Genomic DNA, 72,089 nt, shown 5'->3' with positions numbered 1-72,089 from the left:
TAATTTGTAACTTTGGAACGAATAGATGGATTATTTGATTTTGAATGAATGATGGATGTTTGGAATTTGTTATTTGATTTTGAATGAATGATGGATGTTTGTGTTTGTTATTAAGTGATAAATGTAAAAATGATGTTTCTACCTACGAATAAATGATGAAATTCAAACGCAAGTAAAACTAAAACTTATGAAGACTAATTTATTAAAGATTATTATACTCTCGAATCTATCGAATAGAGTGGAGTAAAAGATTCGTTCCACTCCTAGTTCTTTAGCATTCAAAGTTTTCTATATATTATCAGTCCTAGCCAAAGTTAATGAGAGTAATGGTGGGAATTTATACTACGATGTGAATTCAACTAACAATATACGAATAACGAAATGACGGAAAATACTAAGATTTGAATCTAGATAAATAATTAGGGGGGATTGAATCCACCTTGAATCCAACTTAATAAACTAGCATAGATTGTTGTAATCAAATTTTTATGTTCTTACGATAAGAATTGGGTGCCCTAATCCCTAATCATTCATTGCAATCTCTACTAACTAATGACTAGCATGTGAGGAAGTTCTACCCATTCTCATGGCGAATCAACTACCTTCTAGAGTGGAATAGACTCTTACAACGATTCTACACTACACAATCAATTTTTCATCAAGGCTTCATCAAACCCCTCTAATGGAGGTTTAGCCTTGATTCATAAAACTATCATTTCTCATGGAATTCAAACAAGACATCATATAAAGGTTCTAACTTTACTAAATTGAACTAAACAATAATTCAAATCTAAATTAACAACTAAGAAATGATTAACAAATAAGAATCGAAATTAGATCTAAGTACTTAAATAAATCAAAACCGAAATTATGAAGAACTAACTATTTTATTGATCTAATGAATAATAAAAAAATGATTTAATTAACTAAGTTCAAAACAAGATAATAAAAACTAATTAATTTAATGTAAAACTAGATCTAAAACTATGCTCTGATGGCTACTTGCTACCTAACCTAATTATTCTTAAGAGCTCAGTCTTGTGTGTGGAAATGGAGGAGACCAGATCCACATTTTCGTGCATGGGCTGAGGAGCCATGTTTTGGGCCGGAAAATCGAGCCCAAAACCCAATCTCTTCAGTCTACAGGGCATTTTTCAGCTGGATCTGATTTCAGTAGGCTTTTAATCCACTTTTGCTCTTTTGATTGGGTCAAGATTTAGACCATTGGAAAGCTCTTTCCAAGCCGGTCATTTTGACATAAGGTAGGCCCAATTCCGAGGCCTGAGTCCAAAGATACGGTCTTCAGAAGTTTTGCTGACTTTTGTGTGATGTTTCTGCCCGCGTTAACTTGGACTTTTCAGCTTTTGACTGGGCTTTACAAAGGCTTTTTCTCATTGAATCTTGACCTTTAATCACAGAACTTCTTAGCAACCAACCCTTGCTCCTTCATCTCGCCAAAGTGGCACATTTCTGCACATAATTGACTTCAATGCCTAAAATACATAAAAGCACATAATCAGCATTAACTCTTATTTATTACTCGCATAATTGGTCTAAAAGTATTATTGTTAAGGGGTTAAAACTACAGTTTTGGACTCTTATCAAACCACCCCCAAATAGCATTTTGTTTGTCCTCAAGCAAATATGAGAAATTAGCATAAGTGACCAAAAATGGAGTTCTAACTAATCTCGTTTCGCCGAGTGCGATTGCATTGACCATATGCACCAAGGCCTTAAACCACTAGGAATTCCCTAGCAGACGAGTTATAGCCTCATGAGAGTTTTCTAGTGAAGGTACTCACAAACTTCATTTATACAACAACGACTAAGAAATAAAACTATTGTTTCCTTATTTATGCCTCAATTATCTATACATCTCACTAGCATTGAATACAGAATAATCAAGTCGAAATCTAAGCTAATATATGCATAATAATCAATCATCTACGAATAAACATATATACAATGAGTAATACTATGAAATGCACTAGCAGGTCCGTTTATGAAAACTCGGAATAATGTCTTTAAGTAGGTCTTCACATAAATGTCAAGACAAAAACCACTCTGATTTTTCCACTCAAATTTTGCTACTCCAATGTGCAGTGGGCACACTTTACCTTACAATCTCAATGACACACAAGGAAGCCGGAGTCGATCAAACACATCTGCCACTTACTATCACACTAAACTATTCCTAATTAAGCTAGAGGTCTTTATTAGGTGTTGCGGGGATTAGGAGATGGTTTAAGAAGGAAAGAAATGAATATTCAAAAAGGACAAGTCTGAGATAATAGAGTCTTCATATTAAGTAACTAAAGAAAACCTTGTTCTTTACTTTTGCTTCTACACTTTGTTTCCATCCTTAGCCATATTTTTTTTTCTTTGGCTTTTGACTCCTTCGATTCTATTTTTGGAGTTCTAACTCTTTATTTTATTTTATTTTATTCTTTTTTTTTTATTTGGATGGAAACTTCTTTTCTTATTTGAAGCGACTAACAAATTCTTGATTTCAAAGGTCTTTCTCTTTTCTATTCTTCATTTCTATTCTCAGACTCATTCAAAGAATGGGTAAGTTGATTTTATTTTATTTTATTTTATTTTATTTTGATTGTTTTGTAACAGGGTAAAGGATTTGCGGTTTATGAAAGGCTAAAGAAAGGCTTAGAGGGGCGACGAGCGGAAAATAATTCATAGGTTTGAATTTTTGGTTATATCGATCCAAAGAGGGTATAAATTCTCGCTTAGGATATGGTATAGTGATCAAGCAAGTGGACGTGTGATTTTTCTATCCAGATTTTACTTCTTTCTTGTGTCATTTCTCAAATGTTTCACTCATATAAGGCTTTAGGTTATATTCTCACAAGATTTGTAGAATAAGTACTCTAGCCTAGATTTCAGAAACTTATTGCCAACAATCATAGATACTCATATAACATATTTATCGATAAATGCAAGGATTATTACCTACATATTAACCTAAGTTTCTAAAAACTATTCTAATGCAAAAGCTACGTGAGACTTCTAGATTATTGAGAGCATAGAGAAGGAAAACAATACCATTATTCCTAAGTGTACAACATAAACCTTTTATTAATATTTTTAAAAATTTTGAATTTTTTAACTAGAAAATAAGTGCATATTATACATATTTATATCCTAACAGATGCCTTAATTACACGTGTTTCTATGCCCCCCCCCCCCAAACAAGAAGCATGCTTTGTCCTCAAAGTATTTAAATAATAGGGTAGAGAAATACGATGGAAACGCGTGAAATTCTGGAACATCTGCAAAACAAGGTTAAACATACTAATATAGAAAATAAAAACTGACACAACTCTATAAGAGTGCCACCCATTATGGGGTTAACAAGAATCAAATTACTTGGAACATAAGCAGACACTAACTGAAATAAAAACTAACCTTAACTTTCGTTTAAGCACCATCCTCCTCATCCTCCTCTCCAAAGAGATTAGGTTGCTTCGCATTCTGCCATGCCATGATAACTTGCCAAGCTCGTCGTCGTGTGTCATCAACTTGTGCTAACCTGTTTAGTGTTACTATGTCTGATGGGGTGTAAGGAGCAACCAAATGAGGTTGCACCTGCCATCCCGGCCAAGTCATTACTCAAAATGAGTGAACCACCCAATTGGTGGGCCTCATGACTTCAACCCTTTTCCAATCCGTGAACTGGGTACAAAATTCAGGTAGACAACTGAGCATGATGCTCCAAACCAAAACAGGCATAAGAAGATACTTATGCCTCATACCTTGGGCTCTCTTAAGACTAGCCACTAATATTCGGGGAATATCATATCGGCGACGTCGCTCAGCTAAAGCAAGGAAAACGTCACCAGCGGTACTATGTACAGAGGTAAACTGCCAATCCCCTAAAATAATCATCATGATGAATAACATGGTGGTGCCTACATTGAGGGACAGGCTACCAAGGGCTATGTTATAATGCCCTTGGTCCATTATACGAAACACCCCTCCCCCATAATAATCATGGAAATATGTATAGTCATAGAGGTATGCATTATCGGTCATATATCCCCACGTGTGAATAGGATCAGGTATTGGTATTCCCAAAACTAACCCCACAAAAAATTGGAATTTTTCGTGCCCACGGGTCGGTAGATTAAGCTCAACCTATGCTCGGTAGGGCGGTGCGTGCTTTGGTGAATTTTGAGTTCCAGGCACTTGGGCGCAGGGTGCACTCACTTTTTGCCTGGGATGGGCGTGGGTCACGCTCAGGATGAAAACTGGAATTCCAGTATTTTGGCAGTCGTCGCTCGGGGTTTGGTTTGGTAGGGCGCCGGGTCGCTCTCAAGAAATTTTGATCGGCGGTGCCTTGCAGTGGCGCTTCCATCAGGCAGTCGCCTGAGGTGCTGAAATGCAGAAGTGAGAATGAAAAAGAAGGAAAAGTTGGGAGGGAAAGGTGAGAGATGAATGTGAGGTGTAGTGTGGGTTGTGAGTGTAGAATGAAGTAAGTTCATATAGGTTTTAAGTTTCCAAAACGAATCAGGAAGTTGCCAAAAAGCTTTAAGGCAATTGTCGGAAACAAAAAAATTCCAAAATCGAAAACGGAAACAACCCATATTCTTGATTCTAAAACAACCCGAATATCTTTTAGATTGAATTTAGAATAGTAACTTATAAACTCTTTTAGATTTCATCCTATCACAACATCTAATCATAGGTATGCCCATATCGGCAATATTCTCAACCATCCCTCCAAAACAACTTCTAAAATGGAGGATCATATAACAAATCATACTAGAGTAAATAATACCACCCCCAAACAATTCGGGAAGGTGTGATTAACAATAAAAACAAGGGTGAACTAGTATTACCCCACTAGATGAGCCAATTAGGATTTCCCCACTAGATGGGAAATTAGGGGTCTCCCCTAAATACACACAAAAAATTTCGTCAACCAACCCACTTTAACTTTTTTTTTTTGTATTTAGGGGAGACCCTAATTTCCCATCTAGTGGGGGGGAAATCCTAATTGGCTCATCTAGTGGGTAATACTAGTTAACCCTAAAAACAATGAACAATTTGAAAAGAACCATATTATATTAAAATTAAAATTCAAACAACAATTAACTACCGAATACAAATCTAATTACAGAATACAAAAATCAACATCCGAACTAAATAAATAAAACAAACATCAACGCATAATATCCCTAAAGAACACGCTGCTGGTAGTGGATGGCACATGTGAATGAGATGACTCCTGAGCTCCCGATGGGCCAGAGCCATCCATCCTTCGGCGACGACGCTCGTGCCTCACAGACGCCTCCTCAGAAGAAGAACCCCCATGGGGTGGGTAGTGGTCAAGCATATCTGCTTGGAATTTCTGTTGAGCTTCCATCTCAGCCTTCATCTCCTCCCAACGCTCATCCTTGCGCTGGGCACGAGTCTCGAAGTTATGATGGATGGTAGCTTGCCGAGTCCGGAGGTCTTTGCAAATAGTATTGAGAGAACGCATGCCATGATGAAGCATCGACATGCATTCTGCATCCGACCTACACCTCTCCAAGGCATCGGCATCAAGACATGCCGTGTCCTCCTCATCCTCTTCAACTACCCTCTCTTCAGGCAACCTCCAAACCTTTTGGATACACTCCATATAAATAGTAGGATTTCTGTGCTCTTTCAGCCAAATCCTATCAGACGTCGGAGTCGCTCTCAAGGTCATCATGATCTTCGTTATCAAAACAGGGAGAGGTGCAATACTCTTCCCAACTCCCCTAATCATATTACTCAAAAACTCCAAAATACAGAATTCATACTTCTGCTCCTGGAGTATCCATAGAACGTGAAGGCAGTTCAGACTGATGTCGCTAACCTTCTCCTTCCCGATGAAATTCCTACCAATCCACTGAGCTACAACCATCTGGTTGGTTCACAGAGACGACTGGCGAACACAATGCGAGCTCGCATTGTAGTTCCCTTCCAAAACAATCGAGTTCATCAAAAGCTCGATCCCAATAAATTGGGATTCCTGTAATGTGGCATTGAGATGGCATCTAGGCGGAATGCATAAAATCTCAGCCAACAACCCAGTAGATACTTCTCTCCTCCTCTCGGCCACCTTAAAAAAAATTCAATTCCCATCCAACTCCCTCGTCCTATAAAACTGTCGGACTAAATCTTCATAGTAAAAATCATCTGTTGAGTACCACAAACCACTCCAATCTCTCTTAACCATCTCGTCACCGTAAAACGACGCGAAGTGGTCGGCAGTAAACGCGTGCTCCGGCAAAATCCTCCGTCTTTGAGCCATTGGAAGTTTGAATGATTTGGGGGTTTAAATGGAATGTGGGGATGGAGTTTGAGACTCCCTCACTAACAAAACAATGGTGGTGGCACGGCAGTTCAAATTTCTTGGATTTTTGGTGGTTTTCGGTGGTTTAAATTGTTTGAAATTGGTGTGGGAGAGGTTTGGAGAAGATTTGAAATTGATTTGAACTTTGGGGTGGTTTTTTTTTTTTTAAGGGTTTAAAGCTTGTTAATGGTGGTTGTGGAAAATGGAAATCGCGAACTGTTGGTTTGAAGGAAAGGGACGCACGTGCGCACGAGTTTGGGCCCAAGCCCAATTTGATTTTTTTATTTTTGTCAATTTTTCGCGCAACTTCAAACTACAATTGCCGCTTCGTTACTGGTCCAATTTTTGCGAATGAGCTATGAAAATGATCAGGAGAAAATTTCTAATCCAATGATTCATAAAACACTATATTCTAACTATGGATGACATATAAGAAGATGGAAAATACCTCGAAGTGCGTGTATGACGTAAGTTATGCGAAAGAATGAACTCTAATTTTATAGATAATGTCAACCTGAATCGAAATACGATTAAATGGCCTAAACAATACAAATGGAAAGTTGAACAAGCCAGGATGGAAAACGAACACCCCACCCCCAAACAAATTTTAGACAACACAAAAGAATTGGTCATATTTATACATAAAAGCACATAATCAGCATTAACTCTTATTTATTACTCGTATAATTGGTCTAAAAGTATTATCGTTAAGGGGTTAAAACTACAGTTTTGGGCTCTTATCATTAAGTGGAATTTGTTGTTATTTGATGTTAAGTGGAATTTGATGTTAGTTTGTATGAATATGAAAGTGTTGTAAAAACGAAATGAACTTTTAAATTTTTTTTGTCCAAACGACCTAGCCACATCATTTGGCATAAAGGCCAAACGACTGCTTCAGATCGTTTGTCCTTTATACCAAACGACCGCATCAGATCGTTTGTCTTAATACTCAAATGACCCAGCCACATCGTTTGGTATAAAGGCCAAACAACCGCTTCAGATCGTTTGCCTTAAAGATCAAACGACCCAGCCATATCGTTTGTTATAAAGGCCAAACGACTTGAACATGTTGTTTCGGGGTAAAATCAAGTAAAATCAAATCAAATCAAATTACACTTATTCCAAATTATATCAATATATCATATTGACAACATACGAACATTATTTCCAAATCACTCGATTGCTAATCATCCGAATCAACTTAGTCAATCACTCGATTTTCAAATCAAATAAAATAAAATTCCTAACATTATTTACAAATAACATAAAAATAAAATAAAATTATGCTTGTTCCAAATTACATCAAAATATCATATTGACAATATACAAACAACTTAGTCGATAACATGTACTGTAGGGTCTTCAATGGGCTCATTTTCCCATATTAGATTGGGAATGTTCAATGCCATAAATTGCAATTGCCTTGATGTTAAGGCCAAATTCCAACTTTCAGAAATATCATATCGAGCTCTAAGACATTGGCGCATTATTAAAGGAACCGAACAATCTTCAACAAGTTTAACATTGACAAAATGATTTCCACCAACATGTGCGCTACCCAACACTTTTTTCACTCTCTCAGGATTTGCTTGGGTTCTCAGCGGCATGATAAGGAAGCACTGACGAGCTCCTAAATGCAGGAGGACAACATTAAATCTTGAAGCAAATAGGTATCCAGCAAAGGGCATGCTCATCCACTTATTTAAGGGTGCGTAACCTTCTTCATGTAGAATTTCCTTCATCGCATAAAAAGCCTCACTTTGATTGTACAAAGTACAATAAAGGGGGAGGTTGTCAGTAAGCTCTTCGTACAAGTCATTTATCATCTGTGGCCATTCTTCTTGACTTCTTCCTAATGCAATGCAGAAAGCTCTATAACCGCAGTTGCCATCACCAACAGGGTCATAGACTCTAACAATGTATTTATGTATTTCTTCAGGAATATCCAACCCATAATCCTTAGGACCCCTCATCTTTCCAAAGTCTAACCCATCTCTCACATTTCGTGGTGTGGCTGTTTTTGGAGAAGGTTTATTTCTTGGTGTGGTTGTTTTTTGTATTTTTGGAGAAGGCTTATTTCTTGGTGTGGTTGTTTTTGGTGTTTTTGGAGAAGCCTTATTTGTTGCTATGGTGTGGGTGTTTTGGGTTGGTATTTTTGGAGAAGACTTCTTTCTTGGTATGGTGTGGGTTTTTTGGGTGGGCGTAGTCTTTGGTTAATGTCCAAAATGAGATGGATCTCGCTTTGTAGAGTTCTCATCTCCAGTTGGAAGCTTTCTGCTGCAGCTACCTTTCGGCCGACCTTTGGTTTTTGCTTCCTCATGAGGCGGTACTAGCCATGTACTTTATGGTATGGCAATGTCCATAAGCTTCCTAATCATAACCCTCTGCTCTTCTTCAGAAACCATTGTAAACCTATTCATGAACAAGTCCATCGAAGGTGCAACATCGGAACCAACACCCATTGACACATTGGGAGAAACAGGCAATGTTTTCCAAAAGGGGTCGATAGCAGTCAAAGGGATGGACCACTCTTGCTTTTCAAACTCAATTAATTCATGAGAACATGGCAGTCCATGGCTCATGCGCAAATAGCACCAACACCTCATCTCTCCATCTTTAACACGCTTTACGCGGGTATCTATTTCTTCAAATAGCAAGCCCAAACACTTGCGTGAGACAAGGCCTCTGAGTTCATGAAACAAAGGAATTCGGTGGTGGTGCTGAGTTATAATCATACTTCTCTCAAAGGTAACTCTAATTAATCTTGGACATATGGATCTCTAGAATTGGGTGGATTAAGCTAAACATACTCAAAAAATCATGACAGTTTGCATTTCCTAATACACGCTTCACCTGAGCATGAAACCCTTCAACTCTATTCGTCGTTGTTCTCCCAAAGTGAATGTGTTAGTCAGTCTAACAACATACGAATTGATCCCTATGAGGAAACCAAGTCTCTCGCAAATAACTAACAAAATTAGAGTACTCAACCCTGTAATATTTTTCCAAAGCATCCCATATGATAAGAGCCCAAAACTGTAGTTTTAACCCCTTAACAATCGTACTTTTAGACCAATTATGTGAATAATAAGTAAGAGTTAATCACGACACGTGTTTTATGCATTTCAGGCTTCAAAGTCCATTATGTGCAGAAATGTGCCACTTTAGTGAGATAAAGGAGCAAAGGTCGGTTGCTAAGGAGTTCTGTGATTAAAGGCCAATTTTCAAGAAGACAAAGCCTCTGTAAAGCCCGGTCAAAAGATGAAAAGTCAAAGTCCACGCGGGCAAAAACAGTGCACAAAGTCAGTAGAACTTTTGAAGACCATATCTTTAGACTTAGACCTCGGAATTAGGCCTACCTTATGACAAAACGACCGGCTCGGAAAGAGCTTTTCAATGGTCCAAGCCTTGACCCAATCAGAAGAGCAAAAGTGGACGAAACGTTTGTCGAAGCCAATTGCAGCTGAAGAGCCCATTTTGGACTAAAGAAATTGGGTTTTGGGCCCGATTTTTCGGCCCAAAACATGGCTCCAAGCCCATGCACGATTTTTGGATCTGAAAGTATAAAAATAAAAGCTTGACTCTTTGTTAATGGTAGATAGTTAGGTTAGAAAATAAATTAGGTTAGTATAAGAAAAGTAGCAATTAAACCTTAGTTTTAGATCTAGTTTTAGATTAATTAATTAGTTTTTATTCTTGCCTTAAATTCAGTATTAAATTATTGTTATTGCTATTCATTAGATAAATAAAGTTAATTAGTTCTCCATAATCTAGTTTCATTTTCATTTATTTATTAGCTTAAATCCTTAGATTTACTTATTTGTCATTATTAGTTTAATTCAATTATTGCATGAGTAGTTTCGAATTGAGTTTAAACAAGTAAAGTTCAAATCTTTAGATCATGTCTTGTTCGAATTTGATTGGGAATGATAGCGTGATGATTCTCGACTAAACCTCCATTAGAGGGGGTTGCAAAGCCTTGATGAAGGCTTGATTCGTGTTAATGTTGAATAGTCGTAATTTCTTTTCCACTCTAGAAATGATTAGTTCACCATGAGAATGGGTGTAATCGTTCACATGCTAGTTATGAATTGGTAAAAATGCCTTGTGTAATTAGGGATTAGGAATAACCAGATTGTTCTGCGAAGCAGTTCAATTCGGATTACGACGATTCGTCGTTAGTGGATTAAGTTGAGCTAAGGTGGAATTAATCCCCCTCTAACTCCTTATCATAGAATCGATGTAGTATTCCCATAGTTGTTTAAATAGTTGACTAGTTGCATCTTGTGGGTAGTTGCATCGTAGTCTAGTTATCATTTCATAAATCTCTCATTAGACTTAGAGTAGAGTAATTAGACTAGAAAACACAGCATGCGGAAGGACTAGGAGTGGAACAAACTTCCTACTCCACTATATCTGTTTAATAGATTGAGAGTAGAACAATCTTTGATAAATTTAGGCACGTAATTAAGTTTTAGTTTACTTACGTTTTGAATTTTATCGTTCATTTCGTAGGTAAACTTTATCTTTTTATGGTTATCACCATCTACGTTGGAAAATAACCTCTGTTTTCGATTTCACTACAGTGTTCCACGAGAACTGGGCCTTCTCTACAAGTTCTGTAGTTGGAAAAATATTGTAACATTTTGAAAGGATGCACGTAGCGATATGCCATCTACATAGATGCTTGTGTGCGTTAGGAAAAACTTTGTTAGTGGCACTCATCAGGACCAAGTCCCTGTCAGACACGATCAAGGATGGGCTTATGTCATCAAACAAGCCACTAAAATAATGCAGGGCCCACTCATAGTCGATTGTTGTTTCAAACTGAAGCAGCACCTGACACATGGTGAAAGACTTCCACGTTGAACTCACCCCAACAAACTGTACGAAAGGCCACCGATACCTGTTAGTTTTGTAGGTAGCATCTAACATGAAAACTGTTGGAAAAGTCCGAGCCAATTTAACACCTTCTGGATGGGCCCATAACAGCCCCGTTATCTCCTCGGTATTCTCATACTGTTTCAACTCCTCAAAATAATGTTCTTTTGCTAACAACTCACACAATCTCTGCAATTGTGTGAGATCGTTTATATCCAATTTCCTCACCTTCTGCCTTACAGTGTAGACTTGGGATATACTAGATATGTTTTCATGATACCTATTCCTGATGGAATCCAAAATTTGTTTAGGCTTTATTCCATACTTACTCATCTCTGACAAGTACTCGAACTCTGGAACGGTTAGACGAGTAGCAAATGCATGTCCTTCAAGGGTCTTCGCCAATACATGGTTGTGAATACCATTTCTAACTTCTATTTTCCAACTATCGACAGTGCCGCGTTGGAAAACATCTTTTAACTTAAATGGACATCCCGATTTCTTGGTTCCCGACCTTCTTTTATTAGCCCTCCCTTCGCCTTCCTTCTTGTGTGACCGATACACACCCGAGCACTCGCAAGCCAAATTCCATCTTGCTACTCGGTTTCCCTTGGCACACTCTGACTTTTTAATGACCACAATAACATTAACTTGTTTTCCTCTAGCGGTTGCCTAACCGATTGGCTCGCTATGTGTATGGAAGACCTAAACACATAGAAAAACAACAACTATTATTAATACACTAATAAAATATATTTAGAAAATTAAAAAAAAAATGAAATCAATTCCTACTCAATTATACCTCTTCCGTAGTAAAAGTTTCTGTTGTATCACTTAAAATCGGTTGACAATCCACGTCATTCAAGTTTGCAGAAGATTGGTTCCCGGATAGCGGCAAATAATCCAACATATAGAAGAATAAAACAAGAGTCTCAAACAATTTGCATTTAGGTAATGAGGGATTTCAAAGTCACAAAAAAAAATGAACTTCTAACTAAATTTAGTCAAAACGACCCAGCCATGTAGTTCCATATAGGTTCCAAACAACCCAGCCATGTCATTCTATAGTGTCTCCAAACGACTCAGCCATGTCATTCCATAGTGTCCCCAAAGAACCCAACCATGTCGTTCCATAGTGTCCCCAAACAACCCAGCCATGTCGTTTGGGCTCGGGTTTTGCATTCATTCAAGTGTTTTGTATTCATTCATTCATTCAATCAATCAAGTGTTTTGTATTCATTCTAATCAAGTGTTACCTCATTATTTAGATTTGCACTTTATCGTCGATGATTTCTTGGCATCTCATTTGCTCGACTAGTCGCATCTTCAAATTCTTCACCTTCACCTTCAACATTTTGTTCCACTTCTTCACTTTCAACATTTTGTTCCACTTCTTCACTTTCAACATATCTTATATTTTCTCCTTCTCTAATATGTTGTTGCACTTCAAACATTACCTCAAATGCTTCTTCTTCATCTTCATGTTCCATTTAGAGAAACTTGAGTATTATAATATATAGAGAAACTTGAGTATGTAGAGAAACTTGAGTATTTTATGTAAGGAGTAAGGAGGAGTAAATGAGAAACTTGAGTATTCTATATAGAGATATTTGAAATTATGATATATTTCAAATAATTGAGTGAAATATGTTTGTAAATCCTAAACTCTAAACCCTAAACACCAAACTAGTTTATTATGCAAAATTGAATAAAAAAAATGAAAAATAACAAGTTTAGATATAAAACAAATTATTACTTTAGATTTGGATAATTTAGTGAAATATGTTTGAAATTAAATTTTTTTTATGTCGGTACGAAATTTGTAAACCCTAAACCCAAACCCCAAACCCCAAACCCCCAAACTAGTTTATGATTCAAAATTTGAAAAAAAAAAAAAAAAAAAATAACAAATTTAGATATAAAACAAATTATTATTTCAAATAATTAAGTGAAATATGTTGGTCCGAAATTTGTAAACCCTGAACCCCAAACCCCAAACCCCCAAACTAGTTTATGATTCAAAATTTTAAAAATAAAATAAAAAAATAACAAGTTTAGATATAAAACAAATTATTATTTCGAATAATTAAGTGAAATATGTTGGTACAAAATTTGTAAACCCTAAACCCCAAACCCCAAACTAGTTTATGATTCACAATTTTAAAAATAAAATAAAAAATAACAAGTTTAGATATAAAACAAATTATTATTTCGAATAATTAAGTGAAATATGTTGGTACAAAATTTGTAAACCCTAAACCCCAAACCCCAAACTAGTTTATGATTCACAATTTTAAAAATAAAATAAAAAATAACAAGTTTAGATATAAAACAAATTATTATTTCGAATAATTAAGTGAAATATGTTGGTACAAAATTTCTAAACCTTAAACCCCAAACCCCAAACTAGTTTATGATTCACAATTGAAAAATAAAATAATAATAACAAGTTTAGATATAAAACAAATTATTATTTTAAATTTTAGCATGTTTGATTACATGTTTTAACTTGGTTATATAGATACTATGTCATAGATAAAGAGTGCAGAGTGCATGTAATTGTGTTGGTGTAACTAATTGTGTTGTTCCTAACCCAATTTTTTAAATCGGATTTCAATTTTCCTAATTCAATTGGGATGTGTTGATAATTGATCATCACTAATTCAATTTTGCACATAATTGTTTAAATAAATTATTGTACACTTATGATCGATTAATTATTTGTATTATAAGAAAAGTGTTCGGTGTTTATGTATAAGAAAAGTGTAATTGGTGTTTATGTCCAAACGATTTCACCATATCGCCCCATAGAAGCCCTAAACGACCCAGCCATACCGCTTGCATGTGATACCAAATGATTAGCCAAATCTAAAATGCACACACAAACGATGTGGTCAAGCCGTTTGAGTGTATACTCAAACGACGTGGCCATATCGTTTGAGTCAAACGACTTGGCCATATCGTTTGAGTGTATACAAAAACGACGTGCTCATATCGTTTGAGTGTTACTTAAGCACTCAAATAACGTGGCCATATCGTTTGAGTGTATACCAAAACGACTTGGCCATATCGTTTGAGTGTTACTCAAACACTCAAACGACGTGACCATATCATTTTAGTGTATACTCAAATGACTTGACCATATCGTTTGAGTGTATACGAAAACGACGTGGCCATATCGTTTGAGTGTATACGCAAACGACATAATGGGATCGTTTGAGTGCACACCCAAACGGCCTGAAGGGTTCGTTTTGGCGAGACCGGTTGAATTGGTTGCTGGGCCTGGGCTTTGATGGGAAACTTGTAATATGGTAAACTTGTAAAATTTCTTTTTTTTTAGGGGTTGCCCAATCCAATTTGATGAGTGCCCGATGGAATCACCTTGGTAAAATACAAATGTTGCACTTAGTCACTTACTACTACTTGGGGAACGGTATATTTAAAATCCCTATTGGACTTATAACGAGTTGAGACTATGTTCGCATGTGGCCACTTGCTTTTGCTCAACGGCCTTACACAGTAGTATATGAGTATATCTGTGCAAACAAATGAACAATGCACAATCGCTTATCTGCTTTGCATTGGAAGCTTTTTTCGAATGGGCCAGTGCACTCGAGGAAAAAAAAGATAAACGTATAAAACGATAACCAAGGCGATAGTTGTCAATATTTATTTATTGATATATCGCGATATCCCACGGGTTTTGAGGAACCACTCCCCACTATCGAGTAGGCTAATTTAGATCTCCTTTCTTTGATTATTTAGCCTTTCCTCCTTTATGATTTTAAAATTTATAAAACAACTATAAAATATTTATAGATACCCCCCTAATTTATAAAACAAGATACCTAATAATATCTTTCTAATTCAACCGGCAGTCTTTCTGAAATTAGAAATTGCAAACACCTACGTTTCCTTCCCAACTTTCCACATCAATTTCTCTGTATATCTAACGAACAACAATCTATTTTTAAAGGTACTTCACTTTATCGTTTTTTTATTAGTTTATGTTCGATTTTAAGTCATTGTTGTTGTTACTTGATTGATCTCAAGTAATTGATAGTCTTTGGTTTTCAATGAATGATCTTTGTATTAGCTGTTAGACTTGCCGCACATTAACAACCAACAATTTTCTTTTTGCAGATTTTATAGAAGATAATGTTCATCTCCATCTCCATCATTAATTGATTGCTCGTACAGTTTCATTCTTGTTTTGTACGTAAATCTCTTTATTTAAGTCATTTGCTTATAACGTGCTTGATAATGATGCTGATGTTTAAATAATTTTATTCAATTGTAATCACACAATTTTCTCTGAAGAAGATTGTATTGTTATTTGTGTCGTTCAATTTGTTGAAGTTGCCTTTGGAGGAAGTGAGTGATTTCATTCATGGTGGTGGTGATGTTGTTGTTTTAATTGCTGGATGGAGTGGGTACTGGATTGATAGACAATAAACATCAGGGGTAATGAAACTCTTTAGTTAATTTAATTAATATCCATGTTTTTAATTACCTTTAATTTCCAACTTTTGTAGACATTATTGTTGGTAGTTTCTATACAAAACGGTGAATGCCTTAATGGTACTATTTGATTCAAGTTGTTAAATTCTGAATGCTGATATAACCTCTTTTCGTTAGCTTCACAAAATTACTGTTATTCACGGCGAAAAAGCACACTTAGTAAGTTAGTAATAGTTGGGCGTACCGTACTTAGGGACTTGCTCTGTTCTATTTCTGTTTTCTTTAATTATTCAGTTTTGCCATGAATTAGGAATCTAAGTGTGAGGTCAGTGATCATGTTTAATAGCTATATGTTGAAGTTTCACCACATCTTTTATAATAATTTCTATAAGCACTACATATATATAATGAAAAATATTTCCAACTATAGTTCTATATGGTGTGTTGTCTGCGTAGGTTTTATATGTTCTTTGTTTTCCATATTACCAATGTACTCATTCCATAAGCAATAATTTTCTTTCAGTTTTTGTGAGCTTATTTGAAAGATGATCGCTTTTACTAATGATATGATTTTCTATTTAGTTGTTGTTGGGTGCTTTATTTTCCTTTAGCGAAATATTTATGGATTAAATAAAATTGGTAATGTCATCGTTACTAATGTGTTAAATTATTTTTATTGATGTCTATGACTGTTGTGTACCCTATGTATGTACGTGATACCACTTATGCATATGTAGTAATGTTAATCAATTTCTCTTATGAAAATGTGAATGGAATCTTTGGATACATGTAGCTTCATTTTTATTAGAAGACTTACTTCATGTAGTATTCAGTGTTGCTTGAAGATTTATTAGGTTTCAAGTTAAAATGTTTGTGTATTCTATTGGTAGTATATCTTTCTAAATTCACATGCTAATGTATTAATTAGAATGTATTGCAAAAAACTTAGTGTGATGACTCATGAAGTAAAAAACTTGAGGCTTTTTCGACTGGCTATTAACCTAATATATTTATTCTATGTTGGTTATATTTCCATGGTTAGAACCATTCTTACAGTGGTGTTGCTTTACCTGTATTCTTTGAGATTGTGTTCAGCCCATTGTTTCATATTTTGCTACAGGCTTTCTTGAGTATGATTTACTAATTAATGAGTAGCTTACTTAATTTGGTTGTTGAAGCTCAACCTTTTAGCCAATGTTGCACATTGTTTGATGGTTTACATGATTTAGGCCCAGTTACATGCATTTGTGAAGCTCTGAAGGCCAACTTGCCTGGTATCAACTTAGAATGATCTGGGAGCATTAAGTAGTTGATTGACACCAGCGCAAGTCTATTCCTCCGAGATTCAATTTTGCCTAGCTAGCTAGAAGATTTTGTTATGTTAACAAGTTATTTAATGTAGTGTAATTTCCAATTCTAATATTACAACAAGAGTTGTGGAGTTATCTATTGTTAGTGTGTTGTTGGTGATGTTGTTGTGTGTGGACACGTTACTTAATTTCCAAAAACCGGTGTGAAGCACGGTTTGCATTCTAGTTTTATACTAGGACACAAGCTACAATCTACTCTTTCGAAAAAATGTCATCAGTGAACCAAAATCCGATGAATCCAAATCAGTTAATTTTCAAGACTTATCAAAATTTGGCACAATGCATACAAACTCATGTCTCCCATTTCCTTGCTGACTCCCACCCTCCATCCTCCTCTAGTGACTCTCTCTCAAATCATCATCGCCCACTCTTCTCATTTTCTTCGTTACCATCATCAACTTCATCAGGTGATCTGAGTCTTATCGAATTCCCACAAGAAAAAAGTTTGATCAAGGTATCAGCTCACTCATCTGTTTTGGATACTAACTTGTGGAGTTTACATTGCATACAAACTGCTTAATATAGGTTCTCACTGAGATATTGCATTGCTCAACTTTTGATACTTGCGATTTCCAGGTATAGCTTGCTAAACCTGTGAGTAAAGAAGAGCTGGGAAGGGCTACTTGGACATTCCTTCACACTCTCGCAGCGCAGGTAAAAAAAACGAAAAGCTCACTCTCTAGTCTTTACTATGTTGCTACATGCTTAGACGTTTTTCTTATATCTCTTCCTTCCCTCATCCCTTAATTTTTTCAGTTTCCAAATCGTCCAACTAGGCAACAAAAAAAAGATGTAAAAGAATTGGTATGTTCATGGTTCTCTCCTTTTCTCTCTCTGTACACAATACACACATCATAAAATGATTCAAAATTTTGATTTTGTTACAAGACGTTACTTAGAAGAGCTCAGAAATACTGATACGAGAGTTGATTAATTGTGAACTTTGGGAATGCAGATGACAATACTATCTCGGCTTTACCCTTGCAAGGAGTGTGCGGATCACTTTAAGGAAGTGTTGAGGTACATCACTCTTTCCTTTTCTATGTCTCCTCAATACAATCATATAATGAGAAATATAAAGAATAGAAAACTGTGAAACTGAAATTTACTTAGTGTATCAAGATTACAAGCATCTGAGCGTATACCGTTTATTATTAAATAAAAATCACGAATTAGTTGAGCTGCATTTGGTATTGCTTGAAATGTAAAGATACCTTTCTTGAGAGTCTGGGGATATGCCACATTTAAAATCTCCATTGTAGTTTGGTTATATGTGATATATGGCTTTTAGATGCTACTATTGCTTGCTTGTTATGTTAGTAGATTTGTAAAGAGTAAACTGACATTGGATGTTGTACGTTATAGTATAGCAATATAGCATATGCTATTCTCTTGAGCAAAAATCTACTATAGGTAGAAATGCCAACTGCAGCCTTGCCAAATGATGTGTTTGACATTGCATGTGCGGAGCTATAAAAATCTACTATTGCATCTGACCTCTTTTCGCATCTTGTTAGAAGTGCCTGTTTGAAAACCTGTGTTGCCCACTAAAGAGTGAACCCCCTCCTCCTTTTCTTTTTGGGTTTAAGCTTACTCTTTGACTCTTGAAGTCATGTCAACGCAAATCCTACTATTTTCACTAATTCCCATTTTCTTACTTTCTATTTTTGATAGTGCAAATCCTATACAAGCTGGATCCCAATCTGAGTTCTCTCAATGGCTTTGTCACGTCCACAATGTTGTCAACATAAGGTAATTATGTTATTAAATTACTTTTTGCCATCCCACAGAATAGGTGGTAGTTCTAATTGATTTAGAAACTTTATGAATTTGTTGATGTGATTTATTTTGTTGTTTTAACAGCCTTGGCAAGCTTGTATTCCCATGTCAACGTGTAGATGCAAGATGGGGCAAACTCGAGTGCAGGGAACGTGCATGCTCAGAAACAGATAAGCAACAAGGGGTGACAGTTTCTGATTGTAATTGGTATTACTAATACGTAAATCGTATTTGACATTACTTTAAAAGAAATTTTTATTGTTTTTTTCTTCATTATATCATACCTATGAACCCACTGAATATTGTGCTATCCCCTGTAGTCCTGTACAAATGTGTTACACGTCCATAAAGGAAAACTAAGGGAATACATACCTTAAGTGATATATTCATAAGATCGCCTTATTTACTTAATTTCGAAACACCTCCCTCATGAAATTTAGAATAAGCCCCACTTTTATTAATATAATTTGAACAAGGTCCCTATTGTATTAATAATTTAGAAACACCTATCTAATGAGTAGCTCCTTATGTAATGAGTCTATGTTCTATATCCCCCCTATGGATCAAAAACTCTATGAGTTGATTAAAGGGGATAAGGATGGAAAAATGTATTTGCGTCTTTTGGCTTAATAAAGGTTGGGGTATCTTTAACCCCTAGTTACTTCAAAAAAAATATATATATAATTAGAAACACCTATCTAATGTCACTTAAATAAAATAATTACCCCCATTTTCCACATTGAAATTAAAACAAGTCCTATTTTATTATTGATAATTTAAAAGAACCTCCTTAATATCACTTAAATAACATAATTATATCCCATTTTGTTTTAAAAAAATAAATAAATGAGTCTCTCCTATATAATTACAATTACGATTTACAATTAGAATCCAAAGAAACCATGTTAACTATCGATCTAGAGGGGTGGGTGAGACTTAAGAAAACCGATGCGTATATATTAAAATATTTATTTGTCTGCCTGAAATAATAAAATCCCATATATGAAACACCTCCCTCACTAAATTTGGAATAAGCCCCACTTTTATTAATATAATTTGAACAAGGTACCTTTTTTATTAATAATTTAGAAACACCTCTCTAATATGCCGCTTAAATTAAATAATTACCCCCATTTCCCACATTGAAATGTAGGTAATTTAAGATCTCCTTATTTACTTAATTTAGAAAGACCTCTCTCACTAAATTTAGAATAAGCCCCACTTTTATTAATATAATTTGAATAAGGTCATTTTTTTATTAATAATTTAGAAACACCTCTCTAATGTCACTTAAATTAAATAATTACCCATATTTCCCACATTGAAATTAAAACAAGCCCTATTTTATTATTGATAATTTAAAAGAACCTCTCTAGCTAATATCACTTAAATAACATAATTATCTCCTATTTTGTAAAAAAAATAAATAGATGAGTCTCTCCTATATAATTACAATTACTATTTACAATTAGAATCCAAATAAACCATACTAACTATTGATCTTTAGGGACGGGTTTCAAGACTTAAAAAAACCGATACGTAGCAAGGTTTCAAAAAATAAATAGATGAATCTCTCCTATATAATTACAATTACCATTTACAATTAGAATCCAAAGAAACCATGGTAACTATCGATCTTGAGTGACGGGTTTCAAGACTTAAAAAAACGATGCATAGCAAGGTTTGCATACTTGTTTTCTATTAATCACACCGTTTATACCTTGATGAAAATAACGATAGACTTCCTCGTCAATATTAGTAATTCTAACATAGCTAATTAGGTGCGTGTTGATCTCTTGTATTGGTTAATGAACTTGAGACTTTCAGGTGGCATTCTTCTTTCAAAGGACTATTATTAGTTCTAGGGAGAATAGCTACAAGACTACAACACTAGTGAAAAATTGTATTATACTTTTTTTTTGTTTGAAAAATTAAGCTGAGGTTAAGGCAGACCCCACCTGTCTTATTGGCAAAGATAAAACCTTGCAAAACCCCCTTGAAAAATTGCATTATACATGGATTCAAGCTACCTTGAGCAGATGACATAATTTCCCATGATCAATTTGGTAAAATGTTCTTGTTACCTCTAGAAATGTTGAGGAGTTTTTGTTTCTTACATACCCCTTTAGTTTTTGGTTCTTACCCCTTGTTTTCTTCTTAAAAACCTTAATCCATGATTGTGTATGTAATTATGTATGTTCTTTGTTCATGAAAATACAAAAAAAAATGATAGTTTTTTGCCACTCACAAGTGTGCCATGCATGTGTATGTATTCTCATGTTTTTTTTTGCCAAAAGATAATTGATTAATAAATAAAATGAAAAGGTTACAAAGATTGACTTACAGTTCAGACTATGCTACTAGCATTATCATTGCTATTACAACCATTACTAAAGTACGTAGTGTGAGGGTTTTCAATCTTATGTAAGAAGTCAGGCTTCCCATTGACACTTGCTCTTTTTGTGTATGTAGATGAGATGATGGTCGTTGAACAAAAGAGAAGCGTATCAAAACCTAATTATCCCTCAATAAGTAAAGGATGAGTACGGTATCGTTCCACTTTTAAGTGTATGTTATGTGAAGAAACGAGAATTTGGAAAGGGGTTTGAGGGATTAAAAACTAATATTGTAGAGATTGTAGATACTAAACTAAGTTAAACTAACTAAACTATTGATAATTTATAAGAGAGGGAATTCAAGAGATTAGAATTCACCAATGCTTTTGATTCAATGACCTTTTGCTTCATGTTGTTCTCTAAGTAGACTACAATCGGGCAATCAAGCAAGTGTTGATGCCTTTTTGGGTGAAACATCGTTAAACAATTAACTCTACTTAAGGTTGTTCCTATGTTTATGTTACTAGTATCTTCTTTCATTTTATTTGAGCTTGGGCAGCTATTCAATGAATCACCATCTAAGGCAAACACAAGGAATACTTCCCTTACTCTAAAACACTACACAATTAGAAGAAAAGTAGAGAGTAATAGTATAATATTCAATTACAATAAATAAAACTCTATTCTAGCATTATATTCAATTCTGAATAAATAAAAGCATGTTACTAGCAAATATTCAATTGCAATAAATAAAACCCTAAACTAGCATGATATTCAATTGTAATAAATAAAAACCTTAATCTATACTTCCATCCCCTGGTGTGGGCAATGGAACTAATAACTAAAAACATAAATAATTAACCTGATTGAAGAACACCATGAACCAGAAGAATCATTAACCCTTAAGCCCTGGCTTCATCTCCTCCCTTGAAGGAGAAGATTAGCCTTCCATAAAGAAGGAAGAACACGAAGAACGAGAAGAAGAAGAGTTGAAGAACATAAGACTAGAAAGACTAATTTATTAAGACTCTCTGCCTCAAGTTCTGGAGACAAGAATATAAGTGAATTGGCCAATTACATGAGGCACTTAGGTCCGCTATTTATAGGGGTTACAATGAGTTCTAGAAGCATTCCAAACCGTCATTTGTTTCCTAATACAAATAGGTTTCTTTCAGAGTCCGACTTCGTCTTCAAAACTGAGAAGGAATTGGCTACAGTGTCCATTCATGCGTCTGGACGCATTATCCATGCGTCCCAGACTTAATCAATGCGTCACGGGCGCTTTCGATCTATCGTCCCGGATGCAATCAATGCCTCGGGCGCTCGATCCATCGTCCCGCACGCGTAAAGCCGATTTTCTCTCTTACGCTCTATCCTTCTATCCTCTTTTGCGGGCTTTGGTCAAAGCAATGAATCCTTTGGCCTTGGGCTTCCAAATAGACTTTAAAATAGGTCCAAGTCGCATATTTAATAGCTCCAATTCCTTGGCCTTCTCCATGATTGTCCACGGACCTCCCATGTGATCATTGATGCTCCGAATTGCTTCGTTTTACCCCATTTTCTCTAATATTCTACAAAACTCTCTTTTTCACCTGTAGAATCTTAAAACACAACTTATAAACACTATTAGTCCACTAAGATGGCTAAACAAGAGGCATAATCGAGGGTTAAATAGCACTTTTTGAGCACTTATTACAACTCCCAACTAGCCTTTTGCTAGTCTCTTAGCAAATAAGATAAAAAATAGATAAGTGATCAAAATCACATCCTAATAACAAAAATAAAATCCTAACTCATTTTCGCAGGCATCGCGATTGCATTTACCATATGCAACAAGGCTTTTTAAACCTTTAAGTTCTCCAAAAGGACGAGTTATAGTCTCGTGAGGGTTTTCAGGTGATATACCCACAAAATCAATCAATAGCATGTTCAAGAATGATAGTATTTTTCAGAGAGAGAAATTCCTTACCTACTTAGTGCTTACCCCAATAGACAGTCTCCATTGCTAACTACATTTCTGCAAAGACTCATAGATTATGATGGGAGATAGTAAAAATTGACAAAATTCTCAATCAAGGCTTATGTGTGTACTTAGTCAATCTCCTATACTCTCATATCCAAGAAACGGAATCCCTAGTTTACCATAGGTAGATAATCTCGACTTTCAATCCTCACCGGTCATACTCTCAGAAAAGAATCTCTCAGAAGATGGTCTACTATTTTACCTCATGTATGTGGGGAAAAGAATAATGCATACGAACATCCCACATACTACCTTGAAAAACAAACTTCTGAATAAAATTAGTCTCATGGAAAGAATGTCAATCACATATGAAGTGTCGGTCCTTCACACTTTAGCATCCTCTCACCTATTCTAGACTTAGGTACCATCTTGTAATGATAAGTCATGGGTTGTAACTTGGCTTGGGTATTGGTTTATGAAGGAAAGGTAAAAAGGATTCTAAGGTTGTTTCTAAAAACACTAAGGGTTTTGCTTCTTTCTTTGGAAGATTTCTTCAAATTCTGTATTGCAGAGAAAATTCTTCCTTTATCTTAGCTATTCCATCCATTCTGTTCAACTTTTTTTTTATTTTTTTATTTTTTTTTTTATTTTTTTATTTTTTTATTTTTTAACTCAGTGGTATATCCTTGATTAGTACTGGATATGCTTGTTTTCCACTAGCTTCTTTCACTTTGAACAGAATGATGGGATTCATTGTATCTTTCTGGTATTTCCTTGTAATCTTCCTTTTTTGGTCTTTCTTCCTCCTTGTGCCCCTCGTATTCTCAGAAACATATGGGTATGGCTGATAAAGATTTTGGTCATACTCCTTGTCTGGAGTTGGATGACGGGTAAAGGGTTTTATGAAAGAAAATGGTTTATTGTAAGGCTCAAAAGGGTTTAATATGATGGTCCTACTAGGTGGGATAAAGGCTGAATGGGTTCACTACTTGACTTATCAGTATGATACTCTGTTTCGAATAGACTACAAGACCTAATGGCTATCTCCCCAGTTGATGTCACCGTGATTAACCAAATCAACAAAATAATGAGACTATATTACAAATCGACATAAAGAATCGAAAGATGTTGAGTCACTAAGACTTCGGATTTTTCGTAAGAACTCTCCAAAGAATGGGTATAAAGCTTAAGTCTTACGGGCTAAGTCTAAAAATTCTACTTCCAGGTTTACTAGGGGTTTAAATCTCTCTTTCTAGCAAAAGTACACAAAAGCCCGACCAAGTATTATGGTGGTGCCTTGATAAAGAATTCTATCAATAAGAACTATGTCCCGAGCATAATAAATAGTCTAGCGGTAATGAAATCAATAATATCAACTATCTATCAAACTCAACACTACACTAAGCAGTATAGAATCTATCTCCCAGACTCATCATTAAAATTCATTTTTCTCATGGTGCTGATATAGAAACAAAAATATTTTAATTTTTGAAAACTAATTTTCGAAATTCATTTCTCAAGTACACCCTCCCCCTACTTATGCATGCATTGACCTCAATGTATAAAGAAGTAAATGAAATGGATGAGAAAAAGGTAGGATATTACCATTGATGCCGAATTTTTAGGTCTTTTTACGTCAGATCCCCAAGACGTAATGTATTATCAATTTGGAGTGAGGAGATCAGATTTTCTTACCCAAATCTGACGAATGTTTGGAGGACGAGGACGTCTCACCTTGTGGGTTGTTAAAAATACTCCTTGATATGCTGGAAAGATTATTGGTGAAGTTGCTTCTCTACCTTGAACTATTTCAGGTCTGATGATTGTGTGATAGGCCTTGTGGTTCCTCTGTGTAGAAGATTGATGAAAATCTTTCTTTCTAACAAGACAATAGTATCTGATGTGCCCTTTACCACCACAGTGATGATAATGGATGTCTGGCTGACTACTCGTATGGGCGATGGACCGTTTCACATACTTAATTTCGTCGAAAATAATGGTGTAGAAGAGGCTTCAACAAAGGCAATTCTTCTTATCAATATGGTCCACTTTCTGCTTGAAGACTCATTTCAGTTTCTAGATTACGTTGTTTTCCAAAACTTCTTTAAAAGATTTCTCTAGTAACTGATTTTTCTGGGTAGAAGTCTGTTGTTCATCTTGAAATGTAGAGTTCATCTTCTCAAGATATGATACTCTCTCTGCAAATTTTCCATTCTGCTCACTTAAATTCTGAATTTTCTGCATAGATTCTAAGAACATGGCTAGCAACGCCTCTGTGGTGGGGTTCTCAGGTTCATCACAATTTTCTGTAGATTGAGCACTTTCAATTGTATCTTCGAATGGGACGAATTCTTGTATCATACTATCAAGGAAGTACACCTCTCCACCTTCGGCTTCATCATAATCCTTATACAACAGGTGAAAGATATTTATGTCCATGGACATCTTACCAAAGTTGATCTTCATTTCACCGTTGTAACAATTTATCAAAGCTTTTGCGGTAGCGAGGAAATGTCGGCCTAGAATAATTGGTATTTTATCAAAGGCTTCCTGGGTGTCTATCACAATGAAATCCACTGGATAGTAGAAATCGGCTACTTGAACAAGAACATCCTCAACTATGCCTCTTGGAATCTTGGTAGAACGGTCAGCTAACTTCAATTTGACTTGTGTAGGCTTTAGGTTCTCCAGGCCCAACGCTTGGTACAAATGATATGGCAAGAGATTAACACTAGCACCAAGGTCTAAGAGAGCATTACCCGTGAATTTTTCTCCTATCTTGCATGATATTGTAGGACTTCCGGATCTTTGAGCTTTGACCGAGCTTCTGATGGATAATAGATGTTGTTTGTCCAAATTAGAAACGCCACTTTGGAACATGAGTACTTCTCTTTATGTTGCATGCATCCTTCAAGAATTTGGCATATGATGGCAACTGCTTGATCGCTTTGAAAGGGGATATTGATGTTATCTTTCTCAAATGCCTCCTTCATCTCTGAAAATTGCTTGTCCTTTTGCTTTGAGCAAAAAATATAGGAAAAGGTGCCTTTGGTACAAACACATCGAAGTAATGCGCTCTTCTTTTTCTCTTTGGCATTCTTGCATATCTTGTCTTGGTTGTCTTGAAAAATGGGAGTGGAAAGGATTTCCCCCACTTCCTTTTGAACTTCATTTGAAATCTTGACCAATTGCTCTGTAGCAATGTCATCATGAGAAGGTAAGTCAACCTTGTTGTCTATCTTCAATCCTGATCTAAGAGTAGTAATTGAGCTAACATGATCATGGAGGTGATCAATACTAGAAGTTGTCCCAATGTGGCATACATCTTCACTCTTCAATATTGGTTCCAATAAGCTAGGTTGAGTGGCTTGTGTCTTCTACGCACAAAGCGTTGGTGAGTTAATCGACCTTAGCCTCTAGAGACTCCATTCTATAACATTGACTTGCACGAGATTGCTGGAGATTGAAATGAGGCGTGCAAAGCTCTAGAACACTTTCAAACTTCGATTTTTCGTGATAGCAAAGTAATTGCATTCTCCAGGTTGGCGGTCGGCATAATTTCTCCTAGGATCGGTGCACTAACTCTCCACTTGTATTGAATTTTTCTTTGAGAGTATAACCGCTGTTGTTGAGGAACCAACCGTGAAGCTTGACTTGTCATGTGGAATATAACTTTGATCTTGAGAACACGGGGTCCAAAGATTCGCTTCCAATAATTACCTTGAAAGTTATTACCACCTTGGTTGGGCCTCAAATGAGTTCACATTGTACTCTCCAACCGATGCATGTTGATAGTAACCGGGACATTCTAGAGTTGCATGAGAAGTGTCCGAATAGACTTCGCATGATTGGCTAGCTTGCATGACCGGGAAAGATTTAGCTTGAGACTTGTTGATCTTGGAGGGATTCATGGAGAACCCGATTGAATTTCTTACTCGAGTTTCAATCTTGGTGGCCATCTTTGGCCAATGTAGACTTCAATTCTTGATCTGCTTGTTCATGTGCTTGGTAACCAAATTGCTTTGGCTCCCCTCCATGCTAGCGACATCCACGCGCTAGTAGTCCATTGTTGTGTTTCTTGACTAAATTCTCTAGAAAGTTGTAAGCTTCCTCTCCATCCATTGATGTAAACTTGCCTTTGTGCATTGACCAGTATCATCACGCTTGTTCATCATCGAGAGTCCTCGATAGAAAAAATGAGCAAGTGTGCTCTTATCATTACCATGATGTGGACATGAGACTAGCAGATTATTAAATTTCTCCCAGCTTTGATGATATTCTTGATCACTTTTCCTTTGAAATTGCTAATGGCTTGCTCGCATGGCATCCGTCTTACAGGGTGGGTAGAACTTGTTCATAAACTTTGTTCTCAACTTCTCCCAATTATCTATTGAATTGATCGGCCGTCATGCGCTTAACCATTCGGAGGCTTTACCTTCGGTGCGGAGAGCGGAAAAAGAATCAACTTGATACTCTCATCTTTGATATTCTCGGTTCTTGAAAGTTCGAGAGGGATCGATAGAAATCTGTTCATGTGAACATATGGTCAACATTATCCGAACCATTGAACTTTGGAAGCATTGAGATTACTTGATGCTCTAAGCTCAAACCGGTTAGCTTCGTTTTACGGAAAAACAATACCGGGTGGGTCTCTAATGATTGGCGAATAAAAATCGCCGGCTTCTTCCTCTCTGCGTGCTTGCATGGGTGTGATAGCCCGGGATTATTGGTGTCCATAACACCTCCATCATTCGCGTCGGCCATTATATCAATCCCGTCTAGTATTCTTGCTATCACGAAGATGATGAAAACTATCCTACTATGCTTGAATGCAATTAAACTAATATGCAACTATTCTAAATTATACTAATATGCAAAACTACTTTCCTTCAACCTGGGTTGGGCTTTACAGACTAGTATCTCGCCCGTTGTCTAAAGCTGTCTCTTCTAGGGTTATGGTGAATCACTTGGATTGCTTAAGTACCACGTCCCACATACGATAGTCTGTTTGTCAAGATTCAGACAAGAAACACTAGAGTTTGATGTTTCGCTGTGTTGGCTTACAACTTCAATTGTTGAAAAGGTCCTAAATGCAATTATACTAGAAAGCAATAAAACTATGATGCAACTATACTAAGAAAGCAATAAAACTAAACTACGATGCAACTATACTAAGAAAAATAAATAGAATGAAGATTCGACTAACCTGGATGGTAGATCTTGTCTTCGAGATGTCCTTTAAGCTTCTTTCTTTTTCAAAAGGATGGATGATGTGGCTAAAATTACCTCAAGATCCAAAATTCTAATCTTGAAAGAAAACGTTAAACATAAACAACTTAAAATGGCAGCGGCGCCATTGACACTTGCTTTTTTTGTGTATGTAGATGAGATGATGGTCGTTGAACAAAAGAGAAGCGTATCAAAACCTAATTATCCCTCAATAAGTAAAGGATGAGTAGGGTATCGTTCCACTTTTAAGTGTATGTTATGTGAAGAACAGGACTGGAAAGGGGGTTTGAGGGATTAAAAACTAATATTGTAGAGATTGTAGATACTAAACTAAGTTAAACTAACTAAACTATTGAGAATTTATAAGAGAGGGAATTCAAGAGATTAGAATCCACCAATGCTTTTGATTCAATGACCTTTTGCTTCATGTTGTTCTCCAAGTAGACTACAATCGGGCAATCAAGCAAGTGTTGATGCCTTTTGGGTGAAACATCGTTAAACAATTAACTCTACTTAAGGTTGTTCCTATGTTCATGTTACTAGTATCTTCTTTCCTTTTATGTGAGCTTGGGCAGCTATTCAATGAATCACCATCTAAGGCAAACACAAGGAATACTTCCCTTACTCTAAAACACTACACAATTAGAAGAAAAGTAGAGAGTAATAGTATAATATTCAATTACAATAAATAAAACTCTATTCTAGCATTATATTCAATTGCAATAAATAAAAGCATGTTACTAGCAAATATTCAATTGCAATAAATAAAACCCTAAACTAGCATGATATTCAATTGTAATAAATAAAAACCTTAATCTATACTTCCATCCCCTGGTGTGGGCAATGGAACTAATAACTAAAAACATAAAGAACTAACCTGATTGAAGAACACCATGAACCAGAAGAATCATTAACCCTTAAGCACTGGCTTCATCTCCTCCCTTGAAGGAGAAGATTAGCCTTCCATAAAGAAGGAAGAACATGAAGAACGAGAAGAAGAAGAGTTGAAGAACATAAGACTAGAAAGACTAATTTATTAAGACTCTCTGCCTCAAGTTCTGGAGACAAGAATATAAGTGAATTGGCCAATTACATGAGGCACTTAGGTCCTTTATTTATAGGGGTTACAATGAGTTCTAGAAGCATTCCAAACCGTCATTTGTTTCCTAATACAAACAGGTTTCTTTTAGAGTCCGACTTCGTCTTCAAAACTGAGAAGGAATTGGCTACAGTCATTGTCACCAAATACGGGTTTAAAACGCGTTTAAAACCCGAGATATTGCCAAGACGTCTGGTTCCAGTTTAAAACCCGGGTTTTTCAACAAAATGCGTTTTAAACGTTTTAAACCCGTTTTAAACGATTTAAACCCGTTTTAAACGTTTTAAACGTTTAAAACCCGAGATTTTGAAAATCTCCCGTTTAAAACTTTTTTTTTTTTTTTTTTTTTGCTAGAAAAGAAAAGGGTTTTGGAGTTTACCTTTTTGAAGAGTGGGCGTTAGATTGACTTATTGAGACCGTTCTATTTTGCTTTAGACTATTAATAATTAATTAAAAATTTTAAAGTTATTAACTTATTTGTAGTACTTAATTATGCCATTATGGTTGGTAATTAGTAGTATCTTATTTTGAATAGTGTTTTGGCACTGAATCTAAAACTTCTAGTATTTGGATGAGTAATGATAATTTGATACTTTCATGTATTTGAATTTTCTTTCATTTGTATTATTATTATTTTTATTTTATGTGTCTATTTTTTTTTCCCACTTTTATAGAAAATCAAACTCCTTATCTATTATATTATTTATCATCGGTTTTTACCGTTTCTTTTACGTATTATACGTATTATACGTTTTAAACCCGTTTTACCGTTTTAAACCCGTTTTTTATGCCCCACGTTTTTTTACGCTTTTTTTTCCGTTTTTTTCCCGAGACGTTCCGTTTAAAACACGAACTAAGTTTTTTTCAAGTATACCGTTTTAAACCCGTACCGTACTTGGTGACAATGGCTACAGTGTCGATTCATGCGTATGGACGCATTATCCATGCGTCCCAAACTTAATCAATGCGTCTGGACGCTCGATCTATGCGTCCCAGATGCAATCAATGCGTCTGGACGCTCGATCCATGCGTCCCAGACGCATAAGCCGATTTTCTCTCTTCTGCTCTATCCTTCTATCCTCTTTTGCGAGCTTTGGTCCAAGCAACGAATCCTTTGGCCTTGGGCTTACAAATAGACTTTAAAATAGGTCCAAGTCGCATATTTAATAGCTCCAATTCCTTGGCCTTCTCCATGATTGTCCACGGACCTCCCATGTGATCATTGATGCTCCGAATTGCTTCGTTTTACCCCATTTTCTCTAATATTCTACAAAACTCTCTTTTTCACCTGTAGAATCTTAAAACACAACTTATAAACACTATTAGTCCACTAAGATGGCTAAACAAGAGGCATAATCGAGGGTTAAATAGCACTTTTTGAGCACTTATCACCCATCCCACCACATGTTTGTATCATTAGGAAGAGTTGCACCAAACTTCAAGAGGCAATAAGCACCAAAGTTTTTCTCTCTCCAAGTAGATGTAACATGCATTGATACACTCTGCATGCTATTTGAGGACATTCCATAGTGCCTTGAGCTTCAAATGCATCCTGTCAAACTGAAAGACAAGTGCCATTGAAGATGAGTCAGTCTCTACCCATATACGTAATATCAAGGTTTGTTGTAATTTCCCACGAGAAAACTACACAAATAATAGGGGACTTTGTGGAACACTGTGAGGGAGTAGTATTCACATCCAATGAATACCACACACGTGTCCAGCACAATTATAAATATCGCATCGACCTCACATCATCAGCTCACTTCATAGCGACTCACATCATCAGCTCGCACACCCGATCTAAGGTATTCGTTCTCCGAGCTCGCTCTAGAGTAGCTCAACTCGCACACCCTCATGCAGAACGTTCCACCTAGTGACATCATCCATTATCCAGATGCAATCATTATCAGAGCCGTACTGACACAACCCAACCACTCCCCATCATTGCAAACTTCCTACCACCACCAATCCTACACGCATCCCTGATCTCAACCACACATCTGTACTCATCAGTACACGTGTAGCGCAGATTTTCACGCTTAATAGCTATAAATACCCTTCGCTGGAACTACGTCAAACCTGATTCTTCTCTCCCCCCAGAATCAAGAGAAGATACGTAGGCAGTTCGCTCATCAGCGAACTCGGTCTTTCCTAAATCCAACCCCATTCTCTTTCCTCCCTTGTATGTAAAGGAAAGCTAAAACACACCTTTACATTGGCGCCGTTTGTGGTCTCGATTTCTTGAGAAACCACCTAACCAATCCCAAAACTACAAAGATAGATTCTTAAGCCCACGAAGCATGGAAAGGCTCAAAGCTCAAGTCCAGAGTTTAGTCGGTCAACTAAGCACAATGAATGGGTAATTACCCTGCTCTGGCGGGAAAAGTCTCCAAATTAACAGTTTTTTGTTCTAATTTCTTTTGAATATTAGTTCGATCTAGTGCAGGTCAATCAAGCTCCAATGCACACTGGGGGACTAGCCACAACCATCTCTGGACTGGGGCTCATTGTTGCCATCTAAACAAGTTCAATTCTGTTATTATGATCCATGCATCTCCAAAATTACTACTATTAGTCCGTACTAACTCTTTGGTGCTAGCTCGCATTTTTACAGGTCAATGAAGCTCCAAAACTGGGGCTAACTATAGTCACGCCAATTCAAGGCTACCTATTGATGAGGATCTCCAAAGCAGGATGCCCACAGACTCACTCGGGTCACAACACCCAGCTGAATATAGCGCTCACTCAAGCTCAAACGCTACATAGCGTCACCACTTCTCTCCTATTATCAAGACCCTAGAGGTCGCCCTAGCTCCTATTGGCAAGACCCCAGAGGTCGCCCTAGCTCCTATTGGCAAGACCCCAGAGGTCGCCTCCGCTCTTGTTATCAAGACCCAAGAGGTCGCCCCAGCTCCTATTATTAAGGCCCCAAAGGTCGCCCAAACTCCTGTTGGCAAGACCCCAGAGGTCGCCTCTGCTCTTGTTGCCAAGACCCCATAGGTCGCACCAACTCCTGTTGCCAAGATCTCCATTCCTCCGGTCGAGAAACAATCACCCGAGACCAACTCCGCTGAAGTCGCTTCATTTTCTACAGCAGTTCAGCATGAGGAAACCACTTACAGCTCGTTCTCTACAGAACAAAACACTCTCAGGAGTTCAAACGTGCTCAAGCACAAAACGCTCTTTTGAGCTCATAGGCTCCATAGCCTCTCCAATTCTCACTAGTTGAGGACCTATACTTCTAGGATCAACTCAGTGCAAACGCTCTCCGTGAGCCATATGATTTTTTAAGCTAACACGCTCTCAGCGGACAACACGATCTCCAGGAGCAACACGCTTTCTTAAGCTAATACGCTCTCCACGAGCAGCACGCTCTCTTGAGCTCATAGGCTCTATAGCCTCTCTAATTCTCACTAGTTGAGGACCTATACTTCTAGGATCAACTCAGTGAGAACGCTCTCCGTGAGCCATACGCTTTCTTAAGCTAATACGCTTTCCGCAAGCAGCACGCTCTCTTGAGCTCATAGGCTCCATAACCTCTCCAATTCTCACTAGTTGATGACCTATACTTCTAGGATCAACTCAGTGAGAACGCTCTCCGTGAGCCAAACACTTTCTTAAGCTAACACGCTCTCCATGAGCAATACACTTTCTTCAGCTAACAGGTCCCTTGACCTATGCTCTCTTGAGTTACCATACTCCATAGCCTCTACAGTTCTTACTAGTTGATGACCTACACCTCTAGGATCAACTCAGCTAGAACGCTCTCCATGAGCAGCACGCTTTCTTACGCTAACAGGTCCCTTGACCTACGCTCTCTTGGGGCCTACCACACGATCATTTGGCTTACAGAAACGCCATCCGACCTACCAAACGGTCACTCTATCTAAACCAAGGAACAACTCAACGTTGGAGCAACCACTCAGTCTACTGAAGCACCACCCGACCTACCACACGATTATTCAGCTTAAAGAAATGCCACCCGACCTACCAAACGGTCACTCTATCTAAACCAAGGAGCAACTCAACATTGGAGCGACCACTCAATCTACTGAAACGTCACCCGACCTACCAAACGGTCACTCAGAGAACATCTCCCCGATGAGCTCAAGACAGCTCACTTCATAGTGAACCAACAGTCTCTCTGTGAGATCACCTAGCCGTTCCGAATAGGTCGCCCGAATACTTATTCACGAATTGCCACCATCAGAGAAGGCAAACGATAACCAAGAAGACTAGAAAAACATACTCTATTCTCCATCCGCTGGGGCTGGATCGACCCCTTCCGTGAGACACCCAGATCTACTCCATCTTCCTCCACGCTCTCCAGAAGAGACCACTCTATCTACCTTAGGCTCTACGCCTCACACGCTATCTTCTCCACTCTCCCCAACCACACCAAATCATCCTTACATGAACTACGTTTGACTTGATTCAGGTTCCCCCAGGGAGAGCTTGATACGTAGGCAGTTCATCCTGAACGAACTCAGTCGAAACCCATCACAAATTCCGTAAAACGAGGTAGTTACTATTTCCGTTCACAATTACTCGCTTCCTCACATGTGCTAAACACGTGCTATCGTTCTCTCTTAACAGATCGCTCTGCTGTACAAAGCGACCTACTGAGAGGGGGCTATGTGAGGGAGTAGTATTCACATCCAATGAATACCACACACGTGTCCAACACAATTATAAATATCGCACCGACCTCACATCATCAGCTCGCTTCATAGCGACTCACATCATCAGCTCGCACACCCGATCTAAGGTATTCGTCCTCCGAGCTCGCTCCAGAGTAGCTCAACTCGCACACCTTCATGCAGAACGTTCCACCTAGTGACATCATCCATTATCCAGATGCAATAATTACCAGAGCCATACTGACACAACTCAACCACTCCCCATCATTGCAGACTTCCTACCACCTCCAATCCTACACGCATCCCTGATCTCGACCACACATATGTACTCGTCAGTACACGTGTAGCACATATCTTCACGCTCAACAGCTATAAATACCCTTGGCTGGAACTACGTCAGACCTGATTCTTCTCTCCCCCTAGAATCAAGAGAAGATACGTAGGCAGTTTGCTCATCAGCGAACTCGGTCTTTCCTAAATCCAACCTCATTCTCCTTCCTCCCTTGTATGTAAAGGAAAGCTAATACGCACCTTTACAAACACCTTTTTGAGGCCCGCGACGGACGCACAGAAATCTCATACTACGCTTATCATCCGGTCCCAGCTTCGCGGCTGATTGTTGCATCTTTAGTTATGGGTGGTGTTGTATTCTTCTATTCTAGTAAGGTGGTTAAGAAGAAGAAGGAAGAAGACCTAGAAGGAAACAAATGGGCCAAGAGCATCAAGCGAACCAAAGGCATCAAGGTTATATTCCTTATGTTCTGCTTGAAGAAGAAACCAAAGGAAAAACCACCCACATATCAATTTATGGGAGATATCAAGAGGGTTTCTTACTATGATCTTCATAAAGCAACAAATGGATTTTCTTTGGAAAATTTGATTGGTATGGGAAGCTACGGATCTGTGTACAAATGAATTCTCCAGCAAGATTGTCACAGCCCGAATTTCTAAATAATTAAAAAAAATGAATATTTGAGATATAAATATCTCAAACATCACTATATTCAATTGTCTAAAAACCCAGACTATGACGGGGTGGATACTACACATGTCAAAACCTAAAACCCACATCATAAATAATCTTAACAACAAAAACTCCAAAAAGTCTCTCTTCCATTAAAAAATCATCAATATAAAATTCTAAGAATAACAGGTCCTCAACATCTTATTCTCATTCCATATGAATATGAAACTACGCTTATTACATACTTCCAAAAAAACGAAATGACCTAAAAATATAAACTCCCGAACCGCTCCGTGCACTAATCCCAATCACACGCCCGCGGTTCCATCGCTTTCCACCTATGTTCCCAAGAACACACCCACGTTGCCAAAACAAAGCAAACATGGGTCAACAAAATGGAATTTGCTAGTATGAGTAGACTAACCACAGATAAACATTATCATACTTTAATTATCCAAACAACACTTTAACTCTATCATAACCTAATCATTCTCAAATTTGGAAGACGAATAGTTCCGTCATCTCAACCGCATAGTTCTTCCCAAAGCAAAACTTCTATTATCTTAACTCATTCTAATATCTCGTTTTTAATATCTAAATACCGGAATTAAAACTTACCGATATTCATCTGGTATATAAGGGTAGGACCGTCCCTACACAAAATGTTATTAAGTCCTACCCTCCCCGCAAAAAGAAAGTTAGAACTTGCATATAACGTTATGTAGATATCCTATGTATTCAAAAAGTAACCCAAACACTTCGCGATAATCAAAGAATACAACTAACCCAAGGCTTAATACCTTAGTTCCTCTCTAGGGCGTCTAAACAATCACTGGTCATTCATGGCACATTCAATGAATACCCGGTCATTCATGGCACATTCAATGAATACCCCTATATAACGCTAACGGGCCATTTATGGCACATTCAATAAATGCCCACCTAACATATGACATCAACAGTCATAAAACTCAATTATGAAATTTTAGGCGTGGAGAGTTCTCAAAGAGGGGTAATTTTATTTACGCATTATTGAACTTTATTTCATGTATTATTATTTCGTGAGAATCCATTGAATATCTTGATTCACGTATTTTTTTTGTTTACGCGTTATTAATTTCATGAATGTCTAAGTGTCATAACGTTGTATATCATAAAATACTGCACAATCACATATTAGTTAATACACGTACACACGTATATATAGAAAGGTCTTAGCCTAAAGCCAAGCACGTTAATAGTCCTAGACTTATCCTCTTAGACCGAATCATAATTTTATGAAAAGTCAAATTTTCAGGTCAATCGGTCAAAGTCAACCCCGGTCAAAGTCAAAGTCAACTCGGTCAAAGTCAATAAATCCAACTCTGGTCAACCCGCCTAAACTCCAAAACCCAAAAGCCCAAATCCTAAGGCCCATAGTCTAATCTAAAGTCAAATTTTAAAATCCAAAACCAAAAGAGAATAGCCCACGATTTTTGCCCAAGCCCAAAATCGTTTTTGGTAATCGCTCATCTCCTTCTTCAAACCAAACTTCCTCCACCACCGACCACCACACACAGCCCACCACCGCCACCCATCAAGAAAAAAAACCCAAATGGTTTGGTTCCTCACAAAAAACCCCACCTATCTATACTAACAAATCTCAATTCCCTTTATCATGATGAAAACTCGTGATTGACGCCATTAATGGTCACTGAAGCTCCCACCACCACCATTCGCAGCCCTCACACACACTACATTAGCCAACAAACATAACCTAACCCATAACCACCACATCATAACATTTAAAGATTCAAAATCTTTAATAAGATCGATTTCTATGGTCACGCCCATTAACGCCATTAACCACCATCCGACCATCAGCTTCCACAAGATCTCCAAACAAACCACCAACCTCTACCCATCACTCGATATCAACTGACCACCCCTTCAATATCCAAACAATTCAAACAACAAAAAATCACAAATCAAAACCATCAAGAATAACAAGAATGGCGTTTTAGCCATTAAAGCCTCCCTCGAAGCTTCACCTCCCCCACTGACTCGACCTCTACACTACCCCACTTCACTCCATTAACAACCAACCAACGAAATCCCTCCAAAACAGTTCGGATTATGTTTTTACAGAGGATGATGGGGGCGAGCCACCATTACTGCCGGTTCAAGTTTCACTCACACCTACCCAATCCAGTTATACAACTCGACATAACAAGAGTATAACCAAAAAGAAAATACAAACACTTTCAAAACATCTACAGGACCACTGTTTTGTTTGGGTGCGAGGACTCGCGCGCCATTAACGAACTCAGTTCCAACAGTTCAAATAAAACTAACAGATCTCGGCAAAACTAAAATTATAAAGCTGGTCGGAAACCCTCAACAGTAAATACGTAAATTCTAACCGACGAAAATCATAGTTTTAGTAGTGGTGAGAGATAAACTCTACTCACTTTGGCGTAGTAATTCGGACGAATCCTCCCCAATCGTCGTGCTCCAATGCTCGAGTAAACAAGCTGACTCCATTTTTTTATATATTTTATTCTCCAGGAACCCTATTTTCTAGAAAAATGTGTTTATATACTTGGGTCTGAAACCCAAGCCCAACACCAACTCGGGCCCAAAACCAAGCCCACGATCCCGAAGTCCAATCCGGCCATTTTTTAAAATAAACAATTAAATTAATTAATTAAATAGAAAAATACGTTATAAATAAAACACGGGTGTTATAAATATACACACCTTAAAAGGATCTCGTCCCCAGATTCAAGGTAGAGTGTAGATTAACCAAACAAACAAGACGTCAAACAAGTAAAAGAGACATAATGCGTGTATACTAAGTATACACACCTTAAAAGGAATACACATATACAATATCATATAGATAGACATACTAATATTCAAATCACATACTTTGAAAGTGTCTATATACGTATTGAACCCAATAATTACGTGTATACGCTAGCATACACAACTCAAAAGAATAAACGTAATTAATTTCTTCAATTTCCAACACTTAAGTAAACCCATTATTTCACAATTTAGCAAAACCCATATTCTTCAAGTTAAATCATACTAAGAAGGCAATGTAGTTCCTCTCACACCGAGGCAGTTAGTTCCACTCTTAGTATTTCCCAACTAATCCAAGGCGTTTAAAAAAATATACATATTATAATTTCCTTTTTAACGATCTTCTCTGTCAAAACTATTTGTTTAAAAACTTATATTTTTCATCCACCACCTTAGTGTTTACACATATATCAACATTTCTCTCAGTGTCTCATAAACACCACATGTTCGAAAAATAAAAATATAAACGTATAGGCTGATTCATATCATCAACGACCTATACTATGTCCATTATCACATAGGATCAAACACCTACAATGTGATGCATGCATACTGGCTCACACACCAACGATATGCAAGTATACACTGGTTCACACACCAACGATGCATACTTACTCTCTACCATCACATAGGATCAAACACCAACGATGTGTGGTATGCACACTGGATCACACTCCAACGATGTACATGTACACACTGGATCAAACTCCAACGATGCATACAGAGAGATGTTATGTATATTGGATCACACACCAACGATATACATAACTTGGACAATATATAAAAAAAAACTTTCAACTCCAACCTTTATCAAAAGGGTTTTCTTTATTCCTTGGATAATTCCAATTTACTCAAATATGAAATTTTAAAATAACCATTTTCTTCTTTAACCAATACTTACTTAAAAATCGAAAACTCCGTTATGAAAACAACACTATAACATGCAAAAATTTCGATTATAAATTTCATAAGAAATTAACCGTTAAAACAAGCATTTTATTTTTCTAATCATATCCCAGCATTCCACTATAAAAGTACACACAAAACAACAAGCCACACCAAATACCACAAAGAAACACTCCTACTACCCATTCACCACAATCCGAGGATCACCTAGACCTTCACTATCTAGGTTATATTCCTTATGTTCTGCTTGAAGAAGAAACCAAAGGAAAAACCACCCACATATCAATTTATGGGAGATATCAAGAGGGTTTCTTACTATGATCTTCATAAAGCAACAAATGGATTTTCTTTGGAAAATTTGATTGGTATGGGAAGCTACGGATCTGTGTACAAATGAATTCTCCAGCAAGATGAATGTCCTATTGCTGTGAATGTACTCAACCTCACGAAACCTAGAGCATCCAAGAGTTTCATTGAAGAATGTGAAGCTTTGAGAGAAATTTGTCATCGAAATCTACTCAAGATCCTAACAGTCTGTTCAAGTGTGGATTCTAATGGTAATGATTTTAGAGCTCTAGTTTTGAAGTTCATGCATAATGGAAGTCTGGAAAGATGGTTGCATACAAGTTCAGATGGAAATGATGTACCAAAAAGTTTGAACCTCTACCAAAGATTGGATATAGCAATCGATGTAGCTTCTGCTTTGGATTATCTTCAAAATGAATGTGAAAGACCTATTGTTCATTGTGATCTAAAGTCAAGCAATGTTTTTCTGGATGAAGACATGACTTCTCACGTGGGGGATTTTGGGTTAGCGAAGTTTCTGTCCAAGAGCAGTAGCAGTTCCAACAAAAACGAAAGTAATTCATTTGCTATTAGAGGCACCATCGGGTACATTCCTCCAGGTACATCTTTTTATTACTATCACTAATTTGTTGCTGATTCCATTTTACATACTACGGAGATAAATTGTAATTAAATGATAAAACTATTTTTTAATTAAGTTTTGTATACAGAGCTTGGAGAATTTTGACCAAATCAATTTATGACTAACAAGTCTATCAATGAACTGCAGAGTATGGCATGGGTGCTCGGGTGTCTGCACATGTCGATGTGTATAGCTATGGTATACTTTTGCTAGAGATTTTCACAGGAAAGAGACCAACAGATCACATGTTTACGGAAGGGCTCACTCTGCATGACTTCTCTAAAACGGCTTTACCTCAACAGGTGATGGACACCATCGACACACGTTTGCTAGAGGAAAATACTCAGACATAAGTTTACAGTAATCCAGTAAATGGAACAATTGACTGCTTAAGTCGCATACTGAGAATTGGAGTAGCATGTTCAGAGGAACTAATGATTGAGAGAATGGACATCAAAGATGTCATCAAGGAATTGCGTTCAATCAAAGAAACACTTTATGTTGGAAGTCAGCAATAGGAATGAACTTTCTGCTTATTATTCCAGCACATACAATTAGTTGGGGGGTTTATAGGTTTAGAAGTGCATAAATACGTACGTTTTATCATTTTGGTGCAAGGTATAGTATGTAATCTGTTTTGTTATTATCTTTTTTTCAGTATCTTCATAAGAGACAGGAGTCTCTTCATACTAATCTCATGGCCTTGGACCTATTATCGTGAGCATCCAAGTGATCCAACTACTAAAAGAGTTTAAACCTTATTAAGATAACTATTGCCGGTGAACAAACGGGAAACCATTCATCGCATATACGTATAATATAGAGTTATATACTAGTGCCACCATAACAAATATAACCAGCAGTGCTGACGGGCCACTAGATCTTTGTTAATTCTCCGGACATTTATTAATTCGATCACTGGAAAATAGAGAAATAACCTGAAAAGTAATACACACAAAAGAGGTAGACATAAGGTATATACACAGCACCATATTCAAACAATTGTAAAGCAATAGCCGTACCCTAAGCCCAAAAGAAACATAAAACAATAGCAGACGCCAAGTGCCAAAGGGACCCACAAATAAGCCTGACACTGATAAAAATTTACCATGTGGATCAACAGGCCTTCTGGCTTTCATCGTGTCAGTAGGTAAACCTTAAGCATAATCCTATATAAAAGTAAATAATTCATAATAGATTATTACAATAAACATGAAGATTGGAAAAATCTAGATTCAGTTGTTCTCTTTTCTGTCAGATGGCAGTCATTTAATCTTAGCATATAGAGTTTAATACATAAATAATGTATCTCTATGAGAGGGAGACCAAATGGTTCTACCAGAGCCAAATTGATGAAGACTCTTTAACATGAGGAACATTTTTGAAAGTGTTATCAGAGCACAAAAGGCCTAACTATGTCAAACAGTATATCTATTAGAATGATTAATTAATGTCAACACTATACCTTTGTCTTAGTAGCCACGCAATATACCTAAGGAGAAACACCCTCAGACCTACAAGTGCTATCCGTGAGTTCGAGAACTCCTAAGAACAACCAAGCTCTTCTTCAACTCTCTATCATGTCATCTCTGTTATCAAAGAATGCTCTCTCTCTTTTGGAGATACCTACTGTAGTGGGGAAATATCGTGCCTGGAGATATTATAACTAATATTTCAAAACTCGAGACATGGGCATAAGGGTCAATGTCTCGGTATATTTCGTAGTGGTTTTCAAACATTTGCAGGTATTGAGCGGGAAAGAGGAGGAAGACAAGGGACACGTGTCAAAGATGGACTGGGTCAAAGCCAAATTAGAATACTATATAAAGACTGGAAGAGCAAGAGAAAAGGATTCATTAGTTCATTATCAGAAAAATCATTAGAAACAGGAGAGAGAAAGAGTGAGAGAACGAAATTGTAATTGTCTATTGCATATTAATAAAAACTTTGATTCAATTCAATTGATTTTCTTCATTCATTCAATCAATTCAGTATTACATTTGTATGATCTGAGAACAATTGAGAGAAAGTGTTCTTGGACATCACATTGGCGCCGTTTGTGAATCGAGAACAAGAAACTTTGAAGGTTTTATTCTTCTTCGATTTAGAATCCATAGTTGTTATTCTGCATTTGAGTGATAGAAGAGGGAAAGTAGTTAAGTAATACAGTGAGCCTTGAATCATAATGGCTCCAAGGAAGAAAACAAACAGGAAACGAGTGGATAATGAAAATCAATCACAAACAAGAAATACAAGAGCTTCCGTGAGTCGGCGATACCAGGAGGAGAACATGGAAGGTAATAGTTCAATTCAAGAAATTTTGAAGAGGTTGAGGGAAGTGGAACGATAAAATGCGATATTACAAAAGGAGAACCAAGAGATGAAGAAGGGAAGTCTGAGTGTGGTTGTCAAGGATATCCAGGGAGAAGAGGAAGAGGAGTGTAGTTCAAAATCAGGTAGTCATTTTGTGGAAAAGGCATCGGAAAGATATCAAAGAACTACAGAAGTTTCGCCGATACATGAAATGCCGATACCACAACCCATCACCAAAGAGATGATACAGGAAATGATGCAGAACTAGCTTCTTGAAAAGACTTCTGCTTCAATAAAAAAACTGGCAGACGATGTTAGTAGAAATCCGATACATCATAGTGTTGAGATGATGCCTGTTCCACCAAAGTTCAAACTTCCGAAGTACACCCAATATGATGGGACGTCAGATCCGATGGACCATCTATTCGGATATCGACATAAGTTTTCGATATACAAAGGTACAACTTATCTGGATTCATTATTATATAAATCTTTCTCTTCAAGCCTGAAGGGGAAGGCGTTGAAGTGGTTCTGTTCTCTACCTGAAGGGTCGATATCATGTTATCGGGAGATTGAAGAGAAGTTTTTGTTCAATTATGGTCATCAGCGAGTAAAACCGAAGCAGGTGTCAGTCTTGTTCCAGCTTAAGCAAGGGAAGAAGGAATCTTTAAAAACTTTCTTATCGCGGTTCAAGGCAGAGGCACAACTAGTGGAGCATTTGGATCAATCGGCCAGAGGTAACAACTATGGTTAATGATAAGCCTTTAGGAGTGATCAATATGATTTACAAAGGAGTTATCCCATAGAAGAAGATTATAAGGGATAAAATCGGAAAGATATCGACAGTGAGGGAGGTGCTAGAGGTGAACATAGAGCCGATACTAGTGAACCCCTCATTAGTAGCGGCAAGCATACCTAGAGCTATTATGTTTGTTCCCGATGATTTGTCAAAGGTGATGTTATCTCATGATAATACATTGTTAATTACATTAAGGATATCTGGCTATGATGTGCAGAAAGTATTGGTGGATTGTGGAAGTTCGGTCAATATTCTATTTTGGAAAGCATATACAGGTATCGGATTTGATGAGTCGCATCTAAAAGAACCATAGTTTAATTTGTTTGGATTTAATGGAACTTCAACTAGACTAGTTGGAGAAATAAAATCGCCAGTAAGGGCAGGTCCACATACAATAATGACTAAGTTTATAGTCATCAAGCATCACTCGGATCATAATGCTATTTTGGGAAGAAAATGGATACATGCTATGAGAGCGGTTCCCAGTACTTTTTATCAGGTTATCAGATTTTTAACTGCTTTTGGACCATATGAAATACGAGGTGATCAGTCAGAGTCTGAGAAGTGAAATTTTGTTACTGTGAAAGGTATGATGAAAGAGAAAAAAATAGATACTGGGGGCGTCTCGAAAGACACCAAATAGCAATTAGTAGATGATTTATCTCTAAAGTCTGATACCACGAAGCACCAGCAGAATTTTAGATTTACGTCAGAGTTGAAGACAGAGATGGAAGTAGTTCCAAGCAAAACAATGGAGGAGGTATAAAAAGTCAATATCGGTCAGAATAATGAAAGTTGTTTCACTTTTATTAGAACAGAGCTGAGTCCGAGGGTCAGACAAGATTTGGTTGATTTCTTAAGGATAAATAAAGATGTATTCGCTTGGTCGATGGCAGATCTCCCAGGTATTGACCCTCTTATATGTTCTCATAAGTTGAATTTGCGAGAAGGAGCAGTTCTTGTGCATCAGAAGCATAGGAAGGTTTGGCCGATATATGCAGAAGCAGTGCAAAATAAAATAAAAAAGATGTTGGAATGTGGAATCATTAAGGAAATCGATAACTCAGAATGGGTGTCAAATATTGTTGTTGTCCCAAAAAAGAATGGCAAGGTTAGGATCTGTGTGGATTTCACCAATGTTAACAAAAAGTGTCTGAAAGATTATTATCCAATGCCCAGGATTAATGAATTGGTTGATCGAACAACGGGTTTTGAGTTGTTGAGTTTTTGTGATGGGCATTCATGATATTTTCAAGTTATCATGGCAGTTTTAGATCAGTTAAAAACAACGTTCGTTGTGGAAGGAGGTCTTTACTGTTTTGTTCGAATGCCATTTGGTCTAAAAAATGCTGGAGCAACGTATCAACGGTTGGTTGAGAAAATGTTTAAGCATTTGATTAAACAGATTGTGGAAGTCCATATCGATGATATGGTAATCAAATCGAAAAAAGCAGAAGATCATGTTAAGGACCTCGATATAGTGTTTTAGATATTCAGACAATTTAATATGAAGCTCAACCCAGAGAAATATACTTTTGGGGTCAGTTAAAGGAAATCTCTGGGGTATATAGTCACAAAAAGAGGTATAAATGTGGATCCAGACCAAATTCGAGCTATTCAGCAAATGCATTCTCTGAATACTAGGAAGCAGATACAAAAGTTGACAGGAAGAATTGCAGTTTTAAATAGGTTCATATCAAGAACTTTTGACCGATGCAAACCTTTATTTAAGTTGCTGAAGAAGAATACAAAGTTCATATGGGAGGAAGAATGTGAAGAGGCTTTCTTAGATTTAAAGAAGTATCTCCAAGAAGTGCCAACTTTGATAAAGCCAGAGGAAGGTGATACTTTATTTTTATATTTAGCAATATCGGATTTTGCTATTAGCTCGGTATTAGTAAAAGTAGAAAATGGGGCTGAGTGACCTGTTTATTTTCAATCTAAAACAATGCTGGACGTTGAAACTCGATATTCGATGTTGGAAAAGTATGCATTAACCTTTATTCTACTCAAAGGTTGAAACCTTATTTTCAAGCCCATTCAGTCATTGTCATGAAAAATCTTCTGTTAAAGCATACTTTAGCCAAAACAGCCAAATCAGAAAGAATGGCGAAGTGGTCAATACTTATTGATGAATTTAGAGTTGAGTATTGGAATAGGGTTTTAGAAAAGAGCAAAATATTAGCTGATTTTTTAGCAGATTTTCCCGCTGAAGATGAAAATTGGGATATTGAAGAAGATAGTGGTTTATAGTTGAAAGAACTGGATGATGTGATGGATGAAGATGATTCATAAGCTGGTACAAATGGATGGAGACTTTTTGTCGATGGGTCATCAGGTCAAAAGGGATGTGGTATCGGAGAAGTTCTGATAACACCAGACAATTAGAGATTGGAATCAGCAGTTACCTTAGGGTTCCACGTGTCCAATAACGAAGCAAAATATGAGGCGTTGATTACAAGATTGGAAATGGCTATATCATTAAATGTCAAAGAATTATATGTATTTAGTGATTCTCAGCTAGTGGTAAGCAAAATCAATGGAGGATATTCAGCTAAATGCGACAATATGATTGATTATTTGAATTTCGTTAGAAAGAAGCTCCAGAATTTTAGCAGAATCAAATTTCAGCACCTCAATCGAGGAGAAAATAGACATGTAGATACTTTGGCATATGTCGCTGCTATGCTGGAAAATACGGAGGGACGTATGTTGCAAGTGGGTGTTCAGCAGAATCCAAGTATCGATATGAAGCATCCTGAGATTATGGAGATAGATATGCTGGGGGCATCATGGTTGAGCAGTTATATTTTATTTTTGTCTAAAGTGGAATTACCCAAGGATAAAAATGAGGCTAAAAGAGTAAAATCTGGAGCTGAAAGATATTTGCTAATATAGGATAATTTATATCAGAAAAATCCTGAGGGAACCCATTTGAAATGTATATCGGCGGCCGATGCTAATCAAATCATTGCAGAGATGCATGAAGGGGAGTGCGGAAATCATTCAGCAGGGAGATCTTTGGCTAACAAGATAACAAGGCAAGGATATTTTTGGCCACAAATACGAAGGGATTGCTTTCGATATGCAAAGAAGTGCATTCAGTGTCAGAAATATGGTCATGCAATCCATGTTCCAGCAGAGGAATTGCACTGTGTGTCGAACCCATGGCCGTTTGCTTTGTGGGGGATGGACATTGTTGGACCTCTAATACCTCGGAGAGGCAAGAAAAGGTTCATGCTTGCTGTGACTGATTACTTTACTAAATGGGTAGAGGCTATAGCTTTGCAACATATCAAGGAGCAGGATATTATTGGTTTTTTGTTTGAAAGAGTGGTATGTCGATATGGTTTACCATATGCCATTATATCAGATAATGGTCCTCAAATCATTGGAAGTAAGGTGAGAGATTTTCTAGAATCATATAAGATCAAACATTTCACATCGGCACCTTATTATGCTCAGGGGAATGGGGAAACTGAAGTGACAAATAAGACTATTATGGATAATATAAAAAAGAAGTTAGAGGATAAAAAAGGCTTATGGGTTGATTAGCTAAATAGTGTGCTATGGGCATACAGAACAACTCTGAGAGTAGCTACAAAAGAGTCGGCATTTACTCTGGCCTATGGGATGGAAGCAGTAACTCCAGCTGAGATGGTAGTATCTACATCCAGAACATTGCTTGTGGAAAAAGGGTTGAATGAACAGGGGATGCATACAGAGATCTTAAATTTGGAAGAAAAACGAGAGCAAGCAAGAATTCAGCTTGATTGTTACCACAGATAGTTAAAGAAAGCATTCAATAAGAAAGTCAGAAGAAGAAGTTTCTAGGAAGGCGATCTAGTGTTAAAAGAAGTCACTCAAGCGACAAAAGAGAAGGGAGCTGGCAAGCTATCAGCAAATTGGGAAGGGCTTTATATTGTACATAAGGTTGGAATAAATGGAGCATATTATTTGAAAAATGCTAATGGTGATGTCCTACCAAAACCTCAGAATATCAATAATCTGAAGGTATTTTATCGATGATGTAGTTTTTCCAGTTTCGTCAAGTAATACGCTTTGTAGTAAGAATATTCACTTCAATAAAAAAAGTTTCATATTCGTGATGCAATGATGTTATATTATTGTGTATCAGAAATCCTGGTATCGACAGAATTGTTGGCATCAGGCATATTGTCAAAAGTCCTGGTATAAAAAACAATGGCAGATACCAGGCACATAAAGTCCTGGTATCGACAGAAATATTGGCATCAGGCATATTGTCAAAAGTCCTTGTATCAAAAACAATGGCAAATACCAGGCACATAAAGTCCTGGTATCGACAGAAATGTTGGCATCAGGCATATTGCCAAAAGCTCTGTTATCGATAGACGTGTTGATATCAGGCACATAAAGTCCTGATATTTACAGAAATGTGGATATTAGGCATATCGTCAAAAGCCCTGTTATCGACAGACGTGTTGATACCAGGCACATAAAGTTCTGATATCAGCAGAAATGTTGGTATTAGGCATATTGTCAAAAGTCCTAGTATAAAAAACAATGGCAGATACTAGGCACATAAAGTCCTGATATCAGTAGAAATTTTGGTGTTAGGCATATTGTCAAAAGTCTTGGTATCAAAAACAAATGGCCGATACCAGGCATATAAAGTCCTAGTATCAGCAGCACTGGTGATATTAGGCATATCGTCAAGAGTCTTGGTATCAAATGCAATGGCCAATACCAAGCGTATAAAAGGAATCATATCGGCTGCAAGGATGCGGCGTCATATATCATATTAATGATAAAGGTGCGTTGGTTAAATTTTTATTTTTGCGACAGTTGCATGCATAATTGTAGTTATTGAAAGGTTTTCATAATTAAAGGTGCATGTCCCAAGCATAAATTATGGTGCAATAAGAGAGTCGAAACATAGATAATAATAGTTTATTTTTAATAGTTTTTGTCAAAAATATGGACACATAGCATAGATAACTGAAAAACATAAAGAAAAATTCAGTCTTCATCCTCATCGTCATTTTCATCTTCATCTTCACCATCATCTTCATCTTCATTCTCATAATCACGGTCATCTCTATCAGTGGGAGATCCGTCATTGTTAAGTTCATAACAATAAGGACCTTGAGTCACTCATCAACTTCTTCTTCTTCTTTATTTTCTTTTTCTTCTTTTTCCTTTTCTTCTTCTTCTTCTGCTTCAATTTCTTCTTCATCATCAGAGTACTCTGTGGTTGGACAGTCTGACCAGTCGAGCCATTATGGAAGAACCATTAAAAGGGCAAGAATGATAAGATAGAAGAAGAGAGGAGACATGTTGTTAAGTTTTACAAGTGTTGTTTTTCAGTAAAATGGGTAGTAAAAAGTAAATCTGAGTTGTAATGTGAAAAAATTTGTTTTTATACAAGTAAGAGATGGTAAAAATGAGGAAAATAAATGATATTTTAGTATGAAAACAAGAAAAATTAAGGGCAATTATTAGCAGGAAAACGAGGAGTTGGTTAATAAAGTAAGAGGAAAAAGTAAATTTGTGGTTGTCTGTGTATGGGATGTTTGGGAAGTAGTCATTCATTTAATGATAATTTAATAACATTAAATAGGTTATCATTTCAAGGCATGTTTGATTTTTTGAAATCAGTGTGTTGATTTTTTTTAGAAAATATAATGAATTTTGGTTAAGGCTTTTTCTGGTGATACAAGTCTAAGTATCGCCGATACCATTTTTTTTTGGTTGAGGGCATCGAAAATTTCATTTTCTAGTGATACAAGTCTAAGTATCGCCGATACTATCTTTTTTGGTTGAGGGTATCGAAAATTTTATTTTCGGGTGATACAAGTCTAAGTATCGCCGATACTCTCTTTTTTGGTTGAGGGTATTGAAAATTTTATTTTCTAGTCATACAAGTCTAAGTATCGCCAATACTCTCTTTTTGGTTGAGGGTATCGAAAATTTTATTTTCTGGTGATACAAGTCTAAGTATCGCCGATACTCTCTTTTTTGGTTGAGGGTATCGAAAATTTCATTTTCTAGTGATACAAGTCTAAGTATCGTTGATACTCTCTTTTTTGGTTGAGGGTACCGAAAATTTCATTTTCTGGTGATATAAGTCTAAGTATCGCCGATACTCTCTTTTTTGGTTGAGGGTATCGAAAATTTCATTTTCTAGTCATACAAGTCTAAGTATCGCCGATACTCTCTTTTTGGTGGAGGGTATCGAAAATTTCATTTTCTGGTGATACAAGTCTAAGTATCACCAATACTTTTTTTTTTGTTGAAGGTATCGAAAATTTCATTTTCTAGTGATATAAGTATAAAACATTATTTTTCTAATTATGTTAAGTTAAGTATAGATGATACTCTCTTTTTAGATGAGAGTATCAAAAAATTTGAATTTTTTGTTTACAGTACATACATATGGGTGGTATATTGCAAAAATGGTATAGATTCAAGTTCCATAGGCATTATAGGATATTACAAGCAAAAATAGTACAAAAACGGTTGAGCAGAGAGAATTTTGGCAAGGATAAAAGAAAATAGTAGCAATATTGCAGAGTACTACACAAATGGTACAGAAATCAAACAGAAGGGGTATTAAGCAGATCATCTATGTTACCGAACTCAGTAGTATTACGAGGGGTGGTATCAGCAGCAATGCAAGTGGTTGTTGTAGTTGCGGCATCAGGAGTAGATGGAGTTGTAGTTGGAAATTCCTCTATAGGAGCATTATCGGCAGTAAGCCCATATTCTACAGGAACAACAGCAGGAACATATGGTCTGAAGGCTTCCAACCGATTAGTGAGAATGTTTAAAGATGCAACAACATCGTTAAATTCATTATCTGCAACTTCTGAAGCTTCTTTATACTTTGCTTCTGTGATAGCAAAGTCTTCGGTAACTTTCTTTAGCTGTTCTGCATGTTCTTTCTTCAGAATCTCCGTATGTGCTGCAATCTTCTGTTGTAAAGTCTGTTCAGCAGTCTCGGCATTCCGTTTCAAATCGCTTGTCAGTTGGATGTTCTCTTATTTCATGCGAGTCACTTCTTGGTTCAGTTTATCATTCTCCAGCTGTTAAGCCGCAACTGTTTTCTTAAAGTGACCAATATCATGGTCTTGCTAATAGTGAGAGTCAAACTAGGCCAGACAAGCTACTTTAGCCTAGAAAGATAACGAAAATCGATAAGTCGATAGAAATTGGAAATGAAATACCGTATATCTGATCAAGGAAAAAAATGTAAATACCTTTTCTATGAAATCACAAAAGGTTGTTAAGCGCTCTGCAGGAGTTACCGCATGCATACCAATCTTATCTTTTAGAAGAACACAGTTGGAAGACAAGGTCACACCTAAGTCTTCAGAAAGATTATCGGTGAACAGTGAGGCGGTTAAGGGAATATAGGTTCCATCACATAGCTGAAATACAGGCTTGAAGAGTTCATTGGTATTGGAAGAAGGAATAGATTCGAGTGTTTGTCCTTCAGCAAGCCCACTCTCCCCCCAAGTTTTTTGTTTCTTGGAACTAGAGTGACTATGGGTATCTTGAGACGAAGTACGAGATATGTCTTTAGGAGGAGCAGAATCCTTGTCTTTAGAAGAAGAAGTCCGAATGTTTGAAGGTGGGGCAGGATGTTGTTTCTGTGGAGCTTTGACCGATGTAGTGTTAGCAGCTTTCTGTTTTCCTTTATCAGGAAATTGGCGACTAACATTTGGGTTCACTGACAATCGAGGTGCCATATCTGTATACAATAAACAATGCTGGTTAAATATATTTTGTAAAATCGGATATTCATAAAAATCACGAACTTCTTTTTTAATTTGGGGAAAAAGATTTGGAGTCATGGTAAGATTGTTATCTAAATAATCGAAGAAACTGTTGGGAAGACTAGGAGGTAGTTCATGCAAAGCAAAGGAGGACATAAGAAAAGAAAGATTGTTTAAAGGATTTGTTGAAGGATATTGAGTAGGAATTGGCGACTGACCCATTTTGTGAAGAGCTCGAATCTGAAGAACATAAAGAGGAGCTCGGTAATTTTTGATGTCAGGAAGAGCAACAGTAAGGCGAGGCTTCCTTCTTTATCAGCCCCAGTTCTGACATCAATTTCTTCATCAGTTCCTTCTAAGAGTTTGAGCACTCTGTTTGAGTTCCCACGAGCTTTTTCAAAATAAGGGAGAAGTACTGAAAAGATACAGAAAGGTTGGGATCAGAATGGGATTCTAATATATATAATATCAAAGTTATCGAAGTTAAATCAAAAGGAGGGTATACCTGAAGAATTGAAGACTTGATGTTTAAGAGGTGGTTTCTCTGGAGGATCGGCACTTTCCCAATCACCCAGAACAATGATAGGATATTTGGTCCATTCCTTGTCGCTTTTACAATTTTTACGGATGATACCCTTAATGGTTGATTTGTTGTGTTTTCAAGGGTAAAAATATCCAGGAAGTTTTCCATCGAATTTATAGTGCCCCTAAGGATAACGGATAATCTGATTCTATCGGCTTCATACTTTTCTGGGGAGGTGGTTATTGTAATAATTACAGATAAACATTAACCTCCAAAAATTTCCCATACCTTGACCAGGGGAAATGTTTAGATAGTTTAGCATTTCGCGATCGAGATTGGTTAGAGGAAATCTTAATCCAGCGGCAAGTTGGCCAACAGTGACAATGATCGCTCCTCTGGTACCACTTTGACATTTGGTAAATGTCCGAGTACCAACATAGTGTTGCAGATAAAGGGATGTGGGAATTTGATAAGCAGTCTGAACTAACGCTAGATTGGGTCTTTTGATGAAGAAAGGGTTGAGTCCATGTTTCCATTGACTTGTATCTTCAATAGTTTCACACTCAGATTCTGAGGCAGTGGTTTCAAAAGGATGACAAAGAATCCCTTCTACAACATAAGACAAATCCCAAGAAGTCTGGGGTCGATATGGCCTCGAAGAAGTAGAGGCAAGATTATGGCTACGAAGTCTATCGTCAAAGTGGGTCTCTTCACTATTAATGCTATAATCAAAGAGGGTATCTTCACTCGCCATTGGAAGGACTATAAACAAAGATGGGAGGACAAAAGTATTCTTACTATTGTCAATTTAATATATATAACATATTATCGATGGTATTTTTTTTTTATTATTATCGGAAATTTTGATATAAAGATTACCATATCGGATGTTTCGATATACGTTTCTAACAAGTTGATATATCCGATGGACAAAACAGTACAAGAAGAAATATCTAAACAAATCATCTTAAGACACTAAAGATGTAAACTTTGAAATGTTATCAAACATACTAGAAGTGCTATCTACAATAGTATAAACACAAAAGTAGATAAGCTTATGGCATTCAAAATTCCAGAAAACTTTAAAACCCTAGAGATAATTATACTATTGTATTTTATTTCTTATAAATTGATTATGGTAAGGTATAGTTTAGCAAAACTAACAAGATGCAGGAGATTACAAGCATACCTGCAAGAGGGGGATTTCTTTCTAAGAATTCGAGGGCAAGAATGCAGCACAGTAGAAACGAAGCGAGGAAAATCGTGTTCTGGAGGGGATGTAGCGTATGAGAGAAGCTTGAAGTTGTGGGAAAGATAAATGGTTCGTTTTAAAATTTTGTCTGACAATATGGACCTAGTCGATATTTGGGCCCAAACTGATATAACCGCTTCTCGAAAAATTGAAATTTTTGAACAAAATTTCAAATTTTTGAGAGGGGGCAATGTAGTGGGCAAATATCGTGCCTGGAGATATTATAACTGATATTTCAAAACTCGAGACATGGGCATAAGGGTCAATGTCTCGGTATATTTCGTAGTGGGTTTCAAACATTTGCAGGTATTGAGCGAGAAAGAGGAGGAAGACAAGGGACACGTGTCAAAGATGGACTGGGTCAAAGCCGAATCAGAATACTATATATATAAAGACTAGAAGAGCAAGAGAAAAAGATTCATTAGTTCATTATCAAAAAAATCATTAGAAACAAGAGAGAGAAAGAGTGAGAGAACGAAATTATAATTGTCTATTGCATATTAATAAAAACTTTGATTCAATTCATTTGATCTTCTTCATTCATTCAATCAATTCAGTATTACATTTGTATGATCTGAGAACAATTGAGAGAAAGTGTTCTTGGACATCACACCTACCCTTAGCAACAGTTAGGACTTTATTTTCAGGAACTTTACAACTTCTTGCAACCATGCGAGTTTTATTTGTAGCAGTCTTGCTACATCCTTTCTGAACTTCACCAGGCAACAGACATGCAATATCGTCATAGGAGATTCTTGATCATTTCATCTTTCTCGGGTTTACATCATCTTTCCTCTGAACTTGAACATCACCTTCTTTGGATGATGCACCAATTTTTTTGTCCGAATAGGTTCTCCTATTGTCGTATTTTTGACAAGTCAACAATGCAAACTGATTCTTGCCATTCTCATTTCTTTGTTCTTGATCTGTCGAAACTTCTTTAAGTATTAATGTGTCAATTTATTTGTCCTTCTTAGAATTAATGTGTCAGCCTATCATTTTTAAACTATTTATTGGAATCTTGCTACGTGAGATAATTGTCATACGAATCTTGAACTGTTTTATGTGTTTCTTTTTTCTGTTTAACAAAAATTTGAAGCCTTCTTAACATCTCTATAAAATGTCCAAGTGATATATATTTGGTTGACATGGATAGAAACAACCACACCACCATATATGATTGTTAATTCTAATGGGGGACTGTGTAATATAGTGATTTAAAACAGAAGAGGTGAAGGGGTGTGAATCTCTCTCCTCGTGAAGGAAGAAAGGATGGTTCTTATCTCTCCAAGGGGCCAATTGTCTAGGAGACTCAAGTCGGACTTGATATTACGTTTAACTTTTTGGTACAATTAGTGGTGTAAATCAAAGCCCAGTCCATATCTCTAACCTACTACTGGATTTGGCACATAAGAAATAGCCGCATAGGAAAATAATTAGAGAAAAAGAAGAAAAGCGTGACACGTATGAAATAAATGGACGGAAGTGAAACATAACCAAACGTTGCAAAACGTGGTAAACATGGATACCCAAACTTACTAAAAAAAAAGTTTAAACTCCAATGTTTGATTTCGGGTATAGTTTGTTACCCATCCATGCATTTTTTTTTCCTTAAGTTTTTATTTTTATTTTTATTTTTTTTTAAATGTTGGGCAAGTGGACAAGTTGTGGTCTCGTATTGAAGTGGGAGCAGGTCACCTGGTGTACGTCAATGTGTCATGTGCATCATAGTAGGAAGTTTACCAGATTGGGTTATCTATTTCAAAAGTGCATGTTAGCAGACCAAAGATGTAGTTTAATTTGAAGGTTATCTAAAACAAAATTTAAATATAAGTAGGAATATATTACAGAAAATAGGGACTGCTTAGTATAATTCCAATCATATCCTACCAACACGGACGCATCTTTTTTGTGAACTCTTGTTTATAGACACAAGTATGCAAATCGAGTTACGCATCGGTTTTTTTAAGTCTTGAAACCCGTCCCTTGAGATCGATAGTTAGCATGGTTTCTTTTGGATTCTAATTGTAAATGGTAATTGAAATTATATAGGAGAGACTCATCTATTTTTTTTTTTTAAACAAAATGGGAGATAATTATGTTATATAAGTGATATTAGGGAGGTTCTTTTAAATTATATCAATAATAAAATAGGGCTTGTTTTAATTTCAATGTGGGAAATGGGGTAATTATTTAATTTAAGTGACATTAGAGAGGTATTTCTAAATTATTAATAAAAAAGGGACCTTGTTCAAATTATATTAATAAAAGTGGGGCTTATTCTAAATTTAGTGAGGGAGGTGTTTCTAAATTAAGTAAATAAGGAGATCTTAAATTTTCTACTCGATATTGGGTAATTTAAAAGAACCTCCCTAATATCACTTAAATAACATAATTATCTCCCATTTTGTTTAAAAATAAATAAATAGATGAGTCTCTCCTATATAATTACAATTAGAATCCAAAGAAACCATGCTAACTATCGATCTCGAGGGACGGGTTTCAAGACTTAAAAAAATAGATGCGTATGTAGCACGGTTTGCATACTTGTAACTATATAAGACATTAATGATACTCCTCACCGTACACTCGTTACTCTCTGTAGTTGTGGGTCCTTTTTCTTTTTTCATCAATACATTGACCCAACCAACTATTTGGATTTCAACAACAATGTAGAAATTGTAACAAGTATGGTGAGGATCATCAATGATGCTTTCTATGTGATCCGTACAATTTGTCAATTGCACATCTGTTACATGGCTTCTTCATATGAAGTTTTCAGTTAAGGCGAATTGGTAATGAATTACCATGCAAATTACAAAGTTGTATTTGAAAGGACGAAAGATTTATTAGAGACCTTTTAGTCTTCACGTAATGCTAGGGCTATTTTTGGTCCGGTTTTTACCAGTTCCTAAAGAAACCGTAGATCAAACTGATATATTCAGTTTCTAAAAGTCTAAACCAATCAAAACCGAACCGATTGGTGGTGGTTGGTGGTTAGCAGAGGTGTTGTTGAAGCTCCTAAGACTCGTTAATGGCGGCGCGATCGAGTTTTGGAGCAGCGAGGGTTTTAAGTTTTGATTATATAGAAAGTTTGGGTTTTTCATGAGGGTTAAAACGAACGGTTTGGAGTGTTGGTGAGTGGAGGTTTGTGGTGGTTGATCGGTGGAAATGGTGAAAAAGAAGAAGGAGGTGGTGGCGATATTGTTCCTATCTTAGTTGGGCCTTAGTTGGGCTTTGGGCCAACGTTTTTAGTTTTTGTTTCTTTGGGCCGAACCAATTAGTTGTTTTGGGCCAGTTTCTATTCTTTTTGTGTTGGCCAAAACCTATTAGTTGTTCTAGACTTCTTGGGCCGATTTTATGTTTTTATGTTTTTATGTGGGCTGGTCCATATGACTTTAATTGGATCAGGTTGGATAAATAGGTTGGTTTTAGACTGTTAGGCTTGGGTTTTTCCCTTGGTTTTGTTTTGGTTGATTGGGTTCAGACTATGAGTGGAAGTGTTCAAACATGGGTTTAGCTTAGGACCTGTTTGGATGACCACCAGTTTAGGACTGGTGATTGTTGGGCTTGACCTGTTGACCAACCAACCCTTTGACTGTGACTGTTGACTGTTAACTGTTGACTTTGTTTATTTTATATATTAAATTTTATAGATTAATCAAATGGTAGAATGTTGTGGAAGCCTGTATAAACTGGTTTGTTATTATCTTAGAAAGATTTGACGTTGATATTGTGCAATTTTTGACACATGACAAGAGTGAAATTTTAAGAGACATGATATTCTTAAAACGCTATAGAAATGTTCTGCATTACATTTGGAGCAATTGTGACATTATGTGGTATGTTGAAATTATGGTTATGTTAAATGAGATGATATGTTAGGATGTATATTAAATGCGATATTTTTGAGAAAATAAATATAAACACTCCATTATTATATTTGTGAGATGCTACTATGAGGTGGTATATATTTGTGTATATTTCCCAAGGGATTGTGGCTTAGTGTAATAATTTATTTGGCACGTGAAAGAATAAAAGTTGTTATGAGATGTATTGAGATATTTCTAAATATTGTGGCTTAGTGCAATGATGTATTTGGCATGCACGTGATAAAGTGAAATGATTAGGAGATATATACGTATGATACCTGAATAAATTACATAACGAAAATCCTAGAACCTAGCTACCACAACTCATGTGATTTGGCCCTTGTGTTGGGCGTATGTGATATGATTGGGCCTTGTACAGGGTGTATGAGATGTTGATTGACCCATATGTAGGGCAATCGTAGCCAAATAGTGGCTTGATTATCTCGTTCGCAAAATTAAAATGAGACACACAATATTTTATGTCAAATAGTGGCAATAATACCCACATAATGGCATTCGTGTGGGGGTTACCTGGTATGTGATATCCCGCTTAGGGTAACTACGCACGTAGTGGTTCATTATGTGAGGGGAGGCATGTGGATGTACATGTTCGGCTTTGGGAAGCGATTTTGGTAGCCAGGGAAACTAGGTAAGACATAGAGATGATGTGATTCTAGAGACACTTGAAGAAACTTTAAACAATAATGGTGATGATATATCAAAGTGTAAATTAAATCTATAATAAATGATTTATTGTAAGTTATGTTGCATTCACAATGGTTTTGCAGAAGGGTGGGTTGAATTGATTATTTATGCAGGTGTGACCCACTCTGCAATTAGGCTTACACCAGTGTAAGTATAGAGTAAGTTCTAGTTTTGTTATTTTATTATTAGATGCAGTTGCTTTAGTATGGTTTGAAGCTAAGGCGCCTCAGTGGAGGAACTAAATGCCTTATTATTATCGAATTGGAAGCTAAGGCACCTCAGTAAAGGAACTACCTACCTTAATTATTGTAATGAAGAATGTTGTATTAGTCGTGAGAAGTTAAGGCGTCTCGGTGGAGGAACTAACTACCTTATTGATTGTGTATATATGTGTATAAGTATGATTTGCATTTTAGGGCTACTCATACCAACATTGTTTATAATGCTGACCTGATTTGCATGTTTGCTTATCGGGTGTGTTCATAAAATGAACCCAATTGATAAGTCTTGACAAGATTAGTGTTGAAGAAGGTTGGTTGCTGCTTGTGGTTTGCGCTAGTGTCTCATTGCAGGATATGTTTTGTTTTCCCTTGAGGTGCAATAGATTTTAATTGAGACAATGTTTATTTTGTATTTTCAGTTGTAATTATAATATTATAATTAAAGAGTTGTTGAGAGGAAATTTGTAACTTAATCATATTTGTGAATTTTTGTAATGAAGAGGACTTTTGTTTATTAAAATTTTTTTATGGGTTTTTGGAAGTTGAGAGTGCATCACTCCTCAAAAATCAAAGAGTCGAGAACAAATATTGTTTTTCTGATTTTGTCGAAATTTGGGGTGTGACAGAACCGAACTTGAACAAAAATTGAGATGAAACAGAATCGAGATATTCAATTTGGTTTCGATTCGGTTATCGGTTTGGGCCTTCTATTAAGTTTCAAATCGAAACCTATATAGATCTACTGATCACCAACCAAGTGAATTTTAATAAATATATTGAATAGTATTGATGTCAATTTAAACATATTGACAAGTTATAACGCCAATTACAAGAAACAAGTATTCAAGTGTTCAGTACCATGAACCATTTAGCTAAAAATATAAAAAATAATAATAAAAAACCAAACTCTAAAATTTCTATATATATCTAGCACCTGGTTCGATTCGATTTATATCGGTTAATCGAACCACGAAACCGAAAACCTGACCTAACCAGTTGGTTTTGCTTTTTGAGAACCGAAAATCGAACCGAGAATTTTAAAAACTGTTAATTTTACCAAGTTTGGTTCGGTTTTTTTGTTTCCCGATTTTTGTAAATAACCTTACTTACCGCAAGTAAGCAAAATACCATTTCTTTTAGAAATATGGTATATTGTGTTTATATTTCGTTTTTTGTTCGTATATCTGTCAAAGTTGTATTAGTCATATGTATGAGAATTGTTCTTTCACTAGACCTATATATAGAGATACTTTTTTTTACAACAAATTGGTCCCAAGGCCCATTTTCAGGTGCAAATCACTCTCAAAACCAGCGTCTTTTTTAAATCACTCACAAGGACAATTTTCAGTTGAAAATAACCCGGAGAACTAATTTTCGGATGAAAACAATCCATAAAGACAAATAGCCTGGATTTAAAATAAATATTTTTCAATTTTACTATTTTTGTCGTTTTGCTATGAACAATAAGTGTTCATATTTTATATTAATGTATGACTAATTGTTGTTGTTGTTGTTGTTATTGTTGTTGTTGTTGTTGTTTTTTTTTTTTTTTTTTTTTTTTTTTTTTTTTTTTTTTTATTTTTATTTATTTTTTATTATTATTTTTTAATCACTCACAAAGACGGGGTAGATGAAAGGTCAAGTATACCCTTGACGCGATATTAAAAACGGTTTTGATTGTTAAAAACGGTTTGGACAAGTATACCCCGATCTGTCCTTAAGAGTCAGTCCCTATATTTTTTAAACAATTAAAATTTGATTTAGGAGCAATGGTTCCTAATTTAGTTTTTCTTTCTGCTTGACCATTGTTTCTAAATTGCTACTGTTGTATTCTCTTCCCTCCTCTTTCTGAAACCTCAATTCCAAAACCACCTCCATCTATTTTCAGTCCTCCTTCTTTTTCCCAAGCTTTCTCCTTCATAAAAAATACTGAATTCTACTCTACCCCTCCTCCTACTTCTCATCCTCCTCCACCTTCTACTCCTGACCATTCTTCTATTTCAAGGTGCCCCTTTTTTTAATTCTTCAGTATTTCATTTTTTTAATGTGTTTTTATGTTTGATATTATGTATGAAATGCAATGAAACTGAGATTCCCATTTTGTTTGTGATGAAAGTTTGTGTTTTTGTATTATAATATGAGACTGATGTGCCCAATGCCCTGTTGTAACTTGTAATAATAAGTTGGACTTGGACCTTTTTTTTCACTTAAGAGCGGAGTTTAAGTTGGCGTTTGCTTCTTTTCCATTGCGTGATGACTGTTGAGTGCTGAGTGAGTGAGTTATCTCTATTCAAACTGCTTTGCTTTTCATGCTGTTCTCTATTTTTGGTTTTAGTTCAAATTCAGGTTTTGTTATATTTGTTATGTACTCGTTGTAAAGGTGGGTTTTGGTTTTCCTTTACATACAATGGAAGAGAGGAAGATGGGTTTGGATTTTGGAGAGACCGAGTTCGCTGATGAGCGAGCTGCCTACGTATCCTCTCTTGATTTTAAGGGGAGAGAAGAATCAGGTCCCACATAGTTCAAGTAGGTGGTATTTATAGGCCTAAAGGAGTGTTGATCTTTGAGACACGTGTACTCTCTTGTACATGTGTAGGGTGGAGATTATGAATGTGTGTTAGGTTGGTTTTAGTAGGAATTGTGTGCTGATTGGGAGTTGGTGCGGTAGTCCATATTTCCTGGTGATGGGATGTAAAGGTAAGATTTTGGTGATGATTACATCTGGTGGTGTTTTTTATCCGGAGCGTTGCTCGCTCCAGTCATTTATTAGCCTTGAGATATTCTTGAACGAGCTTAAAGCATTCACCTACATGAAGGGAGCTGCTCCTGGTCGGTCTTGGAGGTCGATGTCCTGAGTTCGCTTATGCTTCGCGCGTGTGCAATATTCCTTAATGAGGATATTACTCCCCTACACTCCCCTTCTCAGTAGATTGTTTATGTCCATGGAAGCGATCTGTTGAGAGAAAAATGGAAGTACGTGTGGAGCATGAGCGAGCTATGGTGAACGATCTGACTAAGATGCCATAAAGTTTGAATCGTGTGGCATGATGATTTGGCCGGAAAGGGAAGTTGGCACGTGATTGGGGCGTGACAGAATTGTAGCAATTGGTAAAGAAACGTGTCACCGCGTTATTCGGAACTTTGAAAAGACAGGTCCTTGGAACACGTGTGCGGGCAAGGGTATAGGCTGTAATCATAACTTCTTGGTAACTGAACGGGCGGTTGCACAAAATCAAATTTGGGACACTCGAAAAAGTATCTCCAGTTTCCTTCTCCAACAAAAATGAAAGTTAGGGTTTTTCAGGTGAGTGCTTCTGCTGCTGCTGCCTTTTCATTTTCAATTTGCTTTCCTCTTGTTCAAGTGCGATTTGTTAGGTCGGTGTTAGGCTGTAGGGTTTAAGCTTGGGTAGTTGATAAGAAGGAGACGTCACAATGTCTGATTCTGATGATACTCGATCTGAAGAGGTTCGGGAGGTCTCATTAAGTTGTGGTGAGTATGAGGATGATAAGGAAGGATCGGTGAGTCTTGGCATTCAGGTTGGGGGGGATGAGGAAGTTAGGGTAGACGAGGGTAATACACGATCTGGGTCGGAAGGTGCTGTGGCCAGTACGTCAGATTGAGGGGAGGGTTCGTCGTCAAGTGGGTTGCCCCTTAAGACGGTGGATTATCGTGCTGCGAGCTCGTTCCCCGAACTAAGGGTAGCTTATGGGATCAACGTTCTCAATCTGGAGATATACGAACCATGGTTGAGTGAAAATGTACGTAGTGAGGAGTACAACCCTCCGAATGGTGGGGTAATCATCTGTGAAGGCCAATTGAGAGCGTATATGCAAATACCATTCTCGAAGCTGTTTTGTGACTTCTTGGCTCATTGTTGGAAGTCTCCCTGTCAGTTTGTTGGTAACACCTGGTGACTGTTTAGGGTGTTCGACCTGTTGAATGCGAGTGACGAATACTGCATAGGGGTATCCGACATAATTGAGCATTTGTTGTGAGGCGATCTGGTAATCTCAACTTTAGTTTACAAACCATGACGATGCGTTCCGCTATGATTGACGGTGTAAGCAATGAGGCTTGGACAAAGGGGCCGTTGCTGCTAGTTGGCAACTACTATGCTAGCGGATGTAGGTTGCAAACTAGGATTTGTAACATTTTTGGTGGGTGGGAGTGTCTTGCTTTTGTCGCTTTACTCGGTGATCTCCTGTGATTCTAACTGACTCGTGTCTTTGCTTTGTTTGTAGATTTTTTGGTGAAAACGCGAAATGATTGTGGGGAGATAGAGAGGTTCGCGCGGCTGACTCGAGCACAAAAACAAGCGAAGTTGCCCGAACTTGCTCATTTCTTTGTGGAAAAGGGTGGCCTTGCGATCCGGGAAAAAAGAAAGGCTCAAAAGGACCGAGCTCGAGGTCAGACTAGGAGAGGGGTGATGGAGATCCGCGCGAGTGACTTGGTAACGCGGGAAGATAGGAACTGGGCTCATGGCGGCCAAAGACGACCCTCTGGAGGTGGTGCTTCAGTGGCTGGTGGGTCGAGCTCCCGACTTGAAGGGGGGTCGATTGATGCTCCTGTAGAGCTGGAGACGGTGGTCTTCAATCCTCGTGTAAGGACCAAGTCGGAGAAGAGAAGAAATGACGCCTCTGAGCAAGATGTTGCCCGAGTTGCCAAAGTTGCGCAGCATGCTCTTGGTGAAAGCTCCAGCATGGGGGGCGGTTCTGGTGGTGGTCATGCTAGTGCTACGGTTGCTCGCCGGAGTCGGGTGCGGCCAGAGCAGGTGTTGGACTTGGCCAGCTTTGGGGCGTGGTCTAGTTCGTCTCCTGCGGTGCGAGAACCTAGTCTGCTGGCGAAAGCGAAGGGTCCCTGCAAAGCTAGTGGAAAGTCAGTTATGGTTGCAGATGACTTAGAGTCACAGTTTGTGTATTTTGACGACAACGGGGTTCAATGAACTGTGAGGCGAATAGATTGTAGCTTCAGGTTGACTAAGGTATCGATTTGTCTGCTATAACAGATAGCTCTGGAGGGCAACCGTAAGGAGCTAGATGACAAAGGGCTGGCTGATAAGCTGAAGCGGATGGAAATCGCGCAATGTCTGGTATGTGGATTTGTCCCACTTTGATGTATCTGTTCGCTTATGTACGCTACTGTGACCTGGTTATTAACATATGTGTGCCCTTGCAGCTTGTGAGTGGGTTTCAGAAGTTGAAGGAGATTGGTTAGTTCACGGAGGCAGATAGAGAAACTGTGGTAAAGTTGTCAGACGAGCTGAAAAACGTTCAAGACGCCACTTAGATGGAACGTGAGGAGCTTGAGGACCTGAAGAAAGCACACCAAGCTCACGAGTCCGCAAAGATCTTTGGGGATACGAGGCGCGAAGATCTGAGGCTAAAACTACAGGGTGCTGAAGAGAACGTCATCGCAGCAACTGTGGAAATTGGTAGGTTGAACGAGTATGCCTTACACTGCAAGAAGGTTGCTCAAGTCGCTACGAAGGCCTATGACAACCTGGATGCTGACTTTGTTGAGCTGGAAGCGGACTATAAAGCTTTTAAAGAGGAGCATGTACATGGGATGTCTCGTACCGCACTGGAACAGGTGTAGGGAGATGTCGGTAGTGTTCTCGCTTCTTCAGTGGTCGTGCCAGAGGCCGTGGTACCGCGAGTTGAAGCTGCTGCGTCTGATGTGCTTATGAGTTTGGATTTGGATGGAGTGTCCGTTGTGGTTGAAGGGAGGGATGCTGAAATTGACGAGTCACTTATGGCTGGAGAGCTAGTTGTTGTGCCTAGAAATGGCGAGTTGTAACTTCGTTTTGCTAATCTGTATGCTTGTGAGCTATGATACAATAGAGCTAGTTTCTTGGGGGAACCTGGGCAGTTCGCTTTTCTTGCTTTTATGTGCTACCACTTTGAACGATCTGGTATCCCGTACTGGTTTGGGGTAACCATGTGATGATGAGTATTGGTTAGCCGGGTTGGATTTCTTGAGTAGGCTCAGCAACTCGGCTAAGGAATGAATTGTGGTTGGGGCCTGTCCGAACAGGTCGTTTTTTGCTTATATGCTATGCTTGTCGCTTGTTTCTTTATTGTGTATGTGTCGTTTGCTTGATTGAATGTATGAACGGTGATACTGCTATAACTATGCATGTCGGATGTACTGCGGTGATAACTGACCTTCAAGTAACCTGTAGGCTTGAATGAGCGTCTTGTCGTTAAATTGTCTTTAGTTTTAGGTGTCGCCCGTAATGAGGTTACTAGATCGCTGTGACCTGCACATAGAGTAGGACGTATGGTGTTCTGTTCATTGTCGAGAATGGCAGTATTTCCTCACATGTGTGACACGTGTAGGAAAATGAGCGGTTCAAGGAGCGTAATGATGGCGGGCAGATGGCCTGACGTTTGGCGTCTCAAGGTAATTATGATATGCTTAGGGAAAAGACGTTACATAATAAGTAAAACTGCTTGTAGAATACCAAAGGTATTTGCTTGTCTTCTTGTCTTAGCTCCTCTTTGCCTTAACGCTGTGCACTATCTTCGTCGCTGCTTCTACAGGTACGTTTGTTTCCATTTTTGGATGTATCTTTTTGAGAAGGAGTTGGTGGATAGTTCTTTCACTCATGCGGTATTATCTCTGTTCGTAGGTTTGATTATGGCAAGGTGCCGCAACTATGTGAGAGGAGAAGGGAGTTTGAGAGAGACTTCGCCTCTGGTAATGGAGGAGATGGAGTTTGACCCTCATGTGCACGGTGATCGTGGTAAGAGGAAGGCTGTTTCTGTAGGGGCCAAAGGCAACAAGCGACCTAAGAGATCTGGTCGTCCAACTGGTGGCATTGTATTTAGGTCGCCACAGCGGGTAGGCGACACCGATCGTCATCTTTAGCGGAGCCGTAGCGACTGAGCAAAAAGTCACCAAGTCGCTGGTGAGAATTCGTCCCCGCGATTCGGGGATGTGGGGAGTGAATTCTACTACTTGGGGAAGACGGGGAAGAAGCGCACGGTGAAACGCTCTAACTGCAACTTCCACTCAGCACCCATAGCGACCAGCCTTCTGAAGGGGATCATGTTGGATGGTGACAAGGCAGAGGTGAAAGATGAAGATATGGAGACGCTGTTGGGGACGATAGACATGGCCGCTTGTTTGGTAAGCTCGTTATGCGCTAAGTTGTTGTGTCTGTTTCCAGGGCAATTTTGATCTTTAACTTTGTACTCGCAGTTTCTTGCAGGGTATGATAAACTGAAAGATGCTGTGCAAAACGTTGAGACTAATGTTAACCCGCACATCGAGCTGGGATGTATGCGAACTGCGTGGGGAGCTGACAAGAGGAAGCTAGAGGTGATGACAAATAAGTATCAGAATGCTACTGACGAGAACGCTGTGTTGGTTACGGCTATGACTGATCTAGAGGGGGAGTTAGCTTATAAGGTGACTACATATGCCAAACAATGTCAAGGGTAACGCTACAGAAAAGCCGCGGAATGGAAGTATACCATGGCCTCGCGCGAATATGCCGCGACCGATGAGAAGTATCACCTCCTAAAAAAAGGGACTGAGGGCGAGGTATGCGTGTGATGCTGAGATCTGCTCGGCACACTGCTTCTACTAGTGCGGCCCCGAAAGATAAGCATGTCTTTATTGATGTTTGATGGTGCAATCTATCCTTGTCTATTTCAGCTATGGAAAAAAAAACATGAGTGTTCTTTACTTCTCCTCTCTTATATGAGAGTTAACAATAGAGCTGTATCTTCAGGCTTGCATGAACAGTTCGTCACTTTGGTACAGAGAACTGGTTTCCACGGAAGTGGCAGTTCGGTGTCTTGTTAAATTTGTAATAAACACCAATCTGGATTTCCTGGGTAGACCAAGCAGATCGGTGGATCTAGTTGTTCTGGCATTGGCCGAGTATTGCTACTGATTGGGTTTGGAATGCATGTTTCTGCTTAATTGCTTGTAGTTAGCATCCTGCTTATTATTCATGTGACTTGAAATAACTGAGGAGTTTGAGACTTAGATTAAAGAAACGGTTTGCCAATGATTATCTCTTTCTTTCGTGGTCATTATGTGATAAGAGAAGAAACGCTGGGAGCATTCTAGATGATCTGAGTCTAGAATTAATACTCGAGAGAGTGTTTTGCTCAGGCAGAGCGTGTTGGCTTATAGAAGCGTAATGCTCACGGAAAGCGTTCTCGTATGGTCGACCCTAGAAGTATAGGTTCTCGACGAGCGAGGTTCGGAGAGGCTGTGGAGCATGTAAACTCCAGAGAGCTGTCTGCTCATGGAGAGCGTTCTCGTTTGGTCGATCCTAGAAATATAGGTCCTTGACTTAACAAGACTTGGAGAGGCTGTGGAGCCTGTAAGCTCCAGAGAGTTGTCTGCTCATGGAGAGTGTTCTCGTTTGGTCGATCCTAGAAATATAGGTCCTCGACTTAACAAGACTTGGAGAGGCTGTGGAGCCTGTAAGCTCGAAAGTTGTCGCTGCTTACGGAGAGCGTTCTCGTTTGGTCGATCCTAGAAATATAGGTCCTCGACTTAACAAGACTTGGAGAGGTTGTGGAGCCTGTAAGCTCCAGAGAGCTGTCTGCTCACGGAGAGTGTTCTCGTTTGGTCGATCTTAGAAATATAGGTCCTCAACTTAACAAGACTTGGAGAGGCTGTGGAGCCTGTAAGCTCCAGAGAGCTGTCTACTCACGGAGAGCGTTCTCGTTTGGTCGATCCTAGAAATATAGGTCCTCGACTTAACAAGACTTGGAGAGGCTGTGGAGCCTGTAAGCTCCAGAGAGCTGTCTGCTCACGGAGAGCGTTCTCGTTTGGTCAATCCTAGAAATATAGGTCCTCGACTTAACAAGACTTGGAGAGGCTGTGGAGCCTATAAGCTCCAGAGAGCTGTCTGCTCACGGAGAGCGTGCTAGCTTATGACAGCGTATTGCTCGCTGAGAGTGTTGGACCATGTAAGTGCACTGGTCGTTCTTCCGGTGCAAATTGTATGACTTTTCGATGCAAGTAAATGGAGTAGATTGTAATAGGCAACATCAGAAATTTAACCTTGAGTTTATAATAAATGAAAAATGGAATATACGACATCAGTGGTTTTACTGATAAATTTTTTTCAGCAGATAAGTATTCCAAGGGCGAGGCAACATTTTCCCCTCTTGGGTTTTTATCCAGTATGCTCCATTGCCTACATCGCGTTCCACGATGTATGGGCCTTCCCACGTAGGTGCTAATTTGGAGTCGTCTTGCGTCTTTTTTAGCACTAGATCGCCATGTTGAAAAGATCTAGGATGCACTCGTTTATTGTAGGAGTTCTTCAGAGTTTGTTGATAAGATGCGACTCTGATGGCGGCTAAGTCACGCAGTTCTTCTAACAAATCGACCTCTCGTGCTAGAACGAGTCATTGTGTCCCGTCTCTACGAGCTCTGACCGAGTCGTAGTGACTGTCAGTTCGGTGGGGATTACGGCTTCTGTGCCATAACACAAAGAGAATGGAGATTCGCCTGTACTGGACCAAGCTGTGGTGCGATGAGCCCACAAAATGTTCTCCAACTGATTTGGCCATTGGCTCTTGTTCTTTTCAATCTTTTTCTTCAAATTTTCTAAGATTGCCTTGTTGCTTTCCTTGACCATTATTACTCACGCGATTGTGGAGTAGAAAATGCATGAACGATCTTCCACTTGGCTAGAAATTCTTTAACTGTTTTGCCTTTGAATTGGGAGCCATTGTCCATCACTAGTATATGTGGCAAACCAAATCTGGTGATGATGTGAGTCCAGATGAAGTTTCTGACATGTGATTCTTTGACATGCGCTAAAGGAATGGCTTCGACCCACTTAGTGAAATAGTCGGTTCCACCTCCGCAGCAGTAGTTGGTCCAATTTGAACTTCAGATTTATGACCCTTCACATCAGCAGTTTTTTCAACATCATTTCTAAAAGCTAAACCATTGACATTAGTAGTTTTATCTCCCGCATCAAAGTGCATACCCCAACCACCTTTCCGCTGACAGTACTCTTCCTCAGTAATCCCACACTCCAACAAGTCCTTCGTTATTCTTTTCCTGATATATGTTTGCCTTTTCGATGCAAAGACATGAGGCAAATTTCGGAGTAGGCAGTCTGCAAAGGCAAGTGTGGATGTGCCACAGCTGTTGTCGTCGTCCTGTTTGGCGCATTTGGCAAACTCCAAATTCCACTGATGACCCAAGTTGGCCATGTCTATACATCCACTATCCTGGCTCAGAAGTGCATAAGGGAGCACTGTCAACAACTTGGTCAAACATGGTGTTAGGTCAAGAACCTAGGTGCCACCATCCTTTGGCTTCTCCATTGAGTCATAGATTTGAATAGCCCACGTGACAAAGTTAACGACGATGAGGATCCAATGCAGTCCTTCAACATTGAGCGTCATCATGAAGCCACCATAGTTTCTCAAGTCTGCCATGGAATTGTAATGCTGAACGAGTTCGATGATGCAAGCATTTAAATCACCTAAAATTTTCAGTCTTGCTTCACAAAGCTTACTTTCTCCGGGCATCTGCTCGTCTTCTAAAATAGCTCCCAATCCGTTGTATAAATCACACATAATACTTTGTCATTATCCAAAAAAAAAAACAAAAAACAAACATATTATATTGACAATAAGGAAGGTAGCAAATAAATAGAATAAATGATACGTAACGTGCACGAAATTACCGAGAAGCACGACTCCGCAACTACAATGTACATATTTCCCATTCCACCGGGGTGTGCTACGACAGTGTACCACCGACTCAGTAAGTACATGGAAGAGTCCAGTACCTTGAACCCAAAAACAATAATAAATAATCAACAACTAACAAGTATATATACAGGAAGTACTTTAAGAGACATACCACATCATTAAGCCATCCTCCCCCGAACAATCCATAAAAGTTGCTGATGTCAATATGAAACCCACTCCCGTACCGTCTAACAATCTCAAAGTGACTGTTTTTTTCATTGTCGTGCTTGTTACAATAATATGGCACTTGTAGATTAGAGGTATGCAATTCTCTAAGGTTGTCTCCAACACTTTTGCGACTAGCAACACCAGGAGCTCTGTTTAGCAATCCCACTCCCTGATTTAAAACACCAAGAATCAAATCATGGCAAATGTAAGCCACTTCCACTTGGAGTTTACTCCTTTTGTTTTCTGGGCAAATTCGTTGTCGTGACCTCCGTGCCATATCATCCTGCAACACAGAAGCAAGGACATAATTTTGTCCATCTTCTTTGTCAGCAATCATGACACAATCTTCCTCCTGATTCTCTGACAACAACAAATTCTCACAAAGTCCATCACCACCATCATCGACAATTGATGTCTCACAAGCATCCTGTGTCAAAACGGAACGAAGTCAGGAAGCAACTATGATGGCCCACAGCAGGGACATAATGTCCCACTAAAATAACAAACCTTTTAATCCACATTTAGATGATAACTTAGAGTAATTTGGGAGTTAATTAAAATAATTTACCTTGACTGCATTTTCCCCTTCTACAAGAGTAGTTGCTACAATTTGAATTTTGGAAATAACATTTCCACAAACAAATTTTTGTTCAGAATCAGCACCTTCCACCGCATCAGCACCACCACCATGAACACTCACACCAAGCATAATGCTATTTTCTTTCATGTGCATCCCCAATTCTTTCAAAATAGTAGTCTAAAAAAATGGATAATAACCTATAGGCACGTAAAATTAAATAAAATAATTAATAGTAAAGCACAAACATCGGTATTACCATATCAAATGTAGTTGAATAGTAGTCTTGTTGGTTAGGATCAAGTTCTACTTCCCCATCTTCTAAGTTCTCCTCAGAATTGGAACTAATTCAACTTTACCATCACTTGGAATCACACAGCCATCCTGCATAAAAGTTGATAAAAACTCAGAAAGTAGCTATGATGTCTCCAAGAAGCCACATAATGTCCCACTCATATACATAAAATCTAATCCCCACTAAGACGATAAATAAGTGATAAGGACACATTTAAATTGAATTTATCTTGGATGAACTTACCACATCCACAGTCAAAATTCTTGCACTTTCATTATTTAAATTTTCCTCTTGATGAGCCTATTCCCCATCGATACCCGCATTTTCAATCTCAAGAAGCGCTTTCTCATTACTCATTGTCTCTTGTTGCAACTGGTAATTCTTTGACACATTCGATTTGTACACTTCTATGTCACTCATGCTCCCCCTCAAGTGCTCACCTTCCCTAACAGTCGATTCAGGTTGACTCTGTTCAATATAATATTTGTTCAATTCTTCAGCCGAAACATCTTTGAGCAAGTTTTCTCCTCCCCTATCAATAACATCAGGCTGACTCCCCGACAACTGCATGGCTGGGTAGGTGTTGAACATCCTTTCCAATTCATCAGGAGTGACAGAGTTAATGGCATGAGCAGTGTACATAACTATTCACTGCGCGTTAGTATCTTCAATAAGGTTATTAATCTGACCCTCTTCAAGTTGAGTAGGCACTTGGTGGTTGGTGGTCTGACCCAATTCAGATGCGTTGTGCATGTTATTGAAATCCTGTTTGAGATAAAACAAAGAAACAAAAGTTATTAGGTAAAGTTATTTTGTTTGATACTTAGGTAGCACTGAGTTGGGGTCTAAGGTGGGTGCAAAAGCACTCAACAAATCATGCCCCACTTTCCTCACTGTCAGTTGCAGTTGACTCACCAGACATTCAGTTGACTTCCACAGTCTTTGATTTTCAGCAGGCTCCTCCTCTGGTAGTGGATTGTTGACAAGTCTTGGTAGGCTAGTTTGGCCTATTCCGAGTTCAAGACAGCTTATCTTCAACTTCCTCTGGGGACGATAGAAGCTCCAGTTCAGTCCTCCCAACACGCTGGGTCACAAATGGAGTTCTGTGTACCTTGGACAATGGTTTACGTTGGCCTTGGATGTATTTTGCAGCAGGCATGGTGTCGGGCAAGTTGTTGGTTGAAGAAGTTGTCGCATCCGTGGTGACTTTCATTGTTGACCGTGGTGACCTTCGAGGCAAAGCAATACCAGACACCCTATTTAGGACTGGGTTTTAGGTTGTAGCCTTATTGTTTTGAGGTTTTCCATTCGTCTTCAGAGTTGCTGGTGGTGTCTTGTTCAAAGGTGGTGCTACAGGTTTCTTGTTCAAAGTTGCGGTTGTACGTCGTTTCTTCGTCATAGTCTCCACTTTTGTGGACATTGTTTCCTTGGCAGTGGGATGTCGCACCCTTTTTACAGTGGACTCTTCTTCATTGCTAACCCATTCTTCCTCTTCATCCTCTTCCCCATTACCCTCACTATCTTCACTGCTAAGTTCTCTTCTAGCCTTTCTTCTGACACCTATACTGGGTTGGCCAGTAGCATGAGTGATCATTCCCCAAATGTGTGTTTTATTACCATTACAATACTTCAAATATGCCCTTCTTATGCTTAATGAACAGACAACTTATAGCTTTTGCTACCGTTTGCAGGATACAAGTCATTTAGGACGTATATTCCTAATACGTGCTTTTTAGCACAAAAAGGCTTCCTATTCACGTTGCTTGGGAAGATTCTAGCTTAGGAGCAAAAGTGTCGGAAAGTCAAAGTCAACTCTCAAAGACTCAAGGCTAAAAGCTATGGACTTAGGGACTTAAAGCCAAAATCAAGAATTCTATTGTATGGGCTTAGGTCAAAAGCCCACAAGGTTGTTTCTAGAAGAAGGGGCAAAGATATAATTGGTGTCCTATATAAACCAAAGAGATGTAGAGAAGTAGTTATCCAATGTTTTAGGGTCCAAACCATTTCATTTATTAGGAGTAGGGTTAAGTAATTACGTTAAAGTATTTTTATTTTATTTTATTTACTTTATTTCAATTTCCATTGTTGTCTTCAAGTTCTTATTCAAGGTTCTTCATATCAATCTATTTCAAGTTTTCTTGATATTGTTTGTTTGTTTTCTTTCATCTATTTCTCAATCTTGTTTGTTTTCTTTCAACCCAACCCAAACAAGTTGAATTCAATGAATACAACTTGTTCACTTAGTTACTAAACAATAAACCCATCTACATACATGTCTTGATCTAAACTACCCAAGTTTTCATATGTTAATCTTGTCCTTAGAACAACTAGTGATTTTAAACATACTTTCATTCAAATCCCACTTGATAATAAACTAGAGTAAATAGGAAAAGAAGAAGTTTAAGTTGTAGGTTCATTCCCATCTTCTACGTATTCAAATGGCGTCGCCGTTATGGATTCATATGGGAAGAGAAAGATGGAGAAAAACAACACTCATTGAACCCTTCTTGTCAATCTTCATTTCAATATTTTTTTAGTTTATTTTTTCTAAATTTCGTTACTGACATTTCGTTTTTGTATGTTTCCAGTACATTTCTGCACAAACGGAGCCTGACAGTAGCACGAGAAGACTCACCGGAACTTGCTGTAGAAAATAGAGCGCAAACGGAGAAGAAGTAATCGCGCCGTGCCTGCCACACATGCGCCCAAGCACAAAATGCACCACCGTATGTCAGACACGCATCCGCGTATGACACGTTCCCGCGAACCATTTCCCAGCGTCTGCATTTGACCCGCGCCGCGCCTCCTTTGACCCGCACTGCACCCCTGTTTTGTCAGATGAAGATTCCGTTGGCTAAAAATCTTCATATGTAAGTTCCCTTTAATATTTCATAGTTTTTTTAATTCAATTGTTTGTAGATAAAAAGTAGATAGATTTGCAAAGTTTGAAAAAAAAAATAAAAAATAAAAAAATAAGTAAAAAAAACAGAAAAAATTAGTTTATTTTCACTATTTGAGAAATGCTAGATTTTTAGGATAATATAACATTATCTTTATTATGTTTTTTATTTTTTTATTTTTTAGTATAAAAAAATAAAAAAATATTAATTAGGAT

At 37.7% G+C, this 72,089-nt stretch overlaps 2 protein-coding genes, 1 long non-coding RNA gene and 1 pseudogene across 4 annotated transcripts; all 4 read left to right on the top strand.

Annotated features, from left to right (window-relative positions):
• The first annotated feature begins 15,064 nt into the window (after window positions 1-15,064).
• LOC147524939 (uncharacterized) lies at window positions 15,065-15,972 on the top strand. Its single transcript, XR_015220931.1, has 3 exons — window positions 15,065-15,194; window positions 15,362-15,433; window positions 15,578-15,972. It is a non-coding gene; the product is annotated as an uncharacterized LOC147524939 (long non-coding RNA).
• A 279-nt stretch (window positions 15,973-16,251) lies between these two features.
• LOC147524938 (FAD-linked sulfhydryl oxidase ERV1-like) lies at window positions 16,252-19,239 on the top strand (annotated as a pseudogene). The gene is made up of 6 exons (XR_015220930.1): window positions 16,252-17,503; window positions 17,626-17,703; window positions 17,806-17,853; window positions 18,005-18,069; window positions 18,724-18,801; window positions 18,913-19,239. The product of XR_015220930.1 is annotated as an FAD-linked sulfhydryl oxidase ERV1-like (transcript).
• A 19,976-nt stretch (window positions 19,240-39,215) lies between these two features.
• LOC147524937 (putative LRR receptor-like serine/threonine-protein kinase At3g47570) lies at window positions 39,216-40,533 on the top strand. Its single transcript, XM_086604712.1, has 2 exons — window positions 39,216-39,720; window positions 39,891-40,533. The coding sequence occupies exons 1-2, from the start codon at window positions 39,405-39,407 to the stop codon at window positions 40,094-40,096; spliced, it is 522 nt and encodes a 173-aa protein (XP_086460838.1). The 5' UTR covers window positions 39,216-39,404; the 3' UTR covers window positions 40,097-40,533.
• A 4,791-nt stretch (window positions 40,534-45,324) lies between these two features.
• On the top strand, window positions 45,325-45,753 carry LOC147524936 (uncharacterized). Its single transcript, XM_086577325.1, has one exon. The coding sequence runs from the start codon at window positions 45,325-45,327 to the stop codon at window positions 45,751-45,753; it is 429 nt and encodes a 142-aa protein (XP_086433451.1).
• The last annotated feature ends 26,336 nt before the right edge of the window (window positions 45,754-72,089 follow it).

Source organism: Coptis chinensis, chromosome 1 (genome assembly GCF_015680905.1).
Source record: "Coptis chinensis isolate HL-2020 chromosome 1, ASM1568090v1, whole genome shotgun sequence".
Taxonomy (NCBI): Eukaryota; Viridiplantae; Streptophyta; class Magnoliopsida; order Ranunculales; family Ranunculaceae; genus Coptis; species Coptis chinensis.
This window is presented reverse-complemented; position numbering and strand designations above follow the sequence as displayed.

Excerpts from the sequence above, each read along its gene's own strand:
- LOC147524937 (XM_086604712.1), top strand. The coding sequence starts at position 39,405 with ATGCATAATGGAAGTCTGGAAAGATGGTTGCATACAAGTTCAGATGGA. Across the intron at positions 39,721-39,890 it reads CATCGGGTACATTCCTCCAG|AGTATGGCATGGGTGCTCGG; the intron begins GTACATCTTTTT and ends AATGAACTGCAG.
- LOC147524936 (XM_086577325.1), top strand. The coding sequence starts at position 45,325 with ATGGCTATATCATTAAATGTCAAAGAATTATATGTATTTAGTGATTCT.